Here is a 72089-nt window from a genome sequence, read left to right on the forward strand (position 1 = left end):
TTTTTTTTTTAGAACAGGGATCGTCGATGACTCATGAACCCCTGTGATTTTCCCTTTTTCATTTATTATTATTTATTTTAACAATAGTCGAGTGTCTGATCCCGGTGACCAAGGTCACCGAAATTCGGCAACGTTGGCACCTGAAGGCAGATGCAGACCCCAACCTGGGTCTGCCTCTTAAAAAAGATAAAGGTTTTATGCCTTTTGATGTTTTTTTGTTTCTCTCGGTGATAGTTAAAACAAAAAAAAATGTTTAGAGGTCACCAGAAACTGGTGACCTTGAGGGTAGACGCAGACCCCGATTCGGGGTTTTTTTTTTTAATCTATAAAAAAAAATAAAGTCCCAAAACAAAAGAGGGGTTTTCCCCAAATCGAAAAAAAAATCGAAGGGTTTAAAAAAAAATTGTTTTTTGTTTTTATTACGGGAAGACCCGATTCAAGGTCTATTTTTTAGATGCAGAGATAGAGGTCGCTGAAATCCGACGACCTATCTGATACGTCTTATAAACAAAATGTCCTTAAAAAAATGACACCCTTATATTTTTATCTATTCTCCGATGACTGGATTTCCACTGACTGTGGTTGGAAATCTGGTGATAGAGGATGAGAGGTCACCGATTCGGATGCGGTTAGACCCTTTTAATTCTTACAGCCCATTTACAAAGAAGCGGTACCAACCTTGATAGTTGTTTCTGTATCTATTTTTGGTGATCAGTGATCGGAGTTTTGTGGCTCCGAGTAGCAACATTGATCGATGATCGACGACTCCAAACAACGAGATGAGGGCAAAAAAACTGCACACAACAACAACAACTTGGCTCTGATACTACTGAAGAGATCTAGCAACCTCAGATGAAAAGAAAAAAAAGCAGAGAGGTACGGTCGTAATAGGCCTTCTTCAGGAGGGGGGTATGCTCTCTCACTTTCGTCTTTGTTTCTGAGTGAGCCCTCTCCCTTCTCCCTTATAAGAGAAAGATTTATGATGGTGGTTTTACCTTTCTGAGTAGTCGTTCACCAAATGCTTATCGGGCAGTTTCAAGTGTTGGAGAGAGAGTGGGCCCACCTCTCTCCTCAACGCATGGTTTAACATGGCCATTATGGTATGTATGAGCTCAGAATTTGATGTCAAAACTTGAAATAAACTTTGCACACACCTCTTGAAGCACAGTGATCAGGTTAAAATAAATTAAGATAATTAACCTAATAACTGCAAACAAAAAAAATCAAAATCCATAATAATCACCCTTATATTATGCACTTAACCTGATATTCAGGTGTTCCTAATGGAATTCAAATTCTTTTTTGCTCCGTTTTTTGAAAAAAGATTTCACAATTGTTCACCGCTAACAGAACGGGTATCATGAGAAAGTACATTAGCAGCATGATTCGATTAGTCCTCAGTGGTACGTACATGAAATCACTATGATTCACACGAAACGATTACAAAATTAGTGAAAGTGACACGATAATATTGAAAGAATCCTATAAAAATGAATGGCTTTAATAAAGGGTTCATTTTTACATTAAACCTTTTATACTAACAGTAGCAACAGCAACACCCTTGAAAACAATGACAATTTTTAAATGGATGCTAAATTTTTGGGGTTAGAAAAGTAGTTCTTGCTTTTCAATTTCAAATTATTATAAGAGGTCTTTTATTGTGCAGCAAAGCTGCATGCTTAGGATGCATCTATGCAACTGATGACTATCCATCTCAACATTTCTTCGAGATTGACACCACCCATATTGAGAAATGCAGATGGATGGCCGTCAAGCAGATTGCTGCAATCCCCATCATCGGGCACTGCATATAATGTGAATAATATGCTTTGCCACTTTTTGAAAAGCGTATTTTTTCTCTTCAAAACAAAAGAATCATTTTACTTTTAAAAATGCCATTGCTTTTAAGAGCGTTTTAACCATTTCAATTAGTTAAATGTTACTCATTTTAATATGAAAGGTTTGACATTAAATAAACCTTTTAATAAGTTGGAATCAATCCTCTGTTAGTTTCATTATGAAACATCAAATTTTATTACTGAACATTTACACCTTCATACGCATAAACATTCGCCTATGCACACACCTCTGTATGAATAGGGAATATGCGTCTAGAGCTGAGTCGACCAAGTTAGCCAAGTCTATGGGCCAGTCAACTCTATGCCTAGGTCTTCAGAAACTTGCATAAGTCCATTTCACACCCAATAATTGAAACAAAGTCTTGCAAGTTAAGTCACTTGGTGAGTTTCATGGGTCCATTTTGAGTATCCAAACCATGACCTTCTCCATAGCCCATTCCAGATGCTTGGCATGGTCCCACAAAACATGGATACAATGCACAAGATCCATTATGTGGGACCCACAAGGGGCATGACAAGGAAACTGAGCATCCCTCCACCTTAATATCCTCCAAAACACTGACAAGTTTGTGGCCACTGGCCAACCACGTCGTCTTCGATTGCACAATCTCATCCAACCATGTGTACATAAGGCATTGGTTGTGGTGGCAAGTCTAACCCCTACACGTGTCAGGTGCCAATTGGCAGCTACCCATTGAAATGGGTGAATTTGAAGCCAACCAGTGACCAATACCTATCATAGCATTTTGTTTCACCAGCTTACATCAAAGACAGATATACAAGGGAAAAAGGAGGGAAATCCAGATCAGTTTGCCCTCTATTTTCAGCCATTAAAACTGAAATAAACCAATATCTTTTTTAGACTCTTGTTGTTCCTCAGGTGCAATTACAAGCTAAATCCTTGTCATCTGCAAGATGATTTTCTGTTTGGAAATATGTTTGAGCATTGATGACCTTTTTTCTTGATTTAGGAGCATCAACTCAGAATGATTCAGTATTCAATTCTCGATGATGAATTGATTTATTTTTTCCTTTTTGGATAACCAAGCTGGGGGATAACCCTCGAGGGATTCGAAGCCCAGACCCCTTTGTTATGATATTGCGACTTAAACATCCGGCTATCTGATCATTTCGAATTGATTTGATGGGATCTGATATTGTTATTCATGATATTATCATGCTATTCAGTATCATCATGATTCAATTAATCACATTCCATTGAATTTTTTAGGTGGATTCAGGAACCATGTAGAACGCACCCGAACAAGTCAAACTAATCTTAGATGGGTTCGAAAAGCCCATCACACCAGAAGGCCTCAATTTGCACCACTATACGAAACCTTTACTCGACTCCAATGAGGTCGAAACAATTCATAAGATCACCCAGTTTGTCCTGCAAAACTTTTCCCTTAAAATAGTTAAATATCACAGTATCAGGATTTTCTCAGCAAGAAAAATTCACCAGGTAAACTGGAAATTTTGGAGAAACATATCAAAAAACCTTAACATGTTCAAATGTTTTAAATTTAAAAATATATACAAGTTAAAGAAAATATTGGAAAATTTAAAAGCCTGTTAAAATCAAGATAAAATCACAATATATTTAAAAATTTTAAAAACCTGTTAAAATCATGATAATATATTGAAAAAAAAAGTGGTATTTTTAATTTATTGTAATCTTACGTTATGGAGATTTTGCTATTTTATGAATATATCACATCAAATTTAGAATATCTAACATGATAAATTGAAAATAGACAAATTAAAACCAGTGTCACCATGCGGACAAAGACTTCACATTATATGCGACTTTCTGGACAACCTCCATCTTGGCATTTCTCAAGATGGGTGCGATGCCCATCTTGATAAATGTTGAGATGGATGGTCAGCAGTAGTGGATCTGCATGCTAAGCATGCAGCGCCACTGCACAAAAAATGGCCTCGTGGACAAATTAAGAACTGAAGACATTGGCGTACACATGAGAGCGGATCAGGTTCACCTTGGACAGAAAACTGTCCAAGGTGCCTCAGATGCCGTCCATCATCACGATGAACATCACCCAAAAGCTGCCAGAAGGATGGGCCTCACAAAAAATCTCGATGCTGTTCGCTTCCTAGACGAGCAGAATCAAAGATGGAGGGCTGACGTTTGTCCAAAACAAGAAGCCTTTGTTGGTTTGTGGCTGCCTTTCATTTTGATGATGAACGGCATCCAAGGTACCTTGAACAGTCTTCTGTCCAAGGCCTCTTGGACCTGATCCGCTCTTCTGTAGGGTTGCATTTTGTGTGGCTGGGCTGGTTTTGCAGACTATTGAACAATAGCACCTGCAAATGTTGCCCGTACCAACTATGCACGTTTTGCACGTCTCTCTCTCTCTCTCTCTCTCTCTCTCTCTCTCTCTCTCTCTCTCTCTCTCTCTCTCGTCCTTACAAAACAAGCCTTGCTTAGAGCTTGTTTCTCACAACAAACATTTTGGTTGTGTAACATTCTGTCTTTAGCTTCTCTATTTATGGCAGACACGATCAGGAATGCCGGTGACCGGGTTCGGAGCTCCAGTGACCAAGAGGGGCAGCCAAGCAGGTTACAGAAGCAGGCGCCAGCATCCTTGCAACTGAATTCTAGCAATGTTTCACCGGGATTCAAGGCTCCGATCCCTCTCTTGTCACCCCTCATCATTCCATCACCCAAGGTGGACGAAAGGTGCACAGAAGCAGCACAGTAAGTTTGAGAACTGCTAATCACATCAGACCATGTATTGGCTCCTTGGATTTCAATGGTTTACATGGAAATAAGATTCAAATGACAGCTAAAATCTTTGCATCCAATCATTTTATGTATAATAATATACAAGATCATGTTTTCTCATCGACACGATGGTGATAATCTGATCGGATTCATGGGATTTTGCAGAGGGTACAAGACCCTTGCTCACCTGATAAAACCCAGACTTTAGCGATGCATATATTCGTATCATTTTCCACAAGCACCTGCAATCAATTTGGATGGTATATGACTCGTGAATCTATCAGGTAAGATCTACCATTCTGAAGATTGAATGGTAGGTTTCCTACGAATATTCACCGTTGATTTCAAAAATCACCAGAAGATTGTTCATTCCACTGTAAACCTGATCAGTCCAAATATACATTGGTTTTGTGCATCTGGCAGCAAGGTATTAGGCTTTTTCATTTTTTTTTTGTTCATCCAAATAACTACGTTGAACATGTAGCAGGAGATTAAACGTTACAATAATTCTAGACCTATCCTGCCATCCAATGCAGAATCTGGAAATAAAACGAAAAGATCGAGAGAAATTTATTTTTTTGGCAAATATTTTAAGTGAATTCGAAAAACAAGTCTCAGCAGCTGTAGGAAGCCACCTTTTGTGTAAATTCCAAATATACATTGGTTTTGTGCATCTGGCAGCAAGGCATGATTGGAAATTATTGATTCTGTTGCAAATCATATGACAATCACTTCTTAAAAATGAAACATCCCCTAGAAATAAATATATCACAATAAAAAGAACTTACTAAATTAAATAACATATGAGAAAATATATTAGTTAAAAGAGGTCGGGGTAGGCCCAGGAAGACATGGATGGAGGTGATAGGAAAGGATATGAATGCTTTGAACCTCACCGAGGACATGGCATTGGATAGAAATGATTGGAGGATAAGGATTCATGTGGAAGACCCAGAATGATTTTCTTTTTTGGTTCATATGGCCGACCCCAATTGTTTTGAGATGAAGGTGTAGTTGTTGTATTTGTTTGTCATTTGCAGACCATTTTTGCCCCCCCCCCCTTTTTTTTTTCTCCCAGACCTTGCCAACTGAACTTTATATGTCATGAACACCAATTCATACTACGTCGAGTTTCAATCAAATTTGAATTCATTGGAATCGAGAGAATCATTGTTGAAGCATTCAGTATTTACACAAATAGTTAAAGAGAATCTACCAAGGAAAGCAACGGAGGGTTAACCAAGGGCATCTCCATTCTCAATACAATGATTAAATATATTATATACCGGACTGTTCTTACAAAATTCAAGCATTTCCTCACTCCTACAACTGTGTACACTAACCGTGAGACTAACAAATGCAAAATAAAAAAAATGAATAAACCCAAACTCGGGAATCCAATGATGGATTTGGGTTAAGGATAACCCAGTTTGGAGTTCAAACAGTGCTGCAGTGTGAAACCTCAGAATTCAAACTCCCCGTTCGCCTGTAGATTTTCCAGAACAATGGCATTAAATTCATACACACAAAGGGGGGGAGAAAGAAAAAACACATGAAGGATAAATAAAGGAGAATTGAAGTGAATCACGAACAAGCTTCGTTCAATTGTGGAAAACCAATTTTGCAAGAAAAGATGCATTTTGGGAGGAAAGAAATAAAAAAACTCCAATTTTGAGTTTACAAGAAGAGCGATGCATCCCTCCAATCTCAAAATACCAGGACACGATGGAGGAACATTGCACCTTGATGCTCAACACAGTATCCCAATTTATCCCAGATATCTGGATAAGTTGGTGCGTCCAAACACTCCCTGAGGTAAAACATAAAGATAATCAGCTTCTCTAATGGAACCTCACTTGTTGGGCCCTCTTGACCGTTTCTCACTCTCTCTCTCTCCCTCCCTCACATTTATGGAAGATCCACCCACATGTCCACAGCCCTTTCTTTTTTAGCACACATCAGTGATGGATTGCCAGCAAGGCAGTGAGGGGTCACCCATGTCCCATTCCCCAGAATCCACCCACTCTTCACCATTTTCTGGCCATCCAGCGGCTGATAGCAAGCCAACCACTATACCATTCCTGATGAGATGGGGAATTGGTAACGCCTAAGTCTTGTCATTCAAAATGAGACAGAGGCAAGTGAACAGATCAGGTGCTTGCCCCAGGCAAAAACATTGGCTTGGAGCAAGTCACACACACACATAAACACACACACACACACACACACACACACAGAGAGAGAGAGAGAGAGAGAGACGGTAATGTAGATGAAGGATGTTACAAATTAACATAAGTTGTTTACCCACATCAAAGACATCTTGTGACAATAAATTAGTTTATTTCAAAAAATATGTGAATACCTATGTCACATGGGTGCGGGGATTCGGCACTTCCAAAAAACCCGGGTGCGGGGGTGCGGCAGGGGAGAAAATGTATATATATATATATATATATATATATATATATATATATATATATATATATATATATATATATATATATATATAGTGTATGAATGTATGGTAGCTGTTAAGGTCCATGTGTAATGCCCGTAAAAAAACAGTTTCAGACTCGTGTCAGACACGTGCCTACATGCGTCGGGGGTTTGGTCTGCTGTGTCGGGCCCGGATCCGGGTCCAAACCGAACCCGAGCATAACCCAGACCCGGGTTCTCGAAGCCTCGAGAACCTGCATTTTTTAAAAGACGCAGGTGTCTCGGGCGAGGGGCAAAAACCCTCGCCCCTTCTCTCTCCTCGCCCGTTCTCCTCTCGCTCCTCCCTACGCCACCGAGCACCGGCGACTTGCCGCCGGCCACCTGTTCGCCTCCTCTCTCAGTCTGGCAGACCCCCCAACGACGCAAGCACCCCCCCTCTTCGTCCCCTGTGTCGCAGGACGTCGGCGATCGAAGTCGACGGCAGTCTCCAAGCTCTGGTGATCCCCCACCTTCGCCGCATGTGTCCCTCGTCGTTGCCGACCTCCGAGCCTCTTCGCCTCCCCCTCTCTGAGTTCGGCAGTCCTCCCGGCGGCCACTTGCGACATCAGCGGCGACCTCCTGACTGGCGATCGGCTTCGCCAGAACCCCGACGCCGGGAAAGTCGTTGCCCCTTCCACTCAGCCTCTCTCCCTGTTACATCGGTGGTCTCGTTTCTTCCGGCCACCTAACGTTTACAGTTGTCGGTGACAGCACCGTCGATGTCCCCTCTCTGCTATGGTTGTCGTGGTTCCCGATGATCGCCGCCGTCAGCGAGCAACCCCGACGGCCCCGTTGCTGCGGCCTTTCGAGGTGAAAAACCCTCCTCTCCTTTGTGAGGTTGGTCGACAGGGGGCTGAGCAACCCAAAAAAATTCCAAAAAAAATGGACAAAAATCACCCTGGGTGCGGTCAACGCACCCAGGGTCAGGTTGACCACACCCGATGCCGCACTCGCATCGAGTCGCGTCGACGCGGGTGCGGCACCTTGCTAGCCGAATCCCTGTGACATAGGTGAATACGATTATTACAACTATAAAACAATATATATATACACACATATATATAGAGAGAGAAAAGAGGGTCCAACCAAAAGAAGGTCCAAAATCTACAATCGATAATGGACGGTGTTCCATCTCTAACGATTGAGTTTTTCATCGATCAGACTTTACATATTTGATTTTTATCATTCATTTAGTGAGCGACATGTTTTGGATCAAGAATTATCAATGTTTAGATGTGTTTTTGAAAGCACTAAAAATCAATGACCCACAATACTTTGTATTGTAAAGTTTTAAATGCATTGTGAGCCATCAATTTTTCACATTTCGAAAAACATGTCTATATGTCATAAAGACTTTGTGTATAGCATTTTTCTTAATAAATAAATTATAAAGAACAAATATATAAGGTCCGATTGATGAGACCTTCCTTCAATGTTCAAGCATTGAAGGGGAGACGTCGGATCGACATTGGTTGTAGATTTTGAACCTTCCTTTGGTTGGATGACCCTCATTTCATATATATATATATATATATATATATATATATATATATATATATATATAGGTTAACCTAACATTAAACTTGTTGCTTTTAACATTATATGGATTCAACCTTATGAAAATTACTAAAACACCCTTAAAATAATGGCAATTTTTAAATTGCAAAGTTACTTTTTGAGGTAAAAAAGGTAACTTTGATAACTTCATAAAGTTACTTTTTTAGAAAAGGTGTTTGACTTTACAATTTCCTCCAAGTTTAAAAGACTTATATTGCCAAAAAAATAACTATGCATTTTAAAAAAATATCATTCTTTCAAGGGTATTTTAGTCATTTTAATAAGAATGAATCCATCTAATGTTAAATACAAGAAGTTTAATATTAGATTAACCCTATATATATACATAGAGAGAGAGACGGTAATGTACACGAAGGATGTTACAAATTTACACAAACTTGTTTACCCACATCATGACATCTTGTGACAATTAATAAATTAGTTTATTTCAGAAAATATGTGAGTATGTTGATTACAACTATAAAACAATCATCCAAGTTTTTATACTTCCATGTAAACTGAGTGTAATAATGGCTACTTAAAGTAATAATTTAAATGCAATATAGCACTATAGAGTTCAGACAATAGATTCAAGAAATAAGGTAAAAATAGTTCAGCTATGCTAAATTATGAGATTCCATTCTCACCAAACAGTTCAACATCCTTGCGCATATTTATTTTATCTACCTCATCACATCCTTCTTAAGATCAAATATGTAAAATAACCTATAAGATTCTTCCTTGTCTCAACTTTTACAAGTAGAAAAGCTATATCAAAAAGACAATTAGTATGTGTATCGCACGTTGACAGAACACAACAGACGCCACTCAATGATACTACATGGACACAGTCAAACCAGTGCCGCAGACAGTCAACATTGTGCCATAAACTTTATTTATTCCTTTATGATCTTATTTACTTATTTTCTATTTACTTCTATTCTTTTTCTTTTAAAATTTATCAGTAAAAATATTACATTTCAATTTCAACTTAGTTTCATGATTAATCTTCTTAATTATAGGGATTTAGAGTTGTTTTATAGACACACACACAGACGTGTGTGTGTGTGTATCGTTTTGGTGACCTCGTCACTTTTACTTTTAATGAATACTTCTGGATTTTGCCTCTCATATATATATATTAGTTGTGTCCACATGTCCTAATTTTTTAGAATTGTTGTAACGTACCATGCATATCCGCATTGTGCCACATTCCCGCATCCATATCCATGTGACATAGTAAAAAATAAGTGTGTTTTCCACACATATCTCACAAATTTCGGAAATGGTTTTCCAGGGAAAAAACCCACAAACAAGTAGTTTCTCGTAATTCTGCTTTGTGTTGCAGGTGTTTGACACCTGCTTTGCAATGTTTAAACACAGAAAGGTATTTGAGACAGGTTCAAATGCCTGGATACCCCACTCATGAAAAAAAATGACTTGGTAAACACCAGTCTCCTATTGGCTATAGCCTATAACCAGTGTTCATGACCTAAAGTCCACATCAATTGCATAAATTCCAACTTCAGAAGAAAATGTTGAGAGCACACCTTTGTGAAGAGAATGTCCTTGTTGTTCAAATGCATGATGCCATCTTTAAGTGTACATTTCCATCTGTTCTTAGTTCTATTCACCTGTAGTAAGAAAAAAAAAAACAGTTGCTCTTTCATATATAGCAGTAAACTGGATAAGCAGAAAAGACGCTTTTATAGTTCTGATTGTGAAAGATAGTGAGAAGAAAGTTTCATAAGTTTGAACCATATTAATTGAGCAATCATGGAGCCATTAAAACAATTAAAAAACTAGTATTTGCAACAAATAAGCGGAAAACCAGAAAAAAGTCGATAACTGAATACGGATTTACTTATTTATACAAATAAATAAATAGATAAACAGAAAAGCCATGAGACAACCTTTTCAAATTGCGCCAACACCAGGTGATTTATGCTAGGCTCTTCATCTCCCTGATCAAGATCATCTAAATCATCATCATCATCTTCATTTAGAGGTGGCTCCTCATCATCAGATGCTTCTGTTTTGGTTATTTTAGGAGTTGCAACATTTTGGGGGCTCAGAGGATCTGTGCATGAGAAACAGATTCCAGTCAAATTTTACATTGACTTAGGAAACCCAAAATTACTGTTCTGAAAGCTGAAAATAGACTACACTTGCTTACCGTAATATGGAGCATTATAATCTTCATTTGCAACATCCTGTTGAAAATTTAAAACCGAAAGCAGCTCATCAGTAAGTTGCTAACATATGTATTACAGGTTAAACGAAATTTACATTTTTGCCGTACATCTTCATAGATGTCATGCAATCCATCATTTTGTGGAATGGAAGCAATATTGTGTGTTGCTTTAACCAAAGAAGCAATTGTGGCATCAGCATGAATCCTCTCTTGTAGCCTTAATGTAGCAGACTCATTATTTTGGCACCCCCTATCTGGAGGGAGATCCTTCGACACTACCTGGAAAAGGAAAAGGCTTTAATGTTCTTATTCAACACAACTACATATCATCTTAAAAACATCAGGCAAGCACTTAAGAATACCCTCTGCAGACAAAGGACCAAGCAGATCAGTAACTGAAAGTACAAGAACAACTGGAATGTTGCAAATATTTTCAGAGCCACAATAGTTCACTTTCCTCATAGGGTGATTTATAAAAAACAATTAAAAATCAGGACCTAGGACGCTAGGCAGGTGGTCTAGGTTGATCTTCCATGGGGGTCACCCGCTGCGCAAGCCGAAGCATGGCAACTCTCTGGGGGCAAGGGGTAATCCCACGGAGTTTTATGCTGCCAGGACAGAGGCCGTAAGTACGGCAGGCAAAGCCAGCACGGCTAGGTCGCTGTTCCTGGGGGTGGTTTCTCCGTGTAAATATAAAAAAAAAAGTATTATGTATTGATACCAACATTTTCATGGCCAGAAGAAACTGGTTGAAAGTCTCCAGATCCATCTTGCTGAGGTATGTATCCACCTGGCAAAAAATGTGATGCATAATCATCGCGTTTCCGTTTGCCAGAAATCATAAAGAAATCCTGGAAAAGTACCATCCTTAGTAACTTATGCATTATGCTTCACCAAAAGAGAGGAGATAGCATTCAGTTATTCAACTCATATGAGAACAAGGACTAGAAACTTGTCAAACACCCACAATATCTTGAAAACTTTTCATAAGATTTCCCAAATAATACATCCTTAATAATATCTACACATTTTCAAAATAACATTAGGATTGAATTCATTTGTTAGAACAATCATGATAAATATCCTAAGGTTCTTCCCAATACTTGGACAAAAAGAAATCAATTCGTCTTTTTTTCATATTTTTTATTTTGCTTTCCCGCTTTTTTATTCATGATATTTTTCGATGTTTCTCCTAGGAAAAAAACACTTAATATAGACCTTCCAAGATAATGCAAGAATGACGTTTGTGACAAACTAGAAGAAAAATGGAAAGTCACAGAGGAATAAAAGAATACCTTAGTGAAGAATTAAGTAATATAATCAAAATGACAGTTAGGTAACAGCTAAGAAAATGCAAAATGAAATGAAACATAACATTTAAGTTCTCTGTGGGGGATGCAGAAGCATGCAAAGATTGTCAAATCTTAACAAGAGTTGAATAAAGTGCACAAGTTTTAACATAAGAACACGGTAGCACCTGACCTAATACTACAAGTCATCACCTTTGTGAAGGCATATACCACAAACAATAACTTGTGCAAATTAATCCATATTGGCTTATTTACAAACAATGACACGAACTGAAGAAAATTCATATAGAATGTCTTGCATAAGTGATGGCAGCAAGATTTGTTGCACATTGACATATTAAGCGAACAAATGACAACTGATAGGCCACTTCCTGTTATCCAAGTTTTTTTGTATAACAGGGAGAAACCACTGCTTTGGTTTGGATGTCGTGTTACGAACCAAGAGTGCCACGTTGACTATTGCCCGATTTCAGTCACCGCGGTGTGCGTACCGTGTTTAACCAATACACCAAATGGCCCTAGGGTGATTAAGGTGCGTAAAGTTAAGTCCTTAAACCACCAGAATCCTAACCAAAGTTACCAGAAGCTTCTTAGATAGTTGGTAAGCGTGCTTCCCGGAAACTCATTTCGAAAGCACGATACTCCGCTCTTCTAAAACTGGATGCGAATCTTGATTATCACACGCTTCTTTTATGCTTTCTATATGTTTCGTCCATGCTTCTTCTATGTTCTTTTGTGTTTCTTTTCATATTTTTATGTGCTTTCTTTCACATTTTTCACTCACTTCTCATGTACTTTCTCTAAATTGGTAGTCATCTTTTTTAGATTTTGACAAAAAATTAATTCTTCAACTAAAAAAGTCATGAAATTTAAGAAGTCATTTTTATTTTAGTTTTTATTTGTATTCTATTTCAATTCTCATTCAATTCTTTTATGGCTTTTGTTTTTATTCCTCACTTCTTGCTTCCTATAAATTTTAAAACTCGCTTCTCGCTTCCGCTTCCCGTATTGTTTCACTTCCACTTCCTAGTCTGGCAACCTTGATCGTAACAACCCACCACGCTCTGCAGCCCATGCCCTCGGCAGCCCACTTTAGGATGGCTTTCACTCTAGCCTCAACTCTGGACAGCCCTTTCCATTTGTTGACAACTCACTCTGGCCCAGGTAGCCTTTTCCTAAGTCACCATTTTCTAGATTCGAACTCGAGACGTGGTAGTTGCTCTGACACCAAATGTTAGGTGCCCAACGAATACACCAAAAGGCCCCCAACAAGGGCCACACATCCCAAGTGTCAAGCTCTTGGCACCCTTTAACTTGAATGCCTTAAGCTGGCGCACCTAGCCAGGTGTGCAGATCCCCTATGGGCATCTGTTATCCAAGTTGATGAATGAAATATGCAAGAGAGAACTTGGGAGGCTTTTGACCACAAATATGCAAGTCTATATATGAGCAAAATTCATACAAGTATTCTACATGTGTACAGAAATAGAAAGCATGCATATTCAACATGACAAACACATACCAACATTACCACTCATTTGAACAAATTTTAAGTGTCATTTGACCATTGGCAATATTTCCATTCACCATCTTAATTTAGCCAATATTGGCATCAGGGAAGTAATAACTTAGATAAATAATAGATGTTGCCACACTTCCAAGCGGAAAGAGACCCCTGTAGAGAATGAAGTGGCAAGGGAGCATGACCAGACATAAGCCATTAAGAGCTAGCCGACCAAGCTTGGTGCAGGTGCCAGATCCGAATAGTCGAGTCTCAATAAACAGAGAAGGACAATATTTACAAAAAGAACTTAACTTTCTAAGAAACCTCATGTACAGTGTGTGGCATGGTTCCATGGAAAGGGTATAATAAAGGTACTCTGCTTGGGAAGGTGGTTCGAGTTACATAAGCATTGTAGCACCTGCTGAAGGGGAAGAGAGAAAAATGAACATGACAGAATTGTTTGTTGCTTGCTCCAAACCTGTTCCTACCATCTAAAGCTCTTGAAATGCAGCTTAATCATGTTCTTACTCTCGCCCCTATATAAGTATGTTATAAATTGCAAGGACATATTTTAATGCTTTATCGTATCACCTTTTTTACTTTTGATAGGAAAACCGAGAGATGACACTTGACGGATTCAAACCCAAAACCCTTGGCTGCAATATTGTGACTACCCTAGTGTTGGTATTTGGCATGTAATATAGGGGTGGCTGTGGACCGGGGGAAAGCGGGGCCCCACCCCGCCTCGCCCCGTTTGGACCGGGGATGAAGGGTATGAAACACGGATGGAGGCGGGGACGAAGGTTAAAATCCATCCCCGTCCGGGGGTGGAGGCGGGGATGGACGTGCACTTTTCCCCGCCACGATCCCCGCATCATCCCCGCCCCAACCCCGCCCGACCACTTTTCCCCGCAATATCCCCGCCCCGCCCCGCCTCATCCCCGTTTGAACCGGTGATGGAGGACATGAAACGGGGATGAAGGCGGGGATGGAGGATAAAATCCATTCCCCGTCGGGGATGGAGGCGGGGGTGGAGGATAAAATCTTGAGGCAGTGCGGGGGTGGAGACCTTGTCCCCCACCCCGCCCCGCCCTGCCCCACTGCCATCCCTAATGTAATAGTTTGACAAGATGTATTGTCTCCTATGTCACATGGATTCGGCCAACCAGGTGCCGCACTCGCATTGACGCGATGCGGGTGAGTGTGCAGGTGAGGCACCCGGTGCGGTCAACCCAACCCTGGGTGCGATCAACGCACCCAGGGTCATATATGTCCAAAATTTGGACTTTAAAAAAAAGGCGCCCAATGAAATGGGCTTTGGAGGATTAGGAAAAAACATTTTTGCCCTCTCTCTTCTGTCTTCGGACCCGACGCTGCGAGCTTGAGTCTGCGACACCCCGATGCCGGCAATGCCTACGAGCTGCCACCGTTCGGCAAACGCGACGCTTTCTCTCCATCTCCAAGGTACGCATTCTCTCTCTCATTCTCTCATTCAATCTCTCTCTCTCCACTCGTCTCTCAATCTCTCTCTCCACTCTTCATTAACCCAATGGACTTTTGAGGGATATGGCCCAAATTGATAGGTTGAAGCCACTAGTCCATGGTTTCAGGTCAGTTCTCTACTGGATCCAACAGGTATACATGCATCATTATAGGAGTCCTTTGGTTGAAGTCTCTTTTCTAGTTTCAAAATTTTTTGCAAACCATTGTTTTAGATTTTAGGTGGCCTGCCTCAAGGCATTTCGTGTATGCCTAAAACTCCACCATATGTTAAAAGAGTTCTATTCCTCCACTCCATGTTATTGTTAGGCGTAGCCCATGTCTGAGGTTGCAACTTAGTTCATCATCTTTAGATCATTTGAACCCAATGCTTGTTTTGAAATTCTATACTCGATGGGTTAGAAAGGTTCACTTCAAGGCACAAGGTCTATGCCTTGTGGATAAAGTCACATTGCTCACTTCAAGGTATGTATCGATGCCTCAAGAAACAAATAGATATGCATACTCTAAGATACATACCATACCAGATGTAACACAGGGGATATTAAACTGTAACTTTGGAAGTCTCTTCAATCATGCAACTGTAAAACGACATAGCACATGGGCATTTGGTTTCTCCTCGTATATTTGAATGGCATTTGAAAGCGTTTTTCCAGGTCTCATGTGGCCAAATCACCAAGACTACCGTATATATTTTAAATCATTATTTTAAACTATGCATAAAATTTGCAGGATGCAATGTCTGTAGTGTTACTGTTGTTAACTGTTAAAACTTTAAAATTATATATATATATATATATATATAATTTTTTATATTTTTGCCCTCCTGCACCCATGTGACATAGATTGTCTCACTGACATTTGCTATTTTATTTTCATGGTCCAACCCTTGTATAAACATGTTTTGATTTTGATCATTGCATAAGGATGTATGATTAATATTGCACCGCATTTGTAGGCCACATTGTTGATTCATGTGTAATATTGCACCGCATTTGTAGGCCACATTGTTGATTCATGTGTTTGGCTAATTTGTCTCATAGATCCATCTCCTTTGTTAGGCTGAAGAAATAAATATATTAAAAAACAAAGACCCTATGAGGGCTAAATAAACCAACTCTTTAAAGAACCTAATTGCTAACTAGATACGCGAGACTTCCACAAGCCAATGGATACGGGTACGGGTATGGAGGGTACGACATGGCAATTTCAAAAAATGCAGGAACAAAGACACAGGATATATATAAGAAGAATGTGATATTTGAATATAAGGGATAAAATGTAATTAAAAGAAAAAAGATCTCTCTCTCTCTCTCTCTCTCTCTCTCTCTCTCTCTCTCTCTCTCTCTCTCTCTTCTTATTCCTCTTCTCTTTTTTCCTTCCTCTTCTTCCTTCCTACCAAATGTCAAACTGGCAAAAACTTGGTATCGGGTATGGGTCTTAGATGGACCCGATCCGAACAGACCCAAAACGTACCCATAAGCACCCGCACACCCATGTCTGGGCGTGTCGACACGAGTATGTTGGGTCATATGGCGTGTTCATGGGACATGGCCACAAGCATAAAATGTTCTTTAATGTTGCCCAATCATATTGAATCCTAATTCAAAGGTTATGACATGCAAAACACAAATAGTCATGTGTTCCATAATCACCAATATCAGTATCTGATATTTCTCTGGGGATCCCAAAAAGCATTGACTTCACATGAAAATATTGTCATTAAAAATAAGATAAAATAAGTGTAAAAAATGAGAACAGAATAGGCCCTATTATTATTATTATTTCCTTTTTTCTAATGGTCACTAGAAGCTCTTACCTATCATTGGAAGCCCGCTTCCTGAAAACCACTTTGAGAGCTACAATATGTGCCTTTAGAACTAAAATTCCCTTGTTATGAGAAGCATGCTTCCAAGATCATATACTCTAAACTAGCATGTCGCATAATTAAATGAACTGCAATTCCAATTAAAAGGGCACCATAGTTGACTTGTTATAAGTACACAAATGAATCTTGATGACAATACAACTTTTTATATTTCCTTTAAAAATAAAAAAATGAGTCAGCTTACTAAACTCAAAGAAATTTTAAGCTATTCGTTTAAAGAATGAATCCAGGAAAAGGTCTTTAAAAGTCTTTTCTCATTTAAAAATATGAACACTATTATGTATTCTTTTCTATGTAATTCATGTGTATTATGCTGATATTCCTCTATTATTTGATGCTTACTAGTCCATTATAATATAAACAAATAATGGTTTTGCTTAGATATATTCATACCATTTCTTTTAGCCCCCATAAGTATTAATATTCGCATATGCTTTATGCTTTTAAAAATAAAAGAGTTTAATTAATATATATTAGATGTAATATTGACATTGTATAGTATAACAAACTTTGACTCTTTTTAGTTGGGAATAATTCTAAAATAAGTCTCAATCCATTTGTTAAATACAGCCCTTGCTTCTCGCTTCCTTTTCCTACATTGCTTCTTAATCCACTTCCCCTCATTTGTAATCTTCATTTTTCTTAAAAAAATCTAAAAACATTTCAAAAATAATAGTAGTTAAAACATATAATTATAAAACCGGGACTTTTCATTGAAATACGAGGATGTTATTGTAATAACATCATGATGCTTTCAATATGGAAATACTTGGAAAACACTACAATATTTTACATTTTCCTCAAAAAAAGTATTTGATATTTTCAAATTATTGAGGATTTGCCTAAGAACGTCCACATTCCTCAAATATCAAAGTCAGTAACTAGAAGGAAAATAAGAAAGTATCCATAAACTATCATCTAAACATGTTTATACACAACACATGTTAAATAGAGATACATCAAACCCATCTATACTAGTTTCTAATGCTTATTTTTAAATATATTCCTATTTATAAGATAACCACCTTTTACTAGTACGGATGTCTAGATATGTTGTATATCATTCACATATTACTCTTTCAGCAAAAGTACGACAAAGAGTTTTTTGACATTATCATATGTTCAAAAGGAATACAGAAGAAAATACCTAAATGTTGGCTCTAAATGGACACTTCATGGAAGTGTAAATCATGTGGTTGGGTGTGAAAAGCTATAGCGAGACCCAGATATAAACAGTTAGATATTAAGCCAACATAAATGATCACCTTTGTCATGGATGGCTGTGAGGATGTTCCTCCTTCCTCCTCCCGTCCTTCCTCATACGCTAAAAGCTCAAACATGAACCATTGAGACAAGTATGCACAATTTCATTTTGACAGTATCATTGAATAGCAACACCTAAATATTATCAACAATTCAGATATATTCAACTTACCAATATTGACATCAACCCCTAGTGGTCTTTGATTCATCCAGGGAGAAGGTGGTTGCTGTAGAAATGAACAATTTAATAAATATATACTGAAGAAAGGATCACAGAGAATGTAGAAATGAAAATTCCACCCCCACAAAGCTTAACCTTTCTTTATAAACACTTGTACAAGGTCACCCATAAAGGAGACCATCACTGTTAAACTTGTTGCCAAAATTTGAGCTCGAAAGTGCTCTATTTCTGACCTTATCTACCAACACTTATGCAGCAAAGCAGTGATGAGTTCTTACCATGTAAGAGGCAGGCCTGCATCCCTTGATTTCTGCACCAGACGTACCTGTACCTGTATCGGGCATAGAAACAAAATCACTAGGACCTGCAGGGAAATACTGATATGCAGCAGGATCCACAGGCAAAGGGGTCTGCATTGGAGTTTGCAAGGGTGTCTGCAAGATATTAAAAGAAAAATAAGACATCGAAGAGAGGAAAAAGAGAGAGAGAGAGAGAGAATTGTGAAAAACCAAATATTAGGTAACATCTTGTCTTGTAAAAGGAAAATACACAATCAAGGTGATCCACAAAAGAAAGAGAAAAAAGAAAATGTTAGGGGAAAAGCAAAATGAAAGAAAATGTTGCCTGATACCACATTGTGTCTTTTCTGCATATGATCTTACTGTTATTTTTGTATTTGTAATGTCTTGTTAATCATTTAGCAGAAGTCAGGAAAGCCCCATCTTACCTAGGCACACCTGACACTTTACACAATAAATCCAACAAAATGTTACGAATTCAGTTGTAAATTTCCACTACCAATATGAACGTCTATTAACGACCAACATTTTAATAAACAAGATAAAAGAAATACCATAAGCCTTAAAAATATTTTCCATGAAGCCTCTTTCTATCTACAGGGTGGTTGATTTGAGTGGAGCTTAGAAATTTTACAAGGGATACTGTGGGACCGTGCTTTTACCAAGCAAATCAACTATAATTATATAAAACAAATCCCAGCCATTTTTCCAAATAATAGAATTTTTACTGCAGAAAAAAGTATCTCACCAGGAGATCCAACTTTTTACCCAGTAAATTCTCCTAGTTGAAAATGTCATAGCAGTTGTCGACCATTTCAAATCTACACAACAACACGCCACACAAATGTCATGTTTCAACTGTTATCTCTCTAGCAAGCAAAATTTCCTTGGGATCTGAAATGCCCATTTTCAATACTTTGTACAGCAAACTGATAATATAATTAACCTCAGTAAACGTCAATCCTAACAGGATGTGAAGACTGCAGAGAAGCTGCAGTGACTGAGAAAATCAATAAGCGGGACATAGAAGAAATCGCACCATAACTAAGATAGCTATTAACCATCCAAAAAATGTTTTTAAGGATATTACCAGGATTTGCATCCCTTACTACATGAGATACACAAGCAGCAGCTTATCTTACACAACTCACAACCACGTAGAGCAACCTTAGTACTGGTCACCAGGTTGGAATCGTCAAACCAACCATCCACATGAACCAGACTACAAACACTTCTTTCCTTCAAACTCTTCTAGAGAAAAGATTCCAACAGAAAAACAACATATCTACCAATTTATTTGCAGTAACCTACCACAAGGGAAATTGGGTATCCCGGTTCCGCAAATAGAGTGAGACATCCATCTTGACAGGGTCTAACCCAAACTAATAGACAATTCATAGTGGATTCCAGAACAGAATTCAGTTTCCACACAATGGATCTACCAAAGCATACCCAGAAATCTAACACACAAATCGGATAATTAGATTCTACAAATAGATCGGTGCATCTAATCCTATACGTGCTAACTACGTTTAAGATGAAATAAGTGTCTCCCATTCATAGTGAACCCGCTGTGCCATCCACCATCAAAAGGACTAGTTATGGCTTCCCCTTCGTGATAGATACGAAGCCTCAACAAAGCATTTCCAGAATCTTGTATAGTTGTCATCAGCTTCTTGAGTATATGGGATGTAGTCCGTTGTAGACAAAAGACTCACTGATGAGTATACAAGAAAATCAAGACACATGAAATCATTTTTGATGTATTCAAATAGAGTGATCCACCAAACTGTCCCTTTAATCTCCCAAATTTCCCTTCTGCTAGACTGTAACCCCCCAAAATCCCAAACTTAAACTTTTAAGAAAAATTTGAAACTTTGCAATCAATCGTTTTTTAGAATTTAAAATAGTAGTTCAACGGAAAACAGTGTTTGAAAGAATAAGTCAACGGACCTTGGGCACATCACAGCCGAACTTTCATTCACAATGGATTTACATCTCGATACTATCATTGAAACCACATAGCTTTAAACAAGTTTTTGATAATTAAAGTTTACCCAAAATAAAGTATTACAAAAGAAAACCCTTACACAAAATTACAAAAAAACATGCTCAGGAGCGAAACAATAGAGAGAAAGTGGGTTCTTGATATCATCACGCCATCGCATCATCGCCTGCCGCATCAACCTAATAATCACACATCAACCTAATAATCACCAATATCCCATAAAACGGGTCAGACTTATAAAAGCCTAATAGGTGCATAGATGTCAAAAATCAGAACAAGACTAATGTATGTGTTATTCCTTTCGCAATGTGCAGTTTCAGAGTAAGTAAAATGAGCATGAAAATCTTGTTTCGATAAGTACTCACCTGTGGGTCCGCACAGGATAAACGTACAAACAAATGAGACTGCCTTGGGGTTTATTATTGCATATATTTTAGTACCCCGTACAACTAGTTGAGTCCGCTCCCAAGATAACGGCCAAATGACCGAGAGAGAATTCCTCAAAGGCCACTTGTTACAGAGGGATGCATCCAAACTTCTGCAGAAATCATTTGGATCTACCATCTAGGATAATATTTGATAGCCCAGTCCCCTAACTTCGATGACTGATAAGGAGCATAGTTGTTAACAACTTATCTATTGGAGTTTTTGTACCATCTTATCCTCTCTCTTGAGAGAACCAAAGAATAAATGAGTATGTCGGTCTTATTTTATCTGACAACCCATTCAATATGCTCTGGCCTTTTAAACCAAATCGAGCATCTTCCCTGTGAAGCTGATCATCTTCATTTATGTGATTTTTTTTAATCATCGTGCATTGTGGCACTACGAGGTTACCATAAACCTTCAGTCCAATCATCGTCGTACTAACATGTGGAAGTCTGATAGTACCACTACGATGAAAAAGTTATTGGTTTTTCAAAAAGAAACTCAGGCACAACATTTGAAAATTTCAATATCCCACCTTAGGCTACGAAATATCTGAGTCATTCCGGATACAGAAAAGAAGGACCTGACGTACAAAACATCGAAGGTTACGTAATCGACGCCTTTTTGTTATGTTGGTTCGAGGAGAAAACTCTGTTGCGAATATGCAAACACAAATCACTTGTTTTAATATTCGAGACATCGGACAATGCGAGCTTGAAATCTCGCATGTGAAATCTTTTAAAAATCGAGTTTCGACGAGGATGCGCAAATCTGCGTCTTTAAGTACATATTAGCGTAATCTAAAGTAGACAGGAGTACACAAAACTGCATACTTTATAATATTCTATATGTATATAAGATACATATATATTAAAGCATAAGTCTCTACACATTACAGCACGACGGCGAAGTAAATGATATAAAGCAAGACTCGATGTGTGAAACCACACATCGAACTAAATAAATTACGTAAACGAAGCCCGGTGTACCAAACCGTACATCAGGCTAAGTAAATTGCGTAAGCAGGAACCAGTGCACATTATAGTATGGCGGCAAAGTAAATGACATAAAGCAGGGCTCAACGTGTGAAACCACACATTGAGCTAAATAAATTACAAAAAGTTGGAGCCTATGCACATTACAGCGCGACGACAAAGTAAATGACGCAATTTAAAAATAGACAAGAATACGCAAAACTGCGTTCTTGAGTTAAAAACATATATATATATAAGTTAGAAATATTTTGACATTATTCTCGTATACAACTTTCCCCTACCTCGAAGATGGTCCGAATCTCTGATGATTCCGAAAATAGGTTCTTAAAGGCTCGTGTCTCGATAAGTGTGTCTCGTTTGTTGTGCCGATGTGGAGTGTTAAAAAAATATTCTATTGTGATGCATAAAGAATGATGTTAAAACCTTATTTTAGCGCACGAAGCGACGATTGCATTGTAGAGGTCGAACCTGAACCCAGTTCGAGTCGACCGAACCAAGTCGAGCTTGATACAAGAAATCGAGCCGACTACGCTAGCAAGCTGATCTGGGCGGAAAGAGGCATAAGAAGTTGGTTTGGCAGGAGACCGAGTTGACTAGGTTTGACCAAGTCGAACTCAGTTTGACCTAATCGAACTTGGTACCAAAAAAGATGGATTGAGCTGAGTTTTGTCGAACTCTGCTTAGCTGAGCGAAGTAAGAGCCAGCCCTAAGCTGCATCTTAACCGATCCGGGCTCGGGCCAAGAGGGGGGTAAATTACGATCAAGCCAAGCTCAGTTTACTAACTGAGCTGGCTCGGTCTGAAAGCATGGACCAAGCTAAGCACGGTTCCAACCGAGCTCAGCTCGATAGGATAAGCAAACTGAGGGAGGGGGTGGGCTCGGTGGTTAGGTCGAGCTTGGCCTGGTCCCAACCCTGTGACAAGACCAAGCCTTGCTCGGTCCTTCAACAAGGGTGTGTGTGTGTGTGGGTGGGGGGGGGGGGGAGGGGGCTGACAGCCCCGCTAGTCTAGTAGGGGCAGTTAGCGCACGTTACCTTGTCTTGGGACGTTGCATGTTCAAATCCCAAAGGTGTAGGGTAACTGGTAGGGGTCTGCCTAACCCAGCTTGTCTTTCAAAGAAAAAAGAGGAGGCAGGCGCAGGTGGTGCTTGCCCTCCATTTGGCCAGGAGGGAGAGGCATCAGACCCTCCCTCTGTCTGCCCTTCTGGAAAGATGGCCACAGCCTCTGATTGTGGCAGATCTTTCCAGAAAAGGGAAAAAAGGACAGGATGCTCGACACCCTCTCTCCTGGCGAGCTAGAGCCATCGATGTTGGTGGCTCTGGTTTGTCGACGAAAAAATAGAGGAAGGGAAGAGGGAGGGTGGCACCCGAGGGGTGCCACAACTCCCCATGGTGGAGCAAGAGAGAGAGCAAAGAGATTGAGAGAAAGAGAGAACTTCCCGGTGAGAGGGGGTACGAAAAAGAGGAGAGAGAGAGTGACAAGGGTAAAAGTGAGGGAGGGCTGCGGCGGGCTCCGGCGTGAGAGAGAGAGACGGGAGGATGAGAGTCGGGGGAAGTCGGGTTTTGTTAAAAAAAAAGAAACCCCTTTCGATATCCCACCCGGATCCAACCTGGATCCAAACTTTTTTTTTAAAGAACCCAAAGAGATTTTTAATGAATTTTACAGACATTCTCCTTATCAAAAAGTGGATAAACCAATTGATTTGCATGAAAAACATGGAAAAGAGGAATGATGGATAACTGCTAAAAATATCTTCCTCAATGATCTCTTCTGGGTGCATGACAGGCTCAACACCCTTGAATTTTTAGTATGATTTACTCTATTTTACAATTGGACTTTCATAAGGGCCATTTCAGAAAAAGAAAAGGAAAAAGAAAATAGATTGAAAACAACAACATAATTAAAAAAATATAAAATTTGAAAGTCCAAACACAATGAACAAATTTAAATATTCAAGAAAAAGGATAACAGGCAAAGGAAAAATAAGAAAGTAACACTTCAAAAATATGGATAATTTGAACCATTATGACCAATGTTGTAAGTAACGTATCATTACCCGTATCGGTCGGGCCCAAATTAAGACTGTATTGTATTGTATCATATCGTAAAATATCATAAATTTTTAATAAAAAAAATTTAAACAATCTAAAAAAATCAATGAAAATAAAAAAATAACAAAAATTCTAAAAAAATCATATTGCATGAAACAATGATGAATTGCACAAAATACAACCATAAAATCACATATAAAGCATTTATGTCTCTATGAGTTGCATAAGACATCCACTATCTCACAAGAACAATGCATGGTAAAAGTTGCACTCGATTTTTAATCGGTTTTTACTGATTACTTGAGTGCCACATTGCCATGTCGGATCATCTTATTTTGTTGGAGTGTGGAGCTTGATTTCTACCTTGATATAAATCTTTAATTTGGCAGGGGGTTGTGGGGGACAACGCCCCACGAGGCAAATTTTTTTTAAAGAGTAGCTTTGTAATTTTACTCATACTAAAGATTTTTTATCTTAATCCATTTTCTTGAATGAAAAAATGGTAAAAATGCATTTTTTTACCTTAACCCACTTCTTTGGGTGAAAATGCACTTCTAATAGCCTCTAGACAAATGGAGAAGTCAACCCTCAAAAGGTATTTAAAACCAAAAATGAAAAAAATAACTTTTAGCCTTTTTAAAGTGTGTTGAAGGTGTTGTATCGTACGATATGGTACGATACAGGGGTGTATCATACAATACACTTGATACGGATACGATACACACTCGTATCGCGGTACAAGTGTATCGCAATACCCAAAAGTAACGATATGCATTGTACCATATGTATCATACGATATGGTACGATACATACAACATTGATTATGTAACGATCCCAACTCATACCCCTTGAAAATGCAAAATTTGTTTTTTAAACCATTGCGGAAACATTTCCCAGAGACCTGGAGTCTTTACAGTTGCACTCCCAATTGGATAAACCAACCAACCACAATAGAGCTTACAATTATCATTCATACCAAACCAAACCTTTATTGAAATAATGAATAATAAGTTTTGAGACAAGTGTATAAATGAAATGTGCAGAGTGTAATATCAACTAAATAAAACGAAAATAAAATAAAAGAAAACTGAACAACGATAACCATTTGTGATCTGTCTAGCAAGTGTGTGACACCCGTAACCTCCCCCAGAAGCCAGTAGCTTCACAGATCACCTGCGGCTGAGAAAAAACCACAAATAGAGAGGGTCAAAAATCCAAAGAGTTTTGCATACAAATCCCTCTAATGAAATAAATGAGCATAAACAATACAGATATGATTCCATGCAATAATTCAGAGGAATGCAACTATGACAATTATATAATTCAGTTTAGCATTCATGCAACATGGAACATTTATTAAGCATGAAAGAACATAAATCAACAGCAGGAATTACAATTTAAGTAAGCATGACGTTTCACATGGATTAGAAATTAAGCATTATGCATCCACCAACATGTAACAATTAAAATAACAAATAAAATATGCATGTCCTAATGCATAACGGGTAAAATCTCCGAGGTCAAATTAGGTTTCAAGATAGCTTAACACACAAGTTGTATTTTATTACTGAGTTTCAAACTTAGCCCTCGACCGAATCACCTTCGGAACATTAGACATCCACATCTAATGTCGGAAACACTAGGGACACTTCACGCCCACAAGTGTCACTTTCTTCATATACCAAAACAACAACTGTGTCGAATACACTACATCCAGGTAAAGTGGCGGACTCTCTAAAATCGTGGCTAGGAAAAAGAACTTCAATATCGGGTTCATGGGTCAAAGTAAAGGACACAGAGTTTTTGTATCCTCGTAGTCCCCCAAAACCGAATCTCTAAGATTCTCATTCTTCCGATGGGAGATCCCAGAACGTATATTACATTGTTCATATTCATTATCTTTTTATTAAAAGCCAATTATTGAGTTTTGCAATTCAGCATACAAAAGCAAAGGCAAGAGCTCGCATCTACCCCTGCGAGAACCATCACGGGACTCCCGCCCGTGGAAACACATAGAACAGTGCAATATATAGTGAAATCAAAATGAATGTAATTTTTGCGATGCAATTAAAAGTAAATAAAGAGCAAACCAAAGCTCAAGGCTCTCCAGGCTTACGATGATTCATTTCGATCATCGATGCACCGTATGCAAAAATCATAACAACAAGCAATTTATGCAACGATACCAACATGATTCTAAATGCACATTCATTCATACAAATTTAACAATGTGCATGAGTTACCACAGTCATATGCATGTGTTCACCTTCCATGTGAAATTACTTTCATAAAATCACTTAACACACATGCATTCATTCATGATTCATAAGTACATGAGAACATTTATGCAGGATTGTACATGCCAAACACACATCGATTTCATGTATACACATGCACTTGAAACTGTTCATTCATAACATATGTTAACATCCACACACATGAACATAACCCGGATCTAGAAATTGAATTTTAGGGCAGCACACATTCATATCATGTATACACCTGTACCAAAACAAACTTTGCCATAACATGTTAACAAGCATGCATTCATATCCAACATGTCATATAGAAAATAAACCACATGCTTTTTAAATGCACATCCATATATGCAAACCTTTATCATGCGTATGAAACAAAAATATTCATTAGCATGTATTTACTTAATTCATGTGCAACTATATCAAGTGCATGTTTTCATTTAAAGTATTCACTCATATCGAATGCATGTTTTTAATCCACATACTCACATCACATGCAAGCCTTCATTCATAAGTCTTTTTACACATGTAGTCCTACCCATGTAGTAACATTGCCTTAGAATATTGATCACGCAAAACGTGTTACTCATAAGCAGGTAAAAATCTGGAATCTACAATGGGCAGCACACAATCCAAATGATATATGTATTTTTTTTTAAAGAAATTTGCACCCAATCGACTAACAGACCCACCAGGCTGCCCAGCCGAGCCACTCGGCTGGGCCCCAAGGGCTTAACAGGCCAGGCCAGCTGAATGAATTCAGCCAGGCCTGTGGCCTGTCAAAGTATGGCCAAACCAGGCCACACCCGCAGCCCAAGACTCTAGCAGACTCCCCAGCCGAGCTCACTCGGCTGGGCCCTGCTGCACAGTCCAAACATGCCAATATATATATATATATATATATATATATATATATATATATATATATATATATATATATATATATATATATATAGGGTCAATAAGGAAGAAAAAAAAATTTTTTTTTTCATAAGTAAACAAATTCATGCTATCAAACTTGTAGTTCGCGTGCATATCAAGATTTAAGGACCCCTGTATTCACTTGGGTGCATACGTGACTTCAGGTGTATGCATTAGGCATGATTAACACTAACATGCATGTACAGGTATACACACAACTCCAACAAGACTTATAGGTAACATATGCATTCCACTTGCATGTTTGCACATTATACTTAGATGAATTCATGCATTCAACATATGCATATTACATCTAGACGAATATATGCATGCCTACATATACAGATTTATATTTGAAAAGATAAAGAGAATCAAGAACCGATCCATGGGGATCGATTTTATCATGATGCCAACACATAACTAGCTATCTTTATCATAACATAAACTTTGTTTTAGCATAAAACTAAGCATGTACAGAATTTTATTTTCGTAAGAATGAAAGGAGTCAAAGGCACATCTATGGGAATCGGTAATACCATAACACAACCACAATCACAAGCTATTTTATCATGAAATAAATTCTGGTTTGACATAAAAGAAGCATACATAGAAATTTATTGTAAAAAGGGTGAAGGAAATCGAAAACGAACCCATGAAAGAGGATCCATAGATCCTCGCTCATGTATTATAGAGTAGACATATGGATCTACTCATTTTTCCATGGATTTTACGTCTAAATCTTGCATAGAATTGAACCGAAATTCGATTTCTCACTCATATTCAAAAGAGAAGACCCGTACCTCAAAATCGACGTAGGGGCGAGCATGCTCTGTTGTGCCAGCTGCAAAAAAGGTAATCAATTAACCATTAGAAAGAAAATTGGAGGGGCGGGCGGACTCGTCTGCGAGCTGGACCCAACCTGGCATTCATTAAGGGAGGCAGAGGCAGGGGCTTCGCCCCTGCCGACCTGCAGAAGCTACAGAGGGTGGCGAAGAACGACGGGGGACCCAGCCCTTGCCGATCCGCAGGGAAGACAGAAGACAATAGGGGCTAAGTCCCCCTGCCGACCTTCTATTATCGCAAACAGGGGCAGTCTCTTCAATGGGCTTACCCTCCCTCTTAGGGAGTCACCACGCTTTAGCTTGCACAAGAGATGACGCCATTGAGATTTGAACATAGACTGCTTGCCTAGCAGCCTAAGCTTCATCACACTATGCCAAACCCCTTTGGGTTTTGAACTTGCAAAGTCCCAACACATGGTGACATGCACTAACAGCTCCTACCAAACAAGTGGAGCTCCCATTGGTCTTACTAAAAAGGGGGATCAGGCTGGGGCATCGCCCCTGCCTGTCGGCCAAAAAAGGGAGGCGACAATGGCATGCCCCTACCTACTGAAATTACAGAAGCGACAGGGGGCGAGCCCCTGCCTGCCGAGAACTGAGAGGTAGCAGGGACGTCACCCCTGCCTGCCGGAATCAGAGGTGGCAGGGGCCCCCCTGCCTACTGAAAATTGAGAGGCGGCAGGGGGCGAGCCCCTGCCTGTCGAAAACGGAAGGGTGGCAGGGCCATCGCCCCTGCCTACCGGGATCCTAGAGGCGGTAGGGGCATCCCCTACCTACCGAAACTCCACGAGGCGGCAGGGGGCGAGCCCCTGCCTGCCAGCAACAGAAAGGGAGAGAGAGAGATGGGGAGGGGAGGCAAGGGGTCGTCGGCATCCTGCCGGCCTCTCGGCGAACGCAGAGAGAGGGGGGAGGCGCGACAAGGGGGTCATCGGCCTCCTGTCGTCCTCCTGACACACGCAAAGGGAGAGGGGAGGGGTCGTCGGCCTCCTGTCGGCCTCCCGGTGCACACAGAGAGATGGGAGGAGGGTGCATACCTTCGAGGTCGTTGATGCCGACGACGATGATCGGAACAAGAGGGAGGAGGCGACATCGGCTCCCCCGAGAGGCGGCGGATGCGAGATCTTCGGCGTTGGGGTTCGATCGCACGCCGAGAGCGAGAGAGGAGGAGGGAGGCACAGACAATGGAAGCCCTCCCTCCCCTCGACGTGCCTTTGATGGGGATCGGGGAGGAGCCCAACAGGAAAACCCCGAAGGGTTTCCTGTTTCGCCGCGTGGAGAGGGAAACACAGAGGCAGAGGAGAAGTGTGGCGCACAGGGGGAGAAGAGGGTTTAAAAGAAACCCTCACCCCCGATAACCCTAGCGGGTCCGAGTCGGATCCAGGTCCGAGTCGGATCCAGGTCCGAGTCGGATCCAGGTCCGAGTCGGATCCAGGTCCGAGTCGGATCCAGGTCCGAGTCGGATCCAGGTCCGAGTCGGATCCAGGTCCGAGTCGGATCCAGGTCCGAGTCGGATCCAGGTCCGAGTCGGATCCAGGTCCGAGTCGGATCCAGGTCCGAGTCGGATCCAGGTCCGAGTCGGATACAGGTCCGAGTCGGATACAGGTCCGAGTCGGATACAGGTCCGAGTCGGATACAGGTCCGAGTCGGATACAGGTCCGAGTCGGATACAGGTCCGAGTCGGATACAGGTCCGAGTCGGATACAGGTCCGAGTCGGATACAGGTCCGAGTCGGATACAGGTCCGAGTCGGATACAGGTCCGAGTCGGATACAGGTCCGAGTCGGATACAGGTCCGAGTCGGATACAGGTCCGAGTCGGATCCAGGTCCGAGTCGGATCCAGGTCCGAGTCGGATCCAGGTCCGAGTCGATCCAGGTCCGAGTCGATCCAGGTCCGAGTCGATCCAGGTCCGAGTCGGATCCAGGTCCGAGTCGGATCCAAGTTCGAGTCGGATCCAGGTCCGAGTCAGATCCAGGTCCGAGTCGAATCCAGGTCCGACCCGGATCCAAAAAAAATATTTGGAAAACGAGGGTTTTACAGATTATGACCATACTATATAGAGAGAGAGAACGAGAGAGCATTTGTTTTGTAAAGAGCAAGAGTATAATCTCATCCAACACTAAAACAGTGAAGGTTTATGCCCATAATTTGTAGAAACTAAGTTATGAGGTAACAGCTATACAACGTGAACACAGAGAAAATTGCACAACTCTACTACATTTTACAAAATGCTCTACATATGAAGTTGTAGACCGACAATATGAACTAAAGGTCTAAAACATGTAAGTATATTATAATTAACTAACAATTAATTGTCAAAAACGTATATAGTTAACATTGGACTCTATTGATCCCAGATATTAACCACGTGTTGATTGGATCAATAAATGGATAAATGGATCAAGTCTAAAACTCACTTGACTCATACCTGAATTACCCAAGTACTAGTGCAGGTAGAACATGGGAAGAGAGGGCTGGCAGAAGTAACCATGTTACAAAGCTTTATGAATGGACTTAGCGACTCCGTAAAGTTCTCAATATAAAGAAGAAACTTCGTCAATGGTAAAATCATAGAGCTTGAACAAAAGCTTTCAGGAATATTTCTCAATTTTATTCTCAGTGCATTGTAAACCACAGCACAAAGGCAGTTAGCCTTTGCATTGGCAAAGTGTCACATGCAACAGTAAACAAGCAGAAACATCTGCCAGCAATTTTCAGTGTCACCTTTTCTTCTCTTTCTACATCCATGATAGTGTTCCACTAAAACTCTCCTGTAGAAAAAGTTATGTGTTAGCAACAAGAAGGTCAACTTCCCTATTGCAAACATATGTGTACCACTAAACCAATATGAACTCAAAATAGAGATCATTAAACAACAGTGTCATTGTCTGGAGCATAAAAGGATGGTAAGCTGGAGGTGTTCAAAGAGAGAGAGAGAAGCATTTAGGTTTTCTCTAACAAGTCTTATCCAACTCTTTCGCAACTGAAAGTCACACTTCTAAAAGTTAGCATTCATTCTAAAGACTGGAAAGTCATTTCTAAATTTATGGTCCTTTCCGTTACTAGACCAACAAATACAGTGAAGAGGTAAAAAAGCAAAATCTAACACTACTCACTCGTTACCACTATTTCATGCATAAAAAACAGCTTTAGAATCTTTTTTCCTTAAATTTGGTTCATTACATTATTCAACACAGTGAAATCAAATGATTATGCAAAATGCAACATCATCTTAATGGAAACAAAAAGCAACTTCCACCTAAAGATATGCAAAAACAACTTTTACCTTCCATTCCTAACTAATCAGAAACAGCGACTAAAAATCTTTCCTAGAAAGCTAAATTACATAAAGAAAAGCTTACTGGAGGGAAAAGCATCTCTGCAGTTGGAGTTTCATATTCCTCTGTCCCTTCATACGGCACATTTAAATCATGAACTGGGGTAATTGGAGCAGCAGATCTAGGAGCAGTGTTTCGTTCTAGAGAGCCTTGTATTGCTCCACATTGAATCATTTTTAGCTCCCACAGCTGGTAAAAAGGCATTCAAAAAGTGTCAACTGAGGAGTTCATTACTTAATACCCATCAGAACCTACAAATGCAGACAGGTGCATGCATGTCTCTGCACATCTTCATAAAGTGCACATACTCATATACTTAATAGTAAAAGAATGAACACACATTACCACACTCAACACATCATAAAAGGGACAAATAACTACAAAAATCATTGATATCTAGTAAGACTACTCTAAAGCACGCATCCAAGTCAGAGAATAGATAATGGGTGTTTTTCTTTTAATGAACAAAAAGCTTTAGACCCTATTCCTTGTTTTAAACAACCAATGCCTCAATGAGAAGCATATTCACAATATCATGCCACAGACCATAGAAAAATCATGGTATCCAATTTCATATAGAATGGAACAACCACCAAAGAAACATTTTCAATTTCATACAACAATATAAGCAGAAATTCCATTCCCAAGATTTTCAATTATATTTTTCTGCTATGAAATAAAAATCTCATGTTGCCTTCACCAGGCCCTTCAGTGACAGATAAAAGAGACAAGTGGTGAACCTCCTGTGGCTTTTGTAAATTAATGTATTCATTCATGTTCTACTGTAACATTCATTAATGTCATATGTTACGACAATGAAGCCGTACACGATACTTCAAGTACAAGGCTTTGATGATGAACAGTGAATCAACTGCATTTCAGCTAAGGCAACGAAGAAAGATGACAAGAATTGAAGAATTCAATAAAGAATCTATGAAGACTAGTGTGCAAATGTAAAATTCATTAAATGTCTTAGATTCTTGTAAGAGTCTCACTTAGAGTGCATATTTTGATTGCATTTCACCTAAAAAATCTTTAGAAAAACTTTTTTAAAAGAACTCTTCATGAAAATCATTTTAGAAAACTCTTTACTTAATTTTTCATGTTTATTAGTCGACCAATAGACTCACCAGTCGACCAACCTTTTCGCGCCAAATTTTCTAAGCAAAAATGTCATTTTTGTAAAATTAGTCGACCGAAGGTTTTATCAGTTGACCGGACATAATGTCTGTTTTCTGGAAACTTTGCAATCGTTCTTTTTACGCTCATGCATTTTAAGTTTTTTTAAAGGGACCTGATACCCTTTCGTTTTTTTTAAAATCGCACCGTTTCGTTTTTACGCCCATGTGTTTTCCCCTCTTCTTAAGTAAAACCCTCTCTCTCCTCTGTCTCTTCCAAAAAACATAGGAGGGACGGAATCCTCTTGTCGTGACAGGGTGCTTCTTCAGCAGTCGATGCTTGCGACAGCCTCTTCTCACATGTTGTCATCCACCGCGTCACCTCCTGTTTCTGTAGCAGACAAACTCCTCCTCGCCGAAACCCTCCTGTCGCGACTAAGGCGTTTCTACAGCAACGCTTAACGACATCCATTGCAGCGTTGAGAACAACATCTAATGTGTCTTAGCCTGCTCTTCACTGAGATCTCATCGTTTTCCTAAAACCCCTGGAAATTTGATATTCCTCCTCCAGCATACTGCCCTCACTGCTTGTTTTGGCCACTAACAGAAACCTTGATCGTAGAAGGCACATTGTCCACATCACACAAAGTGATTCTGCAACATTGGTTATCCTCTACGACGTTGTGTTCTACTGTAACATTCATTAATGTCATATTGTTTTAATCACTTACGTGTACCAGGGATAAAATAGTAAAATATCCAAAACCTAATGAAAATAAGACAAGTTGCCCCTAATAAGCAATTGTGGGACTCCTTTGCTACAGCCATGTGATCCATCTCATGTCCTTATTCTCTGTAGCCCTCTTCTACATCAGTCCATCCTTGCATCGTCAAATAAAGATCTCAAAATCTGATTAGATCACTTGGCGTTGCAATCACAAAGATGCCGAACTCACAGGATGGGATAATCTCATATCCGTTCTACAGGAAGTCGCTCCTTAATCTAGTTTGATGTACCATATTTCTTGGAGAGGCTCAAAGGGTAGGCCCTCTAACAAAGCCATCCTTTTAGTGTGGCTGCCTTCATACCATAAGCCTCTGAGATTAAATAATCTCCAGTTAGGGCCTACACTTGACTATGCCACCTTCATGAATGATATTGAGCAGAGGGTTCATGTCTTGTGTGCTGACCTTTCTTCCAGATTCTTCGTGATTTAGCTTGGCCAGAGCACAAAGCATTTATGTCCAGAGTTGGCATAATGAGAAAGCTCGTTTGCTGGAGATGGTTTCACAAGATGGACAGCAAACAGTACTCGATCTGGAGCTGGTAGCTTGTCACAACAGGGTGGGAGAATCGGACCGAGAAGAAAGCATAGGACATTCGAAGTGAAATTCCTTCATTCTCTCGACATGAAATTAGGACCTGGGCTGAAATAAAATGGCCCACATGAAACAACAGACACATTGGATCTTCCCAAGTGGGAACTGCTTTCTCACCTCACTTTTAACACACCTCTTTTTTCCACTTTCCATTAACTCAATTTCATTCATTCCTTGTACTTTAGGTAACTTAATGTCCCACCTGTTCAATATTTTTTTCAACAAATCTTTTATAACTTCAAACAAAAAGGAAGAATTATATTGTTGTCAATTGCTGCGCTTCGCTTGTACAGTTGTACTTCTACTTTTAGAAACATATAAAAACCTTGTGGAGGTTTCAAAATATCCAAGAAATGGATTTCATGATTATGATTGATGTATTCATCATTCTGTAGTTATTGTTACACACACCGGCATTTCACACTAAAAGAAACATCTAATAACCATGGAATTGAATAATACTAATTACATCTTCCACTCTAACCTCAAAAACGTAATTTTGCTAACAAAAACACCCACACACCAACTCATTCATTGCTCCCTCCACATTACCATGCAGTACTAAGAATCAGCATAAAAAGCATCCGTTGGCCACATTAGAACTGCATTTAAGATCAATCCAAGGAAGGAAACAAAAAAAAAATACCACATTAAATTCACCATTAAACCCCTCATTCGCCCGCATCACAAAACCTATGCCCTAGATTCATCAAAGATGACCCAAAATCTCCAAAACCCACAAACACCACGAAACGTCCAACACGCGCTAGCAAACAACAAATCAAACAAAACCCAGATCCCAGTTTCCGAAGCACCACTCTACCACCAAAATGGAAAAGGGAAAAAAATTGGAAAACCCCAAACACAAGAAAGGGAAAATAATTTTTTGCTCTTTTTCCACGAGAAGAACGAAAACTACCCCCTGAAGCTCGGTGAGAACGCTATCGTCGACTCCCTCGTTGAGGAACTCCTCGCGAAGCTTGCTCACCACGGAATCGACGACGTGGAGGTAGACGGAGGAGACGCTCGTCGCCATTGCGAAAACCTAGGCAGGGGAAGGGAAGGATTCCGCCCCAAACGGGATTTCCGACGGCAAAATCAGATCGTCAGGAGTCTCGGGACCCAAAAACACGATCTTCGCGAACGAATTCGAGCTATCGAGTGGTGCAGCTTTATAAATTGGAGAATATAAATAGGTTTGCGTCCGCCCCTTTTGATGTCGAAATCTTGTCCCCCCATCCACCCGCCTTTCCACGCCCTCGCCCTTCTAGGTTTCTTTAATAAAGGGTATAGCGGGACCCACATGGCCACGTGGAGATCTGAGAAGATGACACGAAGATTCGTAAACGGGTCGGTCACGTTTGACCCGACAGTAGTCACAACTCACACTATCAGGAATTTAGATAATGAGTCCGTTTCAACATTCCAGACCGGATTTGGATCTCACCGTATACTTCCCGATCTGCGTATATGGTATAAGACCCTGTGGTGCTGGATCTGCTTAAAACCGGTAAAACATATTGAGTCGCTTGTTAAAAAAAAACAAAGTGGTTTGATTAGTAGGTAGCTCTTCCAAACAAAATCATATATGCTAAGAATCGGACCAAAAGCAGTCATTCGGTGCTGGTTGTTTTGATCCAATCCGACCACATGGATTGATTCAGCTTGTTCAAATAAGTGGGAACTGGCTTTTGGCTCATTTTCTTTTGATGAAAAAACACAATTTTATGACCTGAGAAACTATTGCACGTTGTAGACCGTTGATTTTTCAAGCCTTATAAAAACCTACCTTACTTGTCTTAATCGAACGATCTAAGAGATGATTCCTACTAAGAAAACCATGTATATCACATCTGTAAGGTTAGTTCCATGAAAAACAACAAAAAAATAAAAAGAAAAACCAGACAAAGTGAACTATATTGTTATTCAAAAAACATTGAGTATAGGCTGTCCAGTATGTGTGCAATCTTTCTATGCATTTTGCAGTTTTTTTTATTCAATTGGATGTTTCATGTGAATGAACCATAATTATGGAACCCTCTTCCCAATAAATTAACTCCAAAATATCATATTGAAAGTGCTAGGCATATTTTACTAGGCTAGGAAATCATTTCTCTAGGTAGTAGAATATATATCTTACATGGAAAAGCCCCTTCTTAGTAAGAAAATCCTATCAGATTAGGGATACTATGCTAGATTCGAGGCTCGTGGGTTATGCAAGAAGACTGCCTAAATTCCAAGCAAGCAGGGCTAGGACTTCACAAAGCCCAGCAAATTCTCTAATTCCTCTTTTCCTTTTTTTAATTGAATTTTCGTTGTTTGCATTTTGCTAATGTGTTCTTTTTTTTTTTGTCTGTCTCCGAGCCTTAGTGAGTCCCACTACCGAACTCTGTAGGAGAAGCCAGAAAATATTATTCCTAAGGAAAGTCTCAATCTTGAGGAAGTTACACCTCATTGTCAAACGGGGAATGACTTTGTCTCATAGCAGCGACAAGCCCATCATCTTTTAAGATATGACATGGGTTTTTCAAAATAAAATCTTTTCTAAATAAAATAATTTTTAAAATGATTTCTTTTTTTTTTAGATTTTTCTTTTATTAAATCCACCACCACAGTTCTACGGTACAAAAAGGATCTTGTCCTCCAACATAATGTTAGAGGATCTATGGCCTAGCCATCCAAACCGAGGCATCTGTATGGCTAGGATTAGTCCACAAACAGGTGAGAATGTGGACTAATCCTAGTTGTTGGTTGGATGGCTAGTACTGAATGTAGGCTGGTACTGAATGTAGGATGGATCCCATCATGTCAGATGATGATATCCATTCTCTGTATGATATGATATATTTAGGTGTGCATGCATTCAAATATTGTTAGCTATTATGAGATTGTCCTTGAAGAATTCTATGTCGAACCTATGCATAAAGTGGTTCATCGTTAAGATAAACAATATTCAACGTTCTTAAAAACTTATGCTATGCTTTATTAATATCTTGTGTTTGTGATATTAAAATGGTATCAAATTTAGATATTATTTTGGCTATGTTCTGGTTCTTGATAATGGTTATGTTTTGCAACTTTGAATTGTTTTCATGACTGGTATTTGTCAGAATTTCCTTATCATTTCACCCTATCATGACACGACATTCGTAACGAGCATCTCAGGTAGTTTATACTCAATGGTTATTTGTTATTTTACAAAGGATATACAAAACCAGAATTTTTGTCCCACTTTTCATGGTCGTCTTATTTTATGGATTTTATGTGTTTATTATATTAATTAACATGATGCACAAAAGGCTACAAATTTAATATCCAACAAACGATACATCACATACATATGAAGTTTAAACCAACAACTTATATTATTGTCAAATGTTAACCTTGGCTATATTTGTGTTGGATCTGCTTATGTATTTGTATAAAGGTTTGCCCATTAATGTTACTTACACTTTAAGACTTAGAAAAACAAAGAGGAACTTTTTTTTTTTGGATTAGCATGCTGGGGTTAAGTAGACCCCAACCAGATTACAATTACTAATTTCATGATTCAAAAGGAGACCAATCTTAGGGTATATCCTTCCAGCATACATGAGAGCCAGGGGTCCCTAACTTTGATAGCATTCTAGGAATGTGATTGCATTATTTAGGAACCCATACACATTTGAAACTGTCCAAAGAAGACGATCTTAATTTGACAAACAAACACAAGTGCATATCTACCTTCCACAGATTTCAGAACTGCACAAACTACATCCTTTGGTGATGATTCAATCTTAATTTTGGTTGCTTCAACATTGTCAATGAACTCTATCCACCATCTTCATTCTTTGATTTGAGGATTCCTTTGTCTCACTAAGCATCCAGCTTTAATAAAAAACCCATAGTTGTCCTTCAATGCATACCCAACTGCCCATCTTGTAGAGCAACGACTATAGATTGAGAGAGCAACCCAACCGAAAGGAAGGGGTTCTCCGTTTACCAACATAAAGCCAATTTAGTTTAATTGGATGATTCGTGACCTTCAAAATATCCATAATTCCTTTACGAACTCCTGGGAGAGTCTATGAAACAACTCCATTAGTCGTGATGTTTTTTCTTTTAAAAATGATTTTATTTTCTGATTTTTCTTACTTTTTTCACCATTAGTTGGAAAGCAATGATCCATCCGAGCTTCAGAGTTTTATTCGGCAACTTCATGCAACTCCATCTTCTCAATGCATCTTGCATGTTAGATCCTGATCTCCACCACACTCCAAGCAATCGAGGCACTGCATACCAGATTTTCATGGTAATCTGTCATTTCAAAAAAGATGGTATAAGGTCACCATCGCGATGTAGCAGAGGTAACATATACTCGAAACATGAAATCCCATCATCTGCAACTTTTCTTGGGTGACAAGAGGGTTCTCCAATGCAAATATGAGGGTAAGTACAACTCTTGAACTATGGTTTTTCACCCAAATGAGATTATGATGGAAAAAAAATTGCACCTCTTTCTAACAAAATCCCATGTGACTCTTGAGTCAAACTCATATTTTGAGTCCCATGTAATCTTGTCATAAGCAACGAAAGCAATCTACCTACATTTCTGTTAATATCCATCGGTACATGCAGATCAAACAGTGATAAATAATACAAAATTCAATGATGCTCACTAATAATGGAATGCATGAAAATATTTTGTAAGGATTTGTATATTTCTCTCGATAAATTGAAACTTATGAGGGACATGTGACCAGCCCATGGTTCAAACCAGAATTCAATGAAACTTTCTTCTCACTTAAAAGGACTTACAACCCCAAGATCCTGCAATGCTTTTTCACTCAAGCCATACTGAGTTAAAATATAAATACTTTTCTTGAATCAGCTCTGCCCGCGGGTTACCCAGCAACCATCTCATCTTCGAGAGAATGATTCCATTGACCTCCAATAAGCTTCTAATACCCAAACCTCCTTTTTTATGGGGGCGATCCCGTATCAAGATGACCTCCATTGAAGCCGGTCACATGTCCCTCGCTTGTCTCCTCCTTACTGAGAGCAGATCAAGTGATTTGGCATCCTCACCGTCCACAATATACACAAGAACCATGAGGTTCTTGTGGGAAGAAGCAATGGACAGTGAAGATGTCAAATCACTTCCCCTCACACAAAAACAAAGAGGAACTATATATTATGAAACTGAACATTAAAGGTGCATGATGAATTATAACATGAAGGGATGATACTGAATTTGTTCTAATTAAAACAATGTCCATTCTAGAAAAATTTCTCAAGTAGAAAGGTCCAAGCCCATCCTAATAAACTTTCTAAGCCCCCATTTGGATCATTTTATGAATAGTCTTATGTCATTTATACTTATTTTAAATAACAAGTTTTTGGTGTTTAGATCTTCTATTTTTATTTTTAACGAGTATTTATAAATTTGATAAGATATCGTCCTTTTAAAAAAAAACAAAGAGGAGCCTACATTTTGTTTTTCTTTTATAACTACTTATTTTGCTTCATCCCATCACCATCACCAACACCACCCCTTCTCTACCATTGGTGCTATCATCACCACCATGACTACTACCATCGCTGCCACTACCAACACTATCACCACCACCTCTACCACCCCATCAACTCCACCTCTATCATCACAGCCACCACAACCTCCACCACCCCATCAACTCCACCTCTATCCTCACCACCACCACTATCACTACTACCTCCATCACTATCACCTCTATTACCACTACTATCACCACCACCATTATTCCAACCTCTATCACCATCACCACTACCATTACCACCACCTTTATCATCACCACCTCCATCATCACCACCACTACTATCATTACCACCATGACTACCACCTTCATCATCATCACCACCACCACTATTGCCACCACCACCTCCTTCATCACCATCACCACTACCACTCCATCACTATCACCACCATCATCACCTTCACTAGCACCACTATCACCACCACTACCACTACCTCTATCACCAAGTACCACAACTATTACCACTGCCACGTTACCACTGCTCATATTTGTCTCTTTTTTTATATTTTAGTTTAGATAATTAATGATAAAAATAGTAGTGGTAGTAATGGTGGTGGTAATGGTGATGGTGACATTGGCTATGGTGATGATGGTAATGGTAGTGATGACAATGGTGATGGTGGTGTTAGGGATCACGTTAAGACTGATATTGACAAGGAGCAGCTAGAAGGAAAGAAGAGTTCAGCTGGAAAGAAAAGTCTTAATGGCATGAAGATGAGGAGTAGTAGGAATCATGAAGATGTTAAAAGTTTCCTAATAAAGGAAGACCGGTTCCTAAAGAGAGAAAATCTCGGAGGACAAGGCAATTAAAAAATAAATAGTCATTGCTAATTTAAACTTCTCAAAAGAAGTTGGAATATGTTATGTTTCTAAAAGAGGAGAGACTCCTCCTCTTAACGACGTGGCAATGGTGATGATGGTAATTATGGTGGTGGTGGAGGAGAAGCGGTGGTAATGATGATGGTAGTACTGGTGATAAAGGTGATGGGGCTAGAGCAGGGGCGGAGCCACCTTATGGGTAGGGTGGGCACGTGCCTACCCTAACCCAGAACCCCCCCCCCCCAAGGGGGTAAGGGGTCAGGGTGGGCAGACCTGGAACCTAGGTGGCCAGTGCCCCCCCTGACCTGGACTGCAGGTGGGCAGTGCCCCAGGTCAGGGTGGGCACCACTCGTGCCCGACCCAATCAGGGTAACCCGAGATGAGTGGCGAGTACCCACACACCTCTCTCTCTCTCTCTCTCTCTCTCTCTCTCTCTCTCTCTCGTGTATATATATATATATATATATATATATATACGAGAGAGAGAGAGATTCCTTTGACTTCCCTGACCCCACCTCTCTCTCTCTCTCTAATCCTTTGACTCCGCTCTATATCTCTCTCCATTCCTTTGACTCCTACCCCACCTCTCTCTTTATTCCTTTGACTCCTCCGACTCTCCCCCCCCCCCCTCCCTCTCTCTCTCGACTTTCTGTGTGCCACTCCCCAGCTCCCCTCAACCCATCGGCCCAACTCACTTGAACTTTCGACAAGGGCTTCAACCATTGACCCTAGTTTGGAGGTAGCCTTTGGCGCATCGTGCACGCTGCTACTGCAAACCGACAGGACCATGTCCTCTCTCTCTCTCTTGTTTCAACTCAAGCCGATGTTCTAGTCCGAATATCTGCCGTTCAATTTCTTCTTTTTTTTCATGTTTTTTTTAGGATTAGGGCTTTTTGTGATTTTTTAATTAGTATTAATTTTTTATTATGGTTTTCTTAATTAGCATATGAAATTTAAAATGTTGTTTGTTAGGACTGGGATTTAGGTTTTTGATTGGCTTTCTCTTAAATAGTTGCATTTCAATAACTAAGGTTTAGGGTCTTTTGTATTTTTTTTTTCAATTAGCATTTAGGTTTCTAATAAGATGGATATTAATTAGTTATCTTTGTATTTTTTAATCAATATTAGACATGATCCACATGCTTGATTTTAGTTAAAATTTTAAGGGTTTTGTTAATTTTTTTGTTTCAATTATCTTATGTATGAAAACTATGAATGATGTTTGATAGGATTGAGGTTTTTATTTGTTTTTTTTTAAATCGCATGAATATTTAATTAGGTTTTAGAGTTTTTTATATTTTTCGAATAGCATTTAGATTTTTATTTTATTTTTAAATAAGATGAATATTTAAATTAAATATTTTTGTATTTTTAATTAATATTAAACATGATTCTACATGTTGATTATCATAAACGCATAATTGATGATGTAAGAATTAGGGTTTCAATTTTGTATTTGTTTAAATGAGATGAATCTTGGATTATGCTTTTAGGGTATTATGTATTTTTCCTTTTTAATCAACATTAAACATGAAGAATGAATTTTAGGGTTTTTTGTTTCAATTAGCATAGATGAGATTTTTTTTTGTTTCAATTAACATGTATTTGTATTTTAAATAACAATAATCATGATTCCATCTTTAATTTTTGTTATGGTTTGGTCTTTTTTTGTGTTTTTTTCTAATTTGTTTTAGTATTTGATATATTTATATTTGTTTTAGTATTCTCTTTCTCTCTATATATATATTATCATAAAAATTATTTTTTCTTTTTACTGTGCATTTTTGCCCACCCTAGTTTAAATTTCTGGCTCTGCCACTAGGCTAGAGTGAAAAAAAGGTCTCCTTTATTTCTGAAAATGGGTAAAATTTATAAAATGTCACTAAAAAATTAAAAGTAAATAATCCATACACTAAAACCTGTAATTTAAAATAAGTATGGATAGCAAGGAATAATTTATAAAGTGATCCAAACAAGGGGCTAGTTTGAGAGTTGATTAGGTGCTTTGCCCAAGTATAAATTAAATGTTCTTCAAATTTTTATTTGAAAAGGAAGGAGATTAATTGAAATTGAAGTTGGATAGGTAGCTTTTGACCACTAAAGCATTTATTCCTAAAATTAGTCTAAGGCTTGTGTAAAAGATTTTCCAAGGTTTCTTTTTTCTTTTTTGGGATTGGCATGCTAGGGAACGAGTTGAAGTAATGCCCATTATATATTATGGTTCCACACATTCATCTCTCTAATTTTTGAAAGAAAAATGATCTTGGGGCATTCAATAGTATTCTTGACCACTGGACACTAACACTTTTTTTTCATGTGGAACGGGGAAACCACCCTCGAGAATAGAGACCTAGCCCTGCTGGTTATGTTTGTTGTACTTACAATGGATTTCTCGATGATGTAAACCCATGGCACACCCCTTATGTTGCAGCCGCTACATGTAACCCCATGATCTATGATGCAGTATATCTTAGGTTTGGGAGGTACAGAAAAAACAAGGTTAAACAACTAATTCAGGTAAGAGCAGTTTGAACCTAGTTAGCATTTTTGGTGTAGTTTCAATCCAGAACTGAAAGGATCTGATACATGGGATTTTAGGGACATCTAGGGATGTGTGTGAGGGTCTGAGATATGACACAAGTAAAGGTTGTTGACAGACATAGGTTATCTGTTTAGGGAATTTAGACATTTTGGGCACCCGACATGATGTAATTTTTGGCTTTAGGTTCTAGGAAGCTAAGAAAAGCTAGACAAAGACTAAAGAAGGTTTGTAGAAGTACTTGAGAGATCTATAATAGGCTGGCATGAGGTCCCATAAGTTCTGAAACTTGAACACACAATATGCAATGCGAAGGTGCCGCTTGACTCACTAGAAAAACAAAATACACAGTCTGGGCATTGGGGGAGCTTGGGCACTAAAGAAGAGTTGGTCGTCCAACCCTCATAGATCTGCAGAAGGGTCATGAGAAATTAAAGAGAGATGAGAGAAAGAGAGAAGAGAGATATACATTATAAAGAGAGAGAGAGAGTTGTGAGAACTTCAATTCAATTCCATAATAAAAATAGCTCTCCCAAACCTCCTTATATAGAGAGAGCTAGGTTGAGTCATAATTATCCAAACTTTATTTAATTAAAAAAGATAATAACTCAACTAAGCTAGGATATCTACTAACTAAAGACTCTATACTAATTAACCAATTTAATTAAAGACTCTTAATTAATTTTTAGGAGGGAAGAATGTCTCCTAGGACTCTCTCGATTCACTTCCTCTCATGTGAGGCTCTTCTGCTAATCAACATGTCTTGTGGTGATGCCATGTATCTGCCTTCTCTTCTTCTTAACAGGGTGCAACACCTCAGATTTTTCAAACCCTTTATAAATGTGATATTGGTATTTTATATTGATAAATAATAGTTTATCATAGAATATGGATCCTTAAATGGTTGAAATTGGGTTCGGATTGGATCCGTTTGAATTAAAGGACATAATCATCATTTTTAAGAAAGATAAGGGATGTTTTGGGCAAAAGACATGCCAAAAAAATCTTGATAAAGGGTATGACTATTTCTAGTATTAGGACATGTTAGAAAGACCTTGGTTTTTATGGAATGACATTGGTGTGACTTTGTTGCAACCAAGAGCATTTTTGGTAGGGAAGGGATATGTTTGGGTTTAGGTTTGCTTTTAGGGGCAGTATGGGTAATCCCCTTTTTTGTTGCACCTGCCACGTGACCCTCGCCCACCCTCTCTCCTTGCCACCTCTCCCCCTCCTCTTACGTATTTTCTCCCTCCTCCCTTCACTTTTATCTGTCACCCTCTTGCGTACTCCCTTGTACACACCCTCTCATCTGCAACCCTCTCTCCCCTTACTTCTCTCTCAGACTCAACTACAACACCCCTCACCCATGAGCTCTCTCTCTGGTTGGTAGAGCTAGGCTTGTGATGGAATGTCTAGCATGAGTGATTTGGTGGTGCTTGTGATGTATTTGAGGTATGACTCCAACCCTCACAGTGTTTGGATTTGTAGGAAGCATGTGGGTAGGATTTTCATGTTTGATTTTGGGAATTCATGTTGAGTATGTTGTTCTTGATGAATTGTGAATGAGATTTTGGGGGAAATCATGTGAGGATGCTTTGTTTTAGGAGAATTTTATGTCTAGGTTGAATTCTATGAATTTCTAACCAGAAGGATCTTTGAATCTATGATTTCTATATTTTTTGCAACATTTATGCAAACTTATACATGAGAAATTGGGGGTTTATGTTTAGTAGTTATTATATTAGAAGAATAATATGATTGATCATGTTTTTCATGCATTGTTTTTGGGGTTTTGCATATTACGTGAGTTATGATTTTCCTATTTGATTGGGACATAATATGTTGTGTATTCGTGCTATGAACAAAATGATTAGGAAGCATATATGCTTTGATATCTGGATGTAGCATGTGTTTGAAGATCATATGTTTTGGAAAAACATTCAATTTAGAATATAATTTTTATTAAAAATACAACATACATGAATGTATATTAAGTTAGAATCTGATTTTTATTAAAAACATAACATACATGAATGTATATTTAGTTATAATCTGGTTTTGATTTAAACTCTCAGCATATATGAATGTGTATTTAATTTAGAATTTGTTTTTTATTAAAATCCTGACATATATAAATGTATATATAGTTAGAATCTGATTTTGATTTAAAATCTCAACATATATAAATGTATATTTAGTTAGAATTTGATCTTGATTTAAAATCTCAACATATATGAATATATATTCAATTAGAATATGATTTTAATTTAAAATCTCAAAATATATGAATGTATATTCAATTAGAATCAGGTCTTGATTTAAAATCTCAGCATATATGAATGTGTATTCAGTTTTGAATCTAACTTTTATTAAAAACACATGTATGAATATATATTTAGTTAAGATCTGGTTTTGAATTAAAATCCCAACATATAGGAAGATATGTCAGTTTAGAATCTAGTTTTCATTAAAATCTTTGCACATATGTCAGTTATAACACTACAAGAATTCTGCAGATTAGCGACAGACGTTATCCGACGATAATCCATCACAAATCCATTGCTAATCCGTTTAACGAAGGATTGGCGGTGGCTTAGAGATGGATAACGTCCATCATAATTTCTTGGTTGCTAAAAAGCGACAGATCTGGTCTATCGCTACTTTCGTCACTAATAAGCGATAGATTAGTGAATGTCATGATCCATCCCTAATTTATCGCTAAATAAGGGCTGATTTAGTTATGCGACAGATACATATATGCCGCTAATCCGTCTCTAAAATTTAATGATGAATATGTATCCGTCTCTAATATTCATCACCAATTTAGTGACGAATTAGCGATAAATTACATTCTGTCGCAAAACATCATCTGATTCAGTTTTTGAAATAGATAAATATTCATCCCTAATCCAACACTAAATTGGTGATGAATATTAGCGACGAATAATATCCGTCATAAATTTTAAAAAAATAAAAAACTTTAAAATATAAATATCGAGAAAAAAATTTTCATTGTACAATTTATATAACCAGTGTATAAAAAACAAAGTACTCATAAAAAATACATATACAAAGCAAGTAAAACAAATTTAACACAAGTTATAAGTGAAAAAAATTTAACAACCCACTATAACCCTCGCCAAGTTCTAATTAGTTACAAGTGAATATATACAAAGAGTTTTGTTTGAAACAATAACTACGCGAAACAAATTCAACACATGAATCTAATCCTCGTCAAGATTCGGAGCATCATCCTCTTCATTGTCTCAATCTGCCCCTTCATCCATGCCTCCATCAGCTCCTCTATGCTGATCATCTCCAACATCCTACAAGAGAACCAAAATATTAGTATTGATAAACAAAATATAATGAAATAAATTATATGCAATGCACTTAATCTAAGGCAATCAAAGTAACATGGCTGAATGACACATAGACTAGCAATAAAGTGAAGGACGTTAATAGAATTCAGATATGTGTTCTAAGGCTGACAAAAAAAATTCATAGTGATTCAATCATGCAGATATGTGTTCTAAGGTTGTAAAAAAAATGTCATAGTGATTCAAGCATGCATATATGGTTTATAAGGCGGTCAAATAAATGTGTTATGCATCACAATCATACATATATATGTTATAAGGCAATAAAAAAACTTTCATAGTGATGAAATCATGCTTATATGTGTTCTAAGGTTGTTAAAAAACTTTCATAGTGATTCAATCATGCATATATGTTTTATAAGGCAGTCAAACAATTTCATAGTGATAAAAACATGCTTATATGTGTTTTAAGGTTGTCAAAAAACTTTTATAGTGATTCAATCATGCATATATGTGTTCTAAGGTTGTCAAAAAACTTTTATAGTGATTCAATCATGCATATATGTGTTCTAAGGCAGTCAAAAAACTTTTATAGTGATTTAATCATGCATATATATGTTATAAGGCAGTCAAAAAAAATTATAATGATAAAATCATGATTATATGTGTTCTAAGGTTGTCAAAAAACTTTCATAGTGATTCAATCATGCGTATATGTGTTATAAGGCAGTAAAAAAACTTTTATATTGATGAAATCATGCTCATATGTGTTCTAAGGTTGTCAAAAAACTTTCATAGTGATTCAATCAAGCATATATGTATTATAAGGCAGTCAAAAAATGTCATAGTGATTCAATCATGCATATATGTGTTATAAGGCAGTCAAAAAATTTTATAGTGATGAAATCATGCTTATATGTGTTCTTAGGTTGTCAAAAAAATTTCATAGTGATGAAATCATGCTTATATGTGTTCTAAGGGTGTCAAAAAACTTTTATAGTGATTCAATCATGCTTTTATGTGTTCTAAGTTTGTCAAAAAACTTTTATAATGATTCAATCATGCATATATGTGTTATAAGGCAGTCAAACAATTTCATAGTGATGAAATCATGCTTATATGTGTTCAAAGGTTGTAAAAAAATATTCATAGTAATTCAATCATGCATATATGTGTTCTAAGGTTGTTAAAAAACTTTCATAGTGATTCAATCATGCATATATGTGTTATAAGGCAGTAAAAAAACTTTCAAAGTGATGAATTCATGCTTATATGTGTTCTAAGGTTGTCAAAAAACTTTCACAGTGATTCAATCATGCATATATGTGTAGTAAGGCAGTCAAAAAATTTTATAGTGATGAAATCATGCTTATATGTGTTATAAGGCAGTCAAAAAATTTCATAGTGATGAAATCATGCTTAAATGTGTTTTTAGGTTGTCAAAAAACTTTCATAGTGATGAAATCATGCTTATATGTGTTCTAAGGCTGTCAAAAAACTTTCATAGTGATTCAATCATGCTTATATGTATTCTAAGGTTGTCAAAAAACTTTCATAGTGATTCAATCATGCATATATGTGTTATAAGGTTTTCAAAAAACTTTCATAGTGTTGAAATCATGCTTATATGTGTTCTAAGGTTGTCAAAAAACATTCATAGTGATTCAACCATGCATATATGTGTTCTAAGGTTGTCAAAAAACTTTTGTAGTGATTCAATCATGCATATATGTGTTATAAAGCAGTCAAAAAATTTCATAGTGATGAAATCATGCTTATATATGTTCTAAGGTTGTCAAAAAACTTTTATAGTGATTTGATCGTGCGTATATGTATTATAAGGCAGTCAAAAAACTTTCATAGTGATGAAATCATGCTCATATGTGTTCTAAGGTTGTCAAAAAACTTTCATAGTGATTCAATCATGCATATATGTATTATAAGGCAGTCAAAAAAATTCATAATGATGAAATCATGCTTATATGTGTTCTTAGGTTGTCAAAAAAAAATCATAGTGATGAAATCATGCTTATATGTGTTCTAAGGTTGTAAAAAAAAATTCATAGTGATAAAATCATACTTATATGTGTTCTAAGAGTGTCATAAAAATTGTATAGTGATTCAATCATGCATATATGCATTCTAAAGGTGTCAAAAAATTCAGTGATTCAATCATGCATATACTAGCTTAAAATCTAACGATATAAAACAAATGACATGAAACTTTATACCTGATGGGCACCAAAGCTCATGTTGAATGCAGACGAAGTTTTTCTGTCCCGAAAAAAGTTGCACAACTCATTATGGACAAGGTTGGGAATGACTTCCTGTAAAAAGTCATGTATAGTGTCCTGAAGAAGCTGGCAAACACCATCCCAAGAAATAGCAGGGTCAATCGGACGGTGGGAGTTGATGCTCATGGGAAAACTCTGAGAGCCCTGACTGTAGGAGGCAATGACTGGTGTGGTGTTCATGTTACTCCCAAACCTGAACACATGACCCTTTTTTGGGTTCACCGGTTGCAGTCACCCATTCTGCAAGATCAAAAGGTGGATGCTGAGTGGAGTCATCGCCATATCGCTCTACTATCTGCTGCTCGTATGACTCCTACAAAGTAATGATTATAGTATGAATTAATAATTATAATATTTATGATAATGTAATTCATGGTAACTTGTATATTATAGTATTTATTAATATAATAAATATATATCGTTGTCTCTCTCACCTTCTCTGATACGAACTCTCACGTACTCTTACATTTATGTGTTTCAACAAACACATCCTTGTAAGGCACAATGCCTCTTTTTTTATTTCTTGCAAGGTTAAATGATAAAAAAATAAATTAAAAAGTTATATATATATTGATGAGTTACCATTTTCTTCTGGTGGCTCCCAAAAGTCTTACATCCATCTGTGTGTAGATGGGCATCAGACATCTTTGCTCAGTTTTGTGCAGCCTTTGCTGAGCAGTTTTGAAATTCATGGCTCGCCCACTTGTCGCACATTGCCTCCCAATAATTTGTCCTGATAGTAGAAGGGTCATGACCCTTCAACTGCAGTGGATCATCTATCCCACCAGCTGCTTTTATTGTTGCAATCTTCATATTATGCAGCATGTTGGCAAATCAACTGACATGCACCTTCTACCATACTACCCTCGCGTCCAGATCTTCCTTCGCAGTCTCGAAGCGATTCGAAGCCTACAAATAATTTTAGAAAGTTAGTACACATGACTATAACAAAAAATTAAATATGAAACAGATTAGCTGTGATAAACGATTGTATACCATGAATGAGGACTATAATTTGTCCAACACCTCCTTCGGGTACTCTTTTCATTGAGCGACCAATCCTGAAAGACGTTGAACTAGTAACTTACTAATTTATTGTATTACTTCTTTTGGCATGAATATCGAACTGCACATGAATTGATACACATGAACAATCGACTATCGATATACACTATTTATAAGATAAGTATTGGACAAGTGACAATGAAATGCTTACGTTTGACTATCAATATACACTATTTGAATGAGTCATTGTGTGTCAGATTGAGAAGACCATGCATCCGGCGTTGTCTCGTGATGTGCATGAGTAGCTGGTGTAGGTGGGTCATGTGCAGGTGAAACAACACATACAGAACAATGAGTTAGAAATTCACACAATGCATATTTAAACTAATCAAGTATACAATTATTTAAATGATACACCTATCGAAGCATTACGTGAAGACGAAGGTTGAGACCGGCTACCACTGTGACCTCCATGAATCATATTCTAATAAATAAAAATGGTATTTAGATCAGTTACATAACTCTTGATCTTAGCATAGACATAACATATGCATGAAGTGTAAAGATTTAAAGGTCCTACATTAATCAATTTTATAACTATGCATGAATTGTGCATGTACATGCTAAATATGCACGAAATGTAACATGATATTCAATTCCATGAATACATAATCAAATAAAAAAGTAACTTTATGCAAGCATAGATACAGTTACATCAAACATGACAATACATTCAAATCATTCATATTACAACAATGTCAAACATGTACCTGCAATAAACACACTCCAATATCCCGCTAACTACAACAATGACTAGTATGATCTTCGAATTACAAACATAAGTGCATATGAGAAAGTGATGTAGTATGTATTATAAGATGTATTTAACTAGCTCGAGTATGCTTCTTCATCATTTGTTTGACTTTCATATTCTTCTTCTTCCTTCTCCTCTTAATCATCTTTGTTTTCTTCTTCATTGGGTGCTTATCCACTTGGTATACCATTTGAATCACATTCTTCCATACGTGTGCCATCGAACAATGGAGATGTGGTATACAGACCATGTGTGATATCGTGACCATAAGAAAAGTCATACATATCCTCTGATTGATAGTAATCACCCTCTTCAACAATCTTGTCTTCCTGTAACTAATCATACTCGAGGTATAGTTTAGACTTCATCTTGCAAACCACCCACCATTCATTTCTATCTGACTTCCTTGTATTCGGATATGAAGTATAGTAAACTTGTTGAGCTTGTGATGCTAATATGAATAGTTCATATATTCCAAACATTGATTTATGATTCACCTCCATAATGCTTGAGGCTTTGTCGACTCTTGTTGCTATGGCTTAAACCAATGACACTTGAATAAAGTTACCCTGTTATTTATGCCTAATTAAGTTAACTCTATTATTTCTTCTATAACATCATAGTAGTCAAGTTCATTTTCACCATAACTGCTACCCTTGACACACACGCCACTATTCATCGTTGACTTGTTTACATCGTAGTCTTTTGTATAGAATCAATAACCATTATGATGTACTCGTTGTAACATTGCACAACTTTAGTCAAACCATTTTGTAAATCACATATTTCTTGGTCATTAACATTGCCATGACAGACCTACAAGCATAAACAATGATTGTAAACACGACTAATTAAGTAACATATTGTTGTTTACACGGAATGAATGCATGTTATCGTCCTTACCAACTCTTTCAGTCATGCCATAAACTTATTTTCATGTTCTTTTTGTACTTTTAAATCAGTGAGATGTAAAAGTTCTCTTCACAACTCCAGATTAAATCGTTTGCACTTAACAAATAATTATATTATCGAACCATATACGTAGAGAACTTAGTGTAACATATTATGTATGCTTACTCAATGTAAGGGTCGATCTTTGAGCAATTAAAAAGGATATAGATTCATGTTGCGTCTTGCTCTCGATCTTCCAAGTGTCTTGACCAGCAACTGCCAAAAGCATTCTCAAGTGGTTTAAATATTGATAGTTTGTCAGGCACAATAACTTGTTCTCCATCATCATTACGAGGTGGGCAAGTGTAACATGTTGAAATGTGAGGCTCAAAGTATATAGATGATAAATTTGAAATATCTTCTAAAGTGTATGCCTCATAAATTGAACCCTCCACTCTTGCTTTATTCTGAACCTTTTTTTAGAGGTCAAACATGCATCTGTTAATAATATACATCTCGTAATACAATAAATTCTCAATAACATTAGAGAGAAAAATATAAACAAAAATATACTTTTCAAATAAGTACATCCATCGATATTGCACAAGACCACCAACCCTAAGTTCATATGACAAATGTATGATCACATGTTCTATAACATCAAAAAATGTTGGCGGAAATATCTTCTCTAGCTAACAAATAGTCATGACGATAGAATCCTCAAGATTCTTTACCTCAGTTACTACAACTTTTGATGCACACAATGTTCTAAAAAATTTACTCAACTCGGATAATACCCCCCATATAGGTTTGTCTAACATATCATGGAATGCTAGGGGAATCAACCGTTGCATAATGACATGATAATCATGGCTCTTCAACCCATATAATTGTCTCTCGTTTATCTTCACAGCCCGAGCAATGTTAGAGGCGTATCCATCTGAAAATCTCAACTGTCTCAACCACTGACATACCTGCTTTATTTGATCTGGTTCAAGCACGTACCTTGCCTTTGGTTTCAGTACTTTGTCATTGTACTCTTGGAGTTCCAATTCTGGTTTTTTATATATTACTTTTAAATCCATATGGGCCTTCATATTATCTTTCGTTTTTTCTTTGACGTTCATTACCATATTGAACACATTATCAAGCACATTTTTCTCCATATGCATCATATCCAAATTATGTTGTATCAATAAAGTCGGCCAATATGGTAGTTCTCAAAATATAGATTTCTTTATCCAATTGTGATTCTTTCCAAATCCAAGGAAGGGCGTCAAACTACGAGCATCTGTCAGTCCATATGAAAAGTATTGCAATTGTCTTAAAATCTCTGTGCCAGACAACCGTGTAGGTGGATCTTCTATTTTAGTTGTGATTATTCAAAACATATTTCTTTGTTGTCGGAACGAATGGTTGCTGGGTAGAAATCGACAGTGACAATCAAACCAACACGACTTCCTTCCATGCATCAATCTAAAAGATTTTGTATCCTCCATATAGTACGGACATGTCAACCTCTCATGTGTGCTCCAACTAGATAACATACCATATGCAAGAAAGTCACTAATTGTTCATAGAACAACAACTTTCATATTGAACTTTTGTTTCTTTGTAGGCATCGTACGTGAAAACACCATCATCCCACCATATTTTTAGTTTATCAATCAATGACCTTAAATATACATCAAGATTTTGGCCCAAAGACGTCGGACCAGGGATCAATAGAGACAAGAAAAGATTTTGACGCTTTATACACAAGCTTGGAGGAAGGTTGTATGGGGTGACAAATATCGGCCAACACGAGTATGGGGTTGATCTACCCCCAAATGGATTAAATCCATTTGTACATAAACTGAGTCTAACATTTTCCACTTTCATTACGAAGGTCTGATGAGTATGATCAAAGTGATTCCAAGCTTCTGCGTCAACAGGATGCATGATTTTGTCTTCATTATATCAAACTTTGTTTGCATGTCATCTCATGTGTTTAGCTGTCCTTAAAGACATATACAATCGTTGCAATCTAAGGGTGAGAGGAAAGTAACAGAGTGACTTGTATGACACTTCTTTTGACCTCGCGCTAACATTAACTCTTGTCTTTGGCTTGAACTAAGGATGCACACAAGACAGACATGATCTACTATTTTCTTGATCTTTGAAATACAACATTTAGTGATTTGAACAAACATCTATCTTTTGATACCACATACCTAGAGTGTTGACCATAACCTTCGCACAGTAGAAATTTTATGGCAATTTCTCATCTTTGGGCAACATACTCTTCACAATAGAGCACAGACAATCAAAACAAGATTAACTCAAATTATACTTTGACTTCAAATTCAGTAGTTGAAGAACTGAAGACAAGATAGTATGACTCTCACAACCATTTCACAGTGGCTCATCAGCATCTCTAAGTAAGTCATAAAATCTACTAGCTGCATCGTTTGTTGCTTCTTCCTCTACCTCAGTTTGTATATCACTAAGACCCATAGCAGAACACAGTCCTGGTCCTACGACATCAAATATTAAATCCATATATAGATTATTGTACACCACATCCACTTGTGCGTCAAAATTATTTCAAAATTCTTCACCATGAAGTATCCAATTTTGATAACCACTCACAAAACTCTTTCTGTATAAGTGATGTCTAACGCCATGAGGTTCTACACATTGATTGTTCTTACACATTGTGCAGAGGCACCTGATCCAACCAGTGAGATCCACTGTACTAACGCTTGCTGTTGCAAATTCAATAAAACTGTCAATACCATCCATATATTCAAGCAATACCTCATTATCAACTATCCTATGGTACATTCATTCACGATTTGCAATTATTTTGTTCTATAATATTACAAATATTATCCTAACTAGTTAAAAGAGAATCATAAGAATGTTATGTGGTTAATAAATCTGTTAGAAATTCTTGTTTAGTGATTATTGGTGAGTTATTTTTTTTGTTTCAGTTAATACGCAAATTTTCTTCTCCTTTCTACCACAAACATGCTTAACATAAAATGCAATTTCATGAACTATTATGCATGCATTGATAATTCAATATTTTCGTGTGTAATACCATCATATCATATTTATACACATCACAAGAATATTTAGAAAGATGAAATCACATTCACAAAAATGATACATTCAATTTAAGCACATTTTCATGATACAATTTTACATGGAATGCATAATCAAATGTCTAAAATAACTTTACGCAAGCATGAATAGTCATGTCAAAAATTGTAATACATTCAAACATTCATATCATAATAATGTCAAACATGTACATGTAGCAAACACACTCCAATATCCTGCTAACTACTATCATGCCTAGCATGGAATCCGAACTACATAAATAAGAGAACCTTTATTTCAATATATTCAAATCATGCTCAACATGATCTCCAAACTCCATCAAAACAGTTCTAGATATTCACAACTAAGTGAATGTGTGAGCAGGAAAGTGTTGCATCCAAGAAAGTAAATAACATATGATGTGCTTGCAATATTTACTCACCATGGGTATTTACCTGATTTGCATGCTTTTGCATTTGCATTTGCAATTTTCTTCTTTCTTTTCGCATGGCATTTTAAGCCGCATACGATGCTTAGCATTAAGCATCATGCATTTTGCTCTGCTACGCACCTGCAATGACAAAGACTGTCGGCCAAAGACAAAGACACAGACAGGGGGCTTTGCCCCGCCCTGCCTGACGAAAGGGGAACACGATAGGGGGTAAAGCCCCCTCCCCCTGTCGGTAGAAGAACCACTCAGGTAGGGGCTTCGCCCTCCCTGTCTGATGAGAAAAGACAACAGCAGGGAGGCAAAGCCCCTGCCGGACGGAGAAACAAAGTGGACAGGGGGTGGAGGGGCTCCGCCCTCTACCGACCAAATGAAAACAAAGAAGGAATAGGGGAGGGGCTGAACCCCTCCCTCGTAACCCAAGCAACAGAGAGGGGGTCTCAACCCCTCCCTTACAAAGAAGGACAAATAGGAGGGTGCTGAGCCCTTCCCTCAAAACCGAAGAAAATGAAGACATGGAGAAGAGGGAGAGGGTCCCAGCCTCTCCCTTACAAAGAAGGAGAAACGGGTGGGGGCTAAGCCCCTCCCTCAAAACCAAGAAAAAGAAGAGAGGGAGGGAACTCGACCCCTCCCTGACGAAAAAGAAGGAACGGGTGGGGCAAGGGCCTTGCCCCCGCTTGTCAAAAACACCGAGGCAGTAGGGGCAAAGCCTCAGTCGGCCAAAAGGAACGAGACAGGGGCTCAAAGCCTCTGTTGAAAACTTTGTCACAAGGGGCAGGGGATGTCTCCCCTGCCGACCTGTCAAAAAACTGGCAGAGGCTTTAGCCCCTGCCGGCCGATCATGGTTTGCCGACAGGGAAGAACGATAGGCCCCTGCCGGTCAACAGAAAAGAAAAAGAAGAAGAAGTATAAGAAGAAGACACATGAGAAAGAGAGAGGGGGTGAGAGGTTACCTGAAAAGGGGCCGGTGAGAGGGAGACCACTGACATCAAGTGCAAACGATAGGCCAGGTGAGTGAGGGTTCGACTATGAGAGTCGAGCGAGGGAGAGGGTTTGGGGTTCGATCGAAGGAAAGAACTCAGTGGTCGGTGGTTGGCAGTCGATTGAGGAAGAGGGTTTGATAATGTCAAAAGGTGAGTGAGGGTTTGGGGTCGATGGTCGGCGGTGGCACACGACGACGAGAGAGATGGAGTGAGGAAAGAAGGAGGAGGTGAAGGAGAGAACTCGAGTGGCAGGCAACGACTGTGTGCAAGGGATGCAACAAAAAGGGAAAGAAAAAGGCTCGCTTTAGGGTTTTATGGGAGAAATTAGCAACAGAAATTTTTTATCTCAAAATCCGTCATCAATTAGCGACAGAAAAATTTTGTTGCTCATCTGTCATTAATTGGTGATGGATTTTGAGACAGATTTTTTTTGTCTTTAATTGCAAACTAATTCCAATTTTAGGGACGACTAGTTTTCTCTAACTAATCCATCACAAATTTATGATGGATTATTTCCATCGCTAATTAATGTTTTTCTTGTAGTGTGATCTGATTTTGATTTAAAATCACAACATATATGAATGTGTATTCAGTTTAGAATATGATTTTCATTAAAATCCCAACATATATGAATGGATATACAATTAGAATGTAGTTTTGATTTAAAATCTCAACATATATGAAGTTTTATTTAGTTTAGAATTCAATTTTTTATTAAAATCCCAACATATATGAATGTATATTTAGTTAGAATTTGATTTTTTATTTTGAATCACAACATAAGTATATGTTCTTGGAAATTTTTGGGACTGATTTTATTTTAGCATGAGTGTGATGATTGAGATGAAAATTGTATTAGATATTTTGTATATGTGTTAGACTTAGCATGTATTATGTTCTAGGATTTTGATTTCATAATTAACATGATTTATTGATGAAAATAAAGCTAGTTTTGTATTTTCAAACTTAGCATGTTTGATTTCTTGTCTCTAGCATAAAATGCTTATGTGCATGTTATATGATATGTTAAAGCATGCTCAAAGGTTTTTTAATATGATGCATGTTTGATTATAAATAGAGGAAGATGTATATAATTATTTTGGTGGCCATGAGGTTTTGGCTTGGTCCTAAGGTCCTGTTTGTACAATGGTATTCTATTTCTTGCTGCACAATTTTGTTATTCTAAGCCCACAGATGCTTATGTGTTGTGATGAATAATTGATTAAATGGATAACATAGATGTGTGGGTCGTGGACCCCAAATATGATCTTTGTTGCTAGGTGTGAACCCAAAGGTTCTCTAAGGTACATGGTGGTTTGGCTTTATGCCATTGTTGTGGTGGTACATTGAGTGTTGGATTTACGGTGCTATTTTAATGGTACGACGTGTGTGTTGGCCTTGTACCGGTGCCATAGTGGTACATTATGAGTTGGCTTTATGTTGGTACATTGAGATTCAACTCTATGCTGATGCCAGAGTGGTATGTTGAGATTTAGCTCCATGTTGATGCCCTAATAATACTTTGTGAGTTGGCTTTATGTCAGTACCATGATGGTATATTGAGATTTGGCTCTATGCCAGTGCCATAGTGGCATGGTGCAAGTTTGGCTTTACACTTAAGCTGAAATGGGATGATGTGCTTTAGCTTAATGCTGGTATTGTAGGTATAGTGATGTTAGTACCGAGGTGATTTGTTGTATTATGGCTTGATGCTAGTACCTAGAGGGGTACATTGGGTGGCAGTTTGTTGCTGGCAACATAGGAGGTACATTGTGTTGTGAAGAGAAGCATTGTTAGTTAACTTGAGAGTTTGTTAAGGGTCGTCCCTGAAGCTAGGAAGGTTGACTCCTCTGTAATCAGTATGTGGATGGATGCTTTCTAAGGGTCGACCCCCGGTGAGTGTGGGTCAACTCCTCCTTTGCTATTAGAGGGATTTTTTTTTTACCTTGGTGAGGGTCGACACCTCTTATGATCTTCTTGATCTGTTGTGGTTGTTTCAAGGTGGACATCTTTGAGTGAAGGGTCAACTCTTTCTATGTTAGGATTTGAGTTTTGGCCCATGATGGGCTTCCAACTGTTGATACTTTGTGGTACTAGCTTAGTGATTTGTGTTGAGTGGTTGGATCATATTGAGACATGTGTAGTCTCACTCTTTTACTTGTTATATTTTCAGGGGCTCAGTAGTGGGCAAGCGGAATATACAACATGAAAGTCTTGAAATATCTGCATTACTGGACCTGAGACTGCTTCTAGAAGTTGTTTTTTGTTTTTAAAGTTTATTGTGTACATATGATATATTTTGTAAACCTTTACAATGAGAAATAAATGAAAGTATTTTTTTTTGCCAAGATTTGTGCATGATTGGAAAAAATGTTTTAAGTATTGACTTGGTACTAAAATGGTACATTAGGATTGGCTGAAGGCCGGTGCCAAAATGGTACATGGTAAACAAAATGTTGGCCTAATGCTGGTGCCAAAATGGTACATCAAGTTAATGATTAAAATATTGATTTGCCTAAAGATGCAAAGTGTGAAAAATTATAGTCTTGGTTTGGAAATTGTGTTTTGAAAAAAGGTTTGAAAGGAAAAGTCTTTTGTTGTGCTTGCCTTTTGAAAAAAAAATAATTTAAATAAGTTTTCTAAAAAATTTGAGCGTTACACTAGGACTCTGGACAATTAGCATTTCCTTAATTAGTGAAGCCACATCATCACCTTGAGACCCACATACTACTGGTCAACCATTCTGGGGGTTTGGAGGTGGCGTATGGATCCCAAGCACTTAATCTAGACCATCTTCTAAATTTTGGGTCATAACACATTGCCTTCAAGGAGTCACCTTGCTTTGGCATGAGCAATGGACATAATGCCCTTGCCCCTTCTTATATGCAAAGGGATGGTGCCCATAGGAATGAAACCTTGACCACCTATCTAGTGGCCAAGGCCCCCTCCCGCTACACCAAACCCCTTGGGGCTGACACTATCACTTAAATTGTGACATAAATATTGGCTAGGATTTGAAGATCAAAGCTTGACAAATTCATGAAGAGACCCCTACCTCTTTTCAATAGTGCACCATTTTTTTTCATGATGAGGAACACTCAGCGAAGGGAGGAAAACCTTGGGTGGTGCCCCATGACCACCTTGCCTTGCATGGCCGTCCTCTGAAAGCTATGAACACACCTGTGTGACCCATGTAGTTCATCGATTTAGATGTGTTGGCGTGAGCTCTTATTTTCACATTCATGAATAATGTACATCAATGCTTTATTCTCAATTTTGTTATTGCTTTAAACGAGTAAAATTGGAGCTTATTTTAGTGGTGAGAGACAAATTTTGAAGAATGTTCAATATGAGAGTGAATAAGGATCACGATAGGCCATTTGTGTGCAACATATGAATGATTATATGTTCTTGCCTAGTAATCAAGAGGAGTGCGCACCCACAAGGGCTCGACTTATCTTGTAGGAGTGGCTTGTGCCATCACCATGTGATGGGACATTGCAAGTTCAAGTTCAAAATTAACTCGCCAGTATATACATCTAGGGATGCACAATGAGCCGAGTTAGCTTGGGTTCAACTTGATAAAGCTCAGCTCATTCCATAAATGAGCTGAGCATTAATTGAGCTCTGAGGCTCGGCCGAGCAAACGAGCTAAGCTTGATCAGCCTACTGGGCTCGATAAGGCTTGACACATATTATATTTTATATAATATAAAATTTATAATATATATATATTAATTAAAAAATATTGCCCCTTGCTTTGAATCCCCCCACTCAGCCTCGAGCCCCTGCCCTGCCTCGGACCCCCACCCCACCTTGATCTTCTTCCCTCTCTCTCTTTCCAGTCTCTCTAAGCTTCTCTCTCTCTCTCTCCCATCTCTCTAAGATTGCACCGGAGGATGAGTATGAGCCACGCAAACTGGATGACAATCAGATCATCTTTGAGGCACATTGCAACCTCCTACAGAAGGGAGCTTTTGATCAGCCACTCGACGGTGATATCGGCAAGGATTTTGTGGTAATCAACAAGGATGGAGAAGAAGTTCATGACATAACGCATCAAAGGGTGGAGGCCGCCCCCAAGGAGGAGCATCTTGGATGAGCCCTTTTGGATTGCCACCTCAAAATCAGTCAGCATCATCTTCACGGCCTCGTTGAGCTTGATAAGGGAGGAGATGGCTTGGGCTCAGACGGAGCTGGATGACTTGTACGAGAAGATGGACTAAATGTTTCACGATCACATTGTATCAACCGAGCATTCTGAACATCTTATCTGGTGACTTCTTCCCCTTGAAGACGACCTTCGAGAAGCCGAAGAGCAGGCACTCTCCTTCCCGCGTGATATTGATCAAAGAAGCATGATTCCCAGATAGACTAGGCCACCAAGAAGATGTGATCACAGATGATGCGCTCACCGAAGAAGAGAGTCTTAACGACGTGAGTCCAACCCATGATCTTCATCTCCATGAGATCCCAATCCATATTCTTTTTGTTTTCCCTTCTCTGGATTGATGCTTGTTGGGTTCGGCCCGAGCCTGAACACCAGTGGTTCAGGCTCGGGCCGAGCTTGTACACCAGATTACCTAGATGAGCCGAGCTTGAATATGCCAAGCTCTGCTCATGTGCATCTCTTAATACATCTTGCCTTTTGGGGAAAAAAATGGAAAGAGTAAATTTGGATATGATCAAGCCCTAGTTGGCTCAGCCCCAAAGAGGATTGGTGTAGTGGAGTGAGGTTTTGGCTGCTAGACGGGCAGTCAAAGTTTGATTGTCATGGGCATAGCCCCTCTGCGCAAGCCAACGAGTAGCATAGGCACTTCGGGCAATGGTCCAAGCCTCAGAGTTTTACGTTGCCGACATGATGACCATAGGTATGGCAGGCTGAGCCAGCGCGACCAGGTCTTCATGTTGGGTGCAGTTTCTTCGGGTTATAAATAAAAAAATAAAAAGCCCTAGTTAGCTCCACTCTGTAATTAATGGTAAACCTCGAAAGAGTGGATGGGCCTTCACACCGCTGCTCCATGTCTGTCATGGGTTTGATCCTAGTGGAAATCGAACCCTTGACAGGTGACATCCAGGGCTACCAAAAATCCAGATACTCGTCCTAACCAACTAGGTCCTAACACATAATGGATTAATCAATGATAATAATTGCTTTTTCATGTTAACATGCACCAAGAGGAGAGGTTGTTGTTACTTGCAGCAATGTCTTCTGATTGTAATTGGGATGTTGAAAGCTTGGCTGGAAAAGTTGATGCCTTATTATTATTTTTTAATATGAGGGCATTTTTGGATTGCTGGGAAATTCTGAATATTTAAGATCTTTTAGCATGAAAAAGGAAATATCAATAATGTGGGATGCTTTATATTTTTGGTGGGCCCATGGGTAACCAAATAAAAATGTCTGGATTTTTATCAATATCATTAAATTTGAAAATCCAAGAAAAGCTGGCTGTTCACTGGCCCATCAACATCCCTTAATAACTCACGAGCACATCAATCTTTGGTGTGAGACAAAATAATGTCCAATAACTTTATGGCAGATCAATGTGAAAAACTGTGGCATCTAGTTTAGCGAGAAAGTGAAAAGATTGGTTCCTGTCAATCTGGATCATGAAATGGACAAATTACTGTAGTTGCTTACCTATTTCTCACAGTTAACTTTTTCTCTGGTAGGTCAAGGGAAAACAACCCCATCACCAACCACTCATCTGCTGGCCTTCGGTTCCTAAATCCTCAAGGGAAGGGATACCTTCCGTGGGTTTTGAACTTGTGACATCCCGTCAACTTGGTGACATTCATAAGTCACCATACAAGTTTAGTGGAGCCCTTGTGGGGAAGTTGCTAACTTATATGTGTGCTATAATGACTAAAATGAGGAAGGTAAGGAGATGAAATGAACAAAACAAAATAATGAAGAAAACTAGAAAAAGGAAAATGAAAAGAGAGTTCATATCGGCTGGTCTCAACATTTCATAGATAAATTGAGCAGTGGATCCGATGATTTTCCAACTGGAAACAGTACTTGCAATTTATGTAATTTTGAACCTAAAGTTGCCTTGGAATGATTGAGCCAATCATGGCTTTCAAGAGTCAAGTCGAGTAACTGATACTGACTGACAGGGTTGTGCAATAGTAGGGATGCCAACTTGGCACTTCTTTTTTTAGGAATTTTCTAGCAATACTGCTCATGGACCAAAATGAGCTGTCTGTCAGCATATAAAAGTATGGTTACATTACAAGGATCATAGACTAACAATTGAAAAGGAATATCAACATCTTCTTCTTTTTTAATCCATAAAAGTAAGAGCTATATGAGCATTTGTGGGATGCAATCGACCGATTTAATTTTCAACCTAAGAATATTTGTAGACTTATAATGATAAGAATATCTTCTTTAGATGGTATCAATCAAATTTCCACAATTCACCTTCAATATGAAAAGAACAAATAGAATATGCATTATTTATGTTAAAAAGATTAAAAATAGACAATGTTTGCTAGAATCAAACACAAATTGAAGCCGACACACGGGTATTGGAATGGTAATCGATATCAGTCTTGTTTTTTGTGCAAAATTATATACCAGCCTTCTTATTTTTATAGGGATAAAACATTTAATATATAAGAATCCATTGTAGTGGACCAATTTTTCCAATGAACTCCCTCCATATATAACACATATATAGCGCAATAGGCTCAACTCTTCCAAATATATATGGATAAAAATGTGACCAATGATATCATTACATCATTATGAATTCTGAAGAAAGGCAACAGGCAAGTATTGCAGTTCCTCCCAATTATCCATCACTTGGTGTAATTTCTTCGTGTCCATTTGCATTGCAAGGGTGTCCATGGTCTGAGAAAGATCGCCGCAGTACTGTAATTCTTCATTCGTGCTTGCGGAGGAACTTCCAATGGTGGTGTTGTGCTTCATTGGTTCATTATAGAAGGCCCCACAGTTTTCATTAGGGTTTGAAAGCAACTGGGCCACTCTGAGGGCTTCCAAGTTGTACATGTAATTTGAATCTTGTGGGTAAGGGAATTGTGAATAGTCACTACTGAAATTATCTTGATGAGGGTTTGAAGTGTTGTTATTGTCTAGGCCTTGGGCCAATTGTGCCTTGAGGCTGACTAGCTGTGCTTGTAAATTTGCAACCTACAACATAAGGCAAGCACCAACTTGTCAGTCATGGACCAAAACTAAGATACTTATACAAACACTTGGACATTAAAAATATGACATTCACTTATGAAAACTAAGAGGAACTTTCATGCTTAAGAAGTATGAAAAGACCAACAAATTAAAACATAAAAGGATTCCACAAAAAATGTGCATTAATGTAAGCTATTGAACCTGTTGTTGTAAAGCAAAGATATGAGCTACACAGCCATAAATTGGATCTTGGAGCCGAGCTTGAGCTTCGTACGATATCGTCACGGCTGCCTCGGACCGATCAGACACCGGAATGTGCATGAGGAGCTTAGAGACATTGCTAGCACCAAACACCTTGTGTATAGCTGCAAAATGTGTGGCACCTTGCTCGTGGCAGAAGTATGGTGCAAAAACACATCCTTTGACGCACTTCCTTCTCAAGAACTTGCAAGCTCCGCAGGGGGATTCAAAACCTGCCATCTTGGCCTTTGTGGCTTGAAGAGGGAGAGGGGGGGCACCAACGAGTTTTATAATCACTAGATTGTAAAGGGTGTGGTTTCTATTGTAGTGAATTGTTAATTTAGGTTTGTCTCCCCAGTGGCCTACACATTTCATATTTTACTAGTCCAACCCTCTTTGGACCTTATATATTTAAAAACTTGCTTAAGAGATTCCATTCGAAGGGCCTTAAACGACAAAAGAGCTAATAACATATACCACCCCAACCTCTCTTGAATTATTATAAAGGTCTTTTTTTCTTCGATGTATTGTGACTTTTTGGTTTTCATGATACACAGCTGCGGCTAGATTTGTAAGGTTTTTGTTCACTGTAATTTGACATAAAATTAAATCAGTAAAAAGTTATCCCATATAGAGGAGATTCCATAGAAGAATGAAACAAAATAGCAATGACAACTCTCTCTCTCTCTCTCTCTCAATATTTATATATTTTGGCCAACAAAAGTGGAGAAAACAAAACTCTTTATTTATTTATTTGTCTATGTTATAGGGCTGAAAAACAAGCCTGGCCGTTCATGGCTCAGCTTGCAAAGTGTTCATTCAAACTCATAAAAACCGAACATGAACTCGTCCCAAGACACCTGGCTAGGGGGATCAGCTTAAGGCGGGTACACATTCAAGGCCGAAGTAGCATACTGCAAGGCATCAATATCTTCTAGGCCCCACCACCTGAGTTTGGATTGTCTCGGCTCGTATAATAAGCTCATTAAGTAATAATAAGTATAGTTTACATATATAATACAATATAGAACAAAATATTGAAGTATTTGGTTTACGAGCAAAGAGATAAAATCTTATTGCTTCCAACTCAAACAATGTTTTTTTAATAATCCTATTACCTCTAGCACTCAAAGAATGTATTTTTTTCATAAACATGCTATCTTATGCTCGGCTCATTTAGCTCGGGTTCATTATGACCTCGAACTTAGTTCGGCTTGCTACAAGAATGAGCTTCAAACTTTGCTAGTTCGACTCATTTACCAGCAGTAGTGAAGCATAAACTCCATATATACGTGCATGTGTGTTTTTTTTAAGAAGAAATGCAATTTATTTATAAATTAACAGTATGTTACAGGTACATATATATTACAACAAAAATTTCATAGACAGGCGGCAGGAATGACAGTAATGCGTCATGAGCCTGCATCTAAATCCAACCTTTTCGAACAGCAAAGCAGCTGCTCAGACAAACACCCTTTCGATTTTCTGGTTCTAGGCTGATTAGTGCTCTTAGTTCACTGCGAATTCTGCAATGAATCTTCTGTTAACATAGGGATGCCTCTTCGAAATCTATTTCATTGCGGTGCAGGCTGCAGCCACATCTGTCGCCAGACAATTAACACCCAGGAACGTCAAATAAAATCACCTCCGCTTCTTATTGAATGTCGACGAGACAAAAAAAAGATCCCACGACCACCTGCAATTTCTCGGCGAGGTCTGCTTCCAGAACCTAGAATGTAAATCCTCAAACCCTTTACATTTAACAAACATGTGTTCTATATCTTCATCTTCTCTCACACATAAAATAACATCTGCTCGCGAGCTGAATTCCCATTCGCTTTAAAATAACATCTTCCATGAAGAACCAACCATCCAAAAAACTAAAAGTGCATGGGAGACCATTCTCCCATAAAGAACGTTCTGGTAGCCATGAAACTGCAGGTTCTCACAGTGTCATGTAGCAGGACGCCACTGTGAAGTACCCGTGCATCCAACTCAACCGATCTCCTGTGGCCAAGAGTTGCTTCTCTGCTAGCAGACGCTGCAGTTCATACAATTGCCAGTGAGTGGCCTGAGTGTAGCTGCATTTCACTCGGATCAACCAACCGTGCTCATCTGACCAGCATTCACTAACTGTACTACCAGTTCCCTTGCAAATCAGGAAAAGAATATCTAAAAGAGCAGTCTGCGCACCATACATCCCTCCAAAAATTTGTGCATCGACCATCCCCCACCTGAACCTTGACGTCTGTATGAAAGTTTCAAATATTTTCTCTAAGCCCTCCCAAAAACCCAACCCCATCCTCCATTTTGAGATCTCCACCGAATTCCATGTCCGGCCTTGTATATCAACGGGTCCGGTTATCCGGACCCGATCTGAACCAAACCATATAGGCTTCGGATATGGTGATAAATAAGAAGACCTGATTAAGACCTGAGTCCAGACCCAAAGGTTTGATTAATACACGGACCCGAGTATAGTTTGTGAAATTTTATACCAGACTCGGACCCAACCCGAGTTTCGATTAAGACCCACAAATTTTCAATGTAAAAATGATAAAAAATATGGTTTCACTGGGTATGGTTGGGGTCTGGTTCATGTAGTTCTTATCGGGTATGGTATGATTTTCCTTATAATAGACTCGATTAGACCTGAGTCTAAACCTGATATGATACCCAAAAATTGGGTCCAAATCTGGTTTCACCTCAGTCCAAACCAAACCAAACCCGACCCGTTGACACCCCTATATATGTATTTACATCGGACACTTATTGCTGACCCGTCATTGTTTGTTATCATCCACCACCATTTTCTCAACAACGCAATGTTGAACCTGCACAAATTTCTAATCCCGAGCCCCCTTGCCGGATCAGACTATTTACCACCTCCCAAGAGATAGGTGATTTGACCACTTTATCTCGAGGCAGGTTATATGTCCCCCAAGCATGCACTGTAGCTACAATGCGTGTTTTGGAGTCCCGACTGAGTGCTGCGTCGGGTGTACAGTCACGTCGTACACCCCATACATCCCGCAGACAGGTGTACAGTGTGCCCGTACATCCAATTGAGCACCACGCGACACTCAGTTGAGATCCAGAACATGCACTATAGCTACAGTGTGTGTTCCGGGGAGAACACGCAACACCCTCTCGAGTTACCGCACCTTAAAAATGTTTTTTATTGGCTTGAGTCATTTTCTTTGGAACCGATTGACAAAAAGACTCAAGAGGAAACTTATCAGGTCATGGTGAACATGAGCGTTTTTGCTGGTGCTGACATCCGTGGCCATCCGATTTGCATTTTAAAAATCTCAAAAGTCAACAAAACCACATGGCATTCATCCAAAATGCAAACAGACGGTCAGGATGTGGGCATGAGCAAAAATGCTCATGTTCAGGGAAGCAGATAAAATGAGGGTTTTCGCTCATGCTGACATCATGGCCATCCCATTTGCATTTTAAAAAGCTCAAAAGTCAACAAAACCACGTGGCATTCATCCAAAATGCAAACAGACGGCCACGATGTCCGCATGGGCAAAAACGCTCATTTTCAGCATGACCTTATCTGCTTCCCATGTTCAGCATGACCTAATCTGCTTCCCATGGAGTGGTGGCCAACAACTGTAGTGAGCACATCTTTCACCACCTTGCGATAGTACCCATCTTGCTCTTAATTTTGTCTTCCACGGGTGACTATGATGAGGCTCTTGTGACCCCTTTATGCAAAGGGGGTACCAAGGTATTTCATATGTCGCTTGCATTGAAAAATATTCTCCATCATGGCATTCATGTGCATGTGTGTTGTGCATGCATTCGCTCATGTGTGTGTGTGTGTGAGAGAGAGAGAGAGAGAGAGAGAGAGAGAGAGAGAGAGAGTGTCTTGTGATTATGTAGGTGGCCCAGATCTGGTCACAGCCGGTCGAGAGCTTGGGCACAAGTATCATCTAGTTTTTATTATTATATATGCATCCATTTATAGCTTTCACTTACCTCATTGTGTCACACTTATGGCACAGCATGTTGGGCCCTTTTGGTGAGCACTTAACACCCATCTCTACCAAATGATACTATTAATAATAACAATGAGTTGGACAATCATCTACAGACCAAATTTTAAAATTGAAACATTTTCTATTAATTTGAACTGCTTTGAACCAGAAGAAAACACACAGAACTGTGCGGCTGTTTCTCTCTCTCTCTCTCTCTCTCTGACTTATCAGGCATTCCCAATAGCCACACTAATTCTCTATTGGTTGTCAAAAATGTGTATTTATTGGCCACTTGTTCCTAGCTGAAGTCATTCATCTTGGACACAGGGGAGTCTGACATAACTCAATTGAAATTGTTAATTTGCTTATTTCTCCTTCTTTGAAAGAAAATGAAGTGGGAGTCCAACTAATAAGCTTTACAACCCACTTACACCATCATAATCATATGATATATCTTTGTTAATGCTTTCTTTAGCTTTTTCTTAAATTAAATACTCTCTCTCTCTCTCTCTCATGTGCTTGTTTCAGTCTGTTGTCTGTAGTTATTTACTTCAGCTTTCCTATTTAATTCCTATTTTTGTTTCGTGCTTGTTCAGTTCATGGGTTCAACATTTTGTTGATCTTCATGAGTGGTAATGCTGAATATCTTTCGTCTCTCTCTCTCTTGACTGCACCCATTTACAACTATACAAGTATTAAACATGCATATGCACGCGCATGCACACACACAAACATGCACGTGGGCGTAGCAATGTCACAAATTTGGTTCTCGTGAAAATCTCAGAAAGGAAAATCTTGTTTTCTGAAAATTCTGTTTTTTTTTCTAGAAAATATCAGCATATAAATATAAAAATTATATAAACAATACACAAAAGCGTGAGAAAAAATATAAATAATATAAAAACACCACTGAACCTGTTTTTATCACATTTATATCACAGTAACAACACAACATGCTAACACCCGCCTGAGTCGCCAGAGTGGTAGCAGGCCTGGGAGAAGGTGCTGACCGCATCGTCCCTCCCTCCCACTGGGTGTTCAGGTGCCTTTAACTGGTGGGCTCCATAAGGTCTTGGGTGTCGGTAACCCCACCCTGGGGTTTACCTCACTGGGGCACGGTCCCATTAAGTGACCTGGTTCTTGGCTAAGGTTTCTCCTTATAAAAACAAAAACACATGCAATATGCTCAAAATAAATGATATTTTAGACGGGCAGTCTAGGTTCAAATCCCATGGGCATCACCCTCTGAGTAAGCCGAAGCTTGGCGACTCCCTGGGGTTGAGGGGTAAGCCCTCGGAGTTTTACGCTGACATGAACATGGACCGGCAAACTGAGCTAGCACGGCTAGGTCTCTGTTCCTGAGGCAGTTTCTTCAAGTAAAAAAAAAGATAAGAAGGCATGAACAAAAGATGCAAGTAGCAGGAGGATGAAGAAATGTGTGTAGCCTAGTACCTTGCAAGGTACTTGGTCTGATTACTGGATAAAGTCTCCGTTTTAAAATAAGGACATCTCAAGTATATATTTGCATGCCCATACCTACCTGTAGAGAAAGACATGTACATGTGCTTTGCAGTTTGCAAACATACATATAGCAAAAATAGGCACTAAAGGCATGCGTGAAAGCCACACACACTCTCTCTCTCTCTCTCTTGCATGATTGTATAACAAGTTATATCGCTTGTGAACTTTATTGTTCCCCACCAAAGTATAAAACATGGACTTATAGTGGTTGTATAGCTTGCTTTTTTTTTCCTTTCGGCTTTGCTTTAACTTGGTTTTCTACAAGTATAATGACATAATTAACAAAACTGAGTGCTTTTGTTTTGGCCATGAGTAATTGCTCCCCAATAAACAAAGAAACATTAAACGAGACCATGTACTCTTGCCTTCTGTTTCTCCTTCATGCTGAGCTCAATTGTACTCTAGCTTATGTCATTTGTGAAAATGGTGTACCCCCCCTGCCAATAATTGCCTTGTATTGTTTATAACCTTGTTTTTTTTTTAATGCAACATGGAGAAATTAACCACTGTTATGGTTCGGACTTCTCATATGGGCCGAGAAGTGTCACGTTGACCGTGGACCCGAGTCAGTGTCTACAGTGTAAAACTCCATGAGTACTCATTGAAATAGTTTCTCACTTTGGCTTATTAGGCCTTGCCACAAAAGACATGCACCCTGAGTATTGAACTCTCGAACTCCTTCAATTTGAAAGCCTTAAGTTGACCCACCTAACCAGGCATCATGAGTTATATTGTCTGTCCCTGCTGGCTTTATTGTTTGAGTGATATTGAAGGGTTTATCTCTATTCAAGTGAGTTACAATTTTCAGCAACTTGCCTATTCAAGGTGATCAGGCAACTTTGTAACCGTTCTGTTGAAGGATTTACTTGATTCAACCTAGTCAAAATTGAACAGATGATCAAGTCCATTTGGTAATCTTTCCTCAAGTTGGTGAAGTTGTGATGCATGTTTACTGTATAGAGCCAAACTTGTTAGGCAGTTTTTTTTAATATTTACACAGATAAACCACTCTCAGGATTAGAGACCTACTCTGCCTGCCATACTTATGATTAAAAAAACTTTGGGCATACGCTTTGCCCCCCAGGGAGTTAACTTCCTAGTCCGACTTAAATACACGCAGTACTAATTTTTTTAATACGAAGTGGGAAGCATCAATAATCTATCATTTTCTAATTAATTTTTGTTTTGCTTTTTTTTTTTTGTTGGAATGAGTTGGTGACATCCAAAATCAAAAGTTTATGGATTTCCATGCCCATCCTAGAAATAGAAACTCTAGAAATCCCTCACCAACAAAACCAAAGTAAGTCCAAGAAACTAGAATAATCGGATATGAATTCAACATGTAGTTTTTGCATCCAAATCCAAACCAAATCTGTTGGACAATTTGACACGATTGCACGTATAACATACCCAAATGACTATAATCAGAATTGGATTTGGTATTACCTTTTCCCATCTGACTCTGGATTTGAGTCCAATTAATTAAGCTAGATCTGATTCAGTAATCCTTGTATCTGACCCGAGTTCAAACAGTTTCACATCGCTAGTGGCAAAGATTGGATGCATGCACATCCGTCATGCGTGCACGCTAATTTCAAACATTCTTGTGATCCCAATTTTTATTTCATTAATGTTATCCCCCAATATCTACAGCCGTTGGATGCACTTTTGATTTGCAAACCCAGCAATGACCTGCACAAAAAGTGTGCCTTAATTAGGCATATTATTTTTTGGACGAGAAAAGGGATGGTCCTCTCACTGAATGGTTCACCCACCTGTCCTCACCTTCAAAAATGTTATTTAGATGTTTTTTGCTAAATCTAACTTTATGGATGTAATCTTATTGGCAGAAAACCTATAAACAGATTCTTGAATTGATTTTTTTTTTTGGTGTAGATCAAGGTTTTATAACTTAAAAGATTTCAGAAATTAATTTCATAACCGTTAATTTTTAGATCTTTGTAAAATCTTATCTATATATACATTAAAAAAACTTTATCCAAGAGTTGGTTCACAGGTTTTCGAGTGAGGAGATTACATCTGTATATGTGGTCAGATTTGCCAAAAAACAAGAGCCCAGATCGATCGGGTGCAATATAATTGCACAAAAATTTGTGCATTAAGCACCCGATCGCCCTCCATCAGGTCTTGAATCGATTCACTTACATGCTTTCAAAAATTATACTTATAAAAAAATTAAATAAAAATCTTTGAAATTGCCTGATTAAAAAATGATCCAATTTGATTAATCTATTCGATTTTATCATTTTTTTTATGGAAAACCAATTCACTTGGTGAACTGATTTTAACAACATTGGATCAAGGAATCGAAGTTTGAGAGCCTTGGCTATTGTCTTTCTTTTAGAACATGACAATATGGTGTTGGTTTAATTACTTCACTTTTGCTCTTTGTGGGACTTAATTAAATAGCCCTAGTGTCACCCTTTTAAGGGTTGGATTTCTTGTTTCGATTGAAAAACATGAAAAAAAAATATCTAATTTCCAGTCCACGGCTCACAACCCAGAACCGACCTGGATCCAGGTTATGGTCCCACATGGCATTTATTTTAAACCATTGTAGAAAATCGGGATCAACGCCCGACTCCCAAACCTACTGGGTCCATTCGTGGATATAGATTTAGACGGATGGTATGTTGACCATCCACCTAGTCTTATATGAAGTTGAGTCCAGAATTTTTTAGGTTGGACCCACAGCGTTAGCTGTTCTGGGCAGCTCCAATGACATCAAATCCTGCTAGCACATGGGGGCTGCTGTTGTTTTATCAAGGTTGGGCCATGTAAGGCTGAGTGGTCGTGTCCTCAATCTGAAGTTTTACCTCATAGGGAGGTGGACCCATCAATTGACCCAGTTCTCCGTGAGAGTTTCCTCCTTCATTTTATATATATATATATATATATATAGAGAGAGAGAGAGAGAGAGAGAGCCGAAAGAATATCAACATTAATACTCATGAAGATCAACAAAATGTTGAACCCATGAACCAGACACAGAAGAAACAAAGCTAAAATATAGAAAAAACAAAGCTAAAGAAAAGAAACTACAGACAGCTAGCAACAAAACAACAAAGCCTACTCAACCAGGATCCGCAGGATTAGAAGAAATCACCGCTGAGTGAACGTCGTTCAGATGAGAGGAGAGGTCTCTAAGATGCATACGTAATATTGCATATACATCAACCAGGATTTTATGGACAAGATGATCAAAGATGACCGGAATTTGACGGAAAGTAGCATCATTGCGTGCCATCCAAACAAACCACCAAGTAGTAAGCAACCATGTCTTCCAGATCAGTC

The 72089-nt window shown here is 38.5% G+C and overlaps 1 protein-coding gene and 1 pseudogene across 1 annotated transcript; both read right to left on the bottom strand.

The window, feature by feature from the left end:
- Nucleotides 1-5709: 5709 nt before the first annotated feature.
- Nucleotides 5710-35270, bottom strand: LOC149818923 (transcription initiation factor IIA large subunit-like). The gene is made up of 11 exons (XM_089984724.1): nucleotides 35033-35270; nucleotides 31640-31804; nucleotides 18756-18911; nucleotides 18469-18523; nucleotides 18299-18357; nucleotides 11557-11682; nucleotides 10940-11110; nucleotides 10814-10850; nucleotides 10551-10717; nucleotides 10188-10271; nucleotides 5710-6091 (listed from the first exon to the last, which is right to left on the bottom strand). The coding sequence occupies exons 1-11, from the start codon at nucleotides 35147-35149 to the stop codon at nucleotides 6068-6070; spliced, it is 1161 nt and encodes a 386-aa protein (XP_089840850.1). The 5' UTR covers nucleotides 35150-35270; the 3' UTR covers nucleotides 5710-6067.
- Nucleotides 35271-62619: 27349 nt separating this feature from the next.
- On the bottom strand, nucleotides 62620-63504 carry LOC149818924 (LOB domain-containing protein 29 pseudogene; annotated as a pseudogene).
- Between the last annotated feature and the right edge of the window lie 8585 nt (nucleotides 63505-72089).

The sequence above is a fragment of the Nuphar pumila genome, chromosome 13 (assembly GCF_984573655.1).
Source record: "Nuphar pumila chromosome 13, dmNupPumi1.hap1.1, whole genome shotgun sequence".
NCBI classification, from domain to species: Eukaryota; Viridiplantae; Streptophyta; class Magnoliopsida; order Nymphaeales; family Nymphaeaceae; genus Nuphar; species Nuphar pumila.

Coding starts and splice junctions, on each gene's coding strand:
- LOC149818923 (XM_089984724.1), bottom strand. CDS start 35,149: ATGGCGACGAGCGTCTCCTCCGTCTACCTCCACGTCGTCGATTCCGTG. Junction 10,718..10,813: donor TTATAATGCTCCATATTACG/GTAAGCAAGTGT, acceptor TCTCATGCACAG/ATCCTCTGAGCCCCCAAAAT. Junction 6,092..10,187: donor AGGACATTCTCTTCACAAAG/GTGTGCTCTCAA, acceptor GAAAATCTACAG/GCGAACGGGGAGTTTGAATT.